At 41.6% G+C, this 72,089-nt stretch overlaps 2 long non-coding RNA genes across 2 annotated transcripts; both read left to right on the top strand.

The window, feature by feature from the left end:
* Positions 1-824: 824 nt before the first annotated feature.
* LOC124376914 lies at positions 825-1,498 on the top strand. Its single transcript, XR_006923998.1, has 3 exons — positions 825-860; positions 957-1,045; positions 1,418-1,498. It is a non-coding gene; the product is annotated as an uncharacterized LOC124376914 (long non-coding RNA).
* A 38,222-nt stretch (positions 1,499-39,720) lies between these two features.
* Positions 39,721-44,718, top strand: LOC124376919. The gene is made up of 8 exons (XR_006924004.1): positions 39,721-39,813; positions 39,887-39,979; positions 41,257-41,287; positions 41,443-41,479; positions 42,194-42,276; positions 42,377-42,456; positions 42,645-42,725; positions 42,990-44,718. It is a non-coding gene; the product is annotated as an uncharacterized LOC124376919 (long non-coding RNA).
* The last annotated feature ends 27,371 nt before the right edge of the window (positions 44,719-72,089 follow it).

Here is a 72,089-nt window from a genome sequence, read left to right as displayed (position 1 = left end):
GGTGTGGTGAGGAGGCCTGGGGTACAGTCAGCATTCACATTCATCCCAAAATTGTTCATTAGGTTTGGCTTTTAATCCAATTTATTCTAAGCATATCTTCATGGAGCTGGAATTGTGCACAGAGGAATTGTTGTGCTGGAACAGGTTTGGGTCTACTACTTCCAGTGAAGGAAAAATGTCATGCTACTGCATGCAAAGACATCCTATACAATTGTGTGCCTTCAGCTTTGTGATAGCAGAACGGCTGGGCAAGTCAGGTGTCCCAATACTTTTGTCTATGCAGTGTTTATAAAGAAACAACCCACATTTTGATAAACTACATAAAAGTTATTTACATGTATATGTTTTTGTCACACAAAGGCATACAAGATGCATGGGGAGGCAACAAGTCACGTGTGCTCCTGTCAAAAATAGGGCCATTTAAACTTTTTTATTGGGACATTGCCAGAACTGCTCCCAATCAAGAGCTCGAGAGTGAGGTGAGCTGAGTTGTATATGCAAGTATACAATACAGAATTGTACACTTGTGCTGTATCTAAGTTTTATTTAAGGTTATGCTATCCTTAACTTGTTAACATTTATGTACTCATAATTTTCCTGCCTCAGGTCATCAATGCATACATGGCCCACACTGTAAAAACCCACAATCAGATACAAGAAAAAAAAGCACTTCACATCGATTCATTGGAAATGACATGGGAGGGAAGGGGCTCAAGATTAAGGGCATGGTTATTTCTCTTGTAAAGCTTTTTTAAGTGTATTGTATTAAATTGAATTGTAATTGTATTTTTTTAGTGTGATCCAACAAAATACAATATTATTTCGGAGCTGTCCATGAGCCCGGGCACTGGACATTGGCTGTAAGATGACTGCTCTTTTTTTTGCTAACCTTTGATAAGAATTTAAATATATCCAATAGATGTGAAAGAATATATGAGTAATAACAATTTCTATAGGCAATCTTTCCATCTGAAAGAAGAAGCCTTATATTGGATCCCCTGGGAAATGATTCGAAAAAACTTCAACAGTGTTTGCAGTCCACAAGGTAACCACTGAATTTACACAGACCAGACATAACAATGACATTGTAACATTGTCATCAGTGAATGAACTGCACTGAATAGCTCTTCATCATGGCACTTTTTTGTGGGTGGGATATACTTTACTAGGCAGCAATTGGACATTTTGTCCACAAAGATGTTGTGTTAGAAGGGGCAAATTGTGGTGGTGAACTTGCGTCTCATTGGCTGCTTGATTAAAGACTGGCCTGTGTGGTCCGATCCAACAGACGAGCTACTGTAGCTCAAATTGCTGAAAAAGTTTATGCTGTTTATGACGGTTTACGGCTGTTTTAGCAGCAAAAGGGGGACCAATATGTGTAAACATGTAAATGGAATACTTTTCTTATACCTTTTAGGGCCTTCATCAGAAAACAAGGCTGCCATGTATCCAGGTGGGCATCCAGCACAGATGCACACTGTTGTCAGGAAGATGGCACCTCATGTGGGATATTTGTCCTGAAAGTAAGTTTATGTTTTTGTCATTTCGTTTGTCGTTGCAGTCATTCTATGTTTACTGTATTATAATTTAAACAATGTTTTGATGTCACACATTCTTTGGTTTCTATTGTATTAACAGTTTGGTGGTCTATATTTTAATTATCTTCTAAACACTGATAAATCAGTTATAAATTTGCCATATTATTATGCAGAGGAACTACTGTCAGAGGAGCCTCTGACATTCGCTAACAACACTGCAGCGGTAAATCTGTATCGAAGACAGATTGCAATGACCCTGATCAATGAGACTGGTACTTTTCTTTAATTCTATCGTTTTAACTTATGTAATACATTATTTAAATGAATAACACATGCATGCAATTATTGACAAGTTGTATTGTTTTTAATGGTGACCAGATGACCTAACTGAGCTGTGCCACAACTGTGGGGAGAAGAGCAATGGGAAAAAGAAGACAGTGAGGAAAAAAAAATGAACAACCCCTATCATCTACTTGGGTAAAATGCTGTTAAAATAAGGCAGTTCATGACAGTGTTCTGACCATTTTTAACCCCTTGTACATAGCATCTGTCTTAAAATAGAATATAATGTATGTGGATCTGTTGAGAAATGTAGCTAATTCGGTTTATAATATAATGATTATAAATATAATAATATATAATATAAAATATAAATAACAGCAATAACAGTAGAAATGTTGGGTTTAATAGGGTTGGTAAATGCAGGTGCATCATGCACCGTGTAAAATTTAGTCAGAAGTCATGTATGGAGCTGCCTATGTGGGTAAACATCTTGGCTATACGTAGAAAACAAAGACTGCATAATGTCTTGACTCATCTTGCATAATAGGGTGCATAAAGTTTATCCATGTAATTAAGCTTAGGTCAGCTTCAGATATCTTTAGTTAAATCTAGTAATATATAATATGTCAATATGCTTTAGATAACGTATAACATTGCTTATATTAGTTTAAATTCAAACTTAATACATTTAACCATTACTCAGCATTAATATAGTGTAATACTCAGTTTCACAGAGTACTCAGTGTATAAAGAGTGTTTAGACAAAATCAATAATCAGGCTTTAGAGCGGGGATGTCAAACTCAAATTCACAGTGGGCCAAAATTAAAAACTGGGACGAAGTCACGGGCCAAACTCAATATTTATTGAAAATTTGACTGCAATTGTGCATGTTTTTCATCTCTCCAGATCTGTAACACACACAGATATGTGCTCCCGAACACAAAGATGATTTAAGCAGCTTGGGCACGGAGTTGGAGCAGTGTGTCGGGGAGGAAACATGTAAACTGTGCAGCACACACAGAGTCGTACTTTGACTCGAGCGTGTGTCTACACCGGAGTTCAGTCAGCTCCATTTGGAGGTTAGTTGGTGCGCTTTTCACGTCAACCAGAAACGGATTACTGAGCAGTTCAAATCTGCATTTCTGGGATTCAAAGTCGGTAAATCTCTGGGTAAATTCAGCGCTGAATACGCAGAGTTTTTCAGCGGTCTCGACTGATGCACCCGTGCACTAACAAAGCATTCTGGGATTTGTAGTATCAGCGGTGTATGCGCTATACACTGGCGGGCAGCTCTAATACACATTTAATATGATCTCACGGGCCAAAAATAATTACTCTGCGGGCCAGATTTGGCCTGAGTTTGACACCCCTGCAGTACATGCAATAAAAGAGTCAGATGACTATGATGTTATCAGTAGAGGATTCTGAATGATCAGATCTGTTACACCACAACAGATGTTTTTGCTAGATCAAAACATGATTGTGGTGGAGTTGATACCAGCATGATGGAGGTGAAGATTCTAGGACATGATCTGCCCTCCTGCCAATCTGGCCTGTTCAAATACCAGATGATTCTTGGAGATTATGCATAGACTATAGGGAACTTAACAAATGCACTCAAACTTGCGCACTTGTATTGGCCTCCACCCCAGATGTATTAGCATCCTTTTTACCCGAGGCAAGTTATTATTCAGCTCTCGATGTGTCTAATGGATTTTGGTCTATGCCATTACATCCAGAATGTCCATACAAATTTACTTTTAAGTTTAAAAACACCCAGTATACCTGAAATGTACTTCCCCAAGGTTTTGTGAATTCTCCCACCCTGTTTCAGTGTTTAGCTAAAATACTGGAGAGGTTCTCTAAACCTGAATGTTGGATTCAGTATGTGGATGATTTGTTGTTGCAGACCACCACCAGAGAGGAACATCTTACTTTGTTGACAAATTACTTCAATTACTGAAAGCAGCAGGTCTCAAGTTAAATAAAAAAAAACCTTGCTTAAGTCAGAAGTCGCTTATCTAGGCATTAATAATAATAATAAGTTAATAAGTACAAGACTTTGCTATTTTCTAAAGGCTAGGTATGTTTTAAGAAATCGTATTGCACTGGCAGATAATTTGACTTATTTCTAGTCTATATCTTCTTAAATAATGCATTTATTTCTTATATTTAGACAGTTATTTTTTGCAGTGTGTATCGGTGACAGCTTAAACCTAGGATTTAAGATTTGCTAAACCTCTGAATACCCTCCTTTTAGGGAAAAAAAAAAAATTTGGACTGGGGTACTGAGCATCAGACAGCCTTTGAAAGGCTGAAGGCATTAATTGCAACTCCAGAACAGGAGTTTTGCAGACAGCTGCCACTGAGGAGGCTCTCTCAGCTGTTCTCCTCCAGGAAGTACAAGAAAATATGCGTCCCATTGTGTATGCATCGCGGGTATATCCCCAGTCAAAAAAGCTTTTGACTCCTGTACGGGACACCTTCTGTAGGTTTACTGGGCTGTGTCACATTTTAAGGACATATATGGCTTCAATGAAGTGACACTGCATATGTGACGAGGGTGACACTAATATTTGCCCTCTTAACGGCTGAAGACAGGCCGAAATTGTATTAATTATTGAGATAGCCGACTACGCCACCTGGGGGCTTATCTGAGACCCAGGACTCAAAAGAACACCCGCATTTAATGTAAATCACTTCACACAGAGGGCTGGGCATCAAATACTGACAGTCACGAGATGGATCAAATTACAAAGACCTTTTAAATACACAGATAAAAATATTTAAAAGTTGGAAATCAACGCAACATTCAATTAGAAAATAGCACACGGAGAAGTCCTTAAGAAGGATGCAGGATGATGTTAGTCCAAAGGAGCAGTCCAATCTGTCCTGGCTCGATCAGAACAAGTACACCACTTGTCTCCACTGGATTTAAACAGCACACTGTAAAACAGATGAAAACAGCTGCCAGTATCTCCAGCTCACAAGTTATACACAACACCCCAATAATTACTTTCGTGCACACAGTTCCAAACCACAGCACAATCACACCACTCCAATAACACAGCACCCGGAATATAGCAATAAAAATTCACAAAGTGACTATAAGCTAGCACACTGGCAATCATCAGTTTCTGTATTAAATGTTAAGGTCAATCAGTGCAACCGGTGAAGTTCAACTGGAGTCTTTCATTCAGTGGTCTGACTTCCGGAGTATAATGGCTAAAATCGTACTCACAATAGGACTGGGTAGCAATTCCCACTACCCAGTCTACGCGAAGTCCAGCGTTGTAACCAGAGTGTTCTGTTCCGCCGGGATAAACACTCTTACGCTCCACTCACAGCGTGGATTCCTCTCGCTCTCTCTCGGTGTCGTCACTACACGCCGGTCCACCCGCACTCATCGCATAGTGTAGCTAACCTCGTCCGTCAGCGTATACACTGCACATGGATCTGCTCACACTCGTTGTATACTGGTATAACCCCCGAGTCGATCAGCGTGTTCGCCGTCCATCCACCCGCTCACGCGTTCTCCGGAAGACGCCAACTTGCCAGGCACACTTCCGCTATTCCCACGTGACTGCCCGTCTTCCGTAAGGCGCTCCCCTTTACACAGTCTCTACAGCATGTTTTTAAAGGGCAAAACCCCTCCCTCATCAGCTCATCATGCTGGCATACGCAACAGTCTGTTGCTCATAAAAACGCTGAGCAAGGCAATACAGACGAGGCCATTAATAAAAACAACAATGATTATGCAGGAGATTGTCCAATTAATTAAAAATAACATTAATACTCAGATCCCGTCACACCCCCCCCACAATAAAATATCAGCAGTCCCTGCTATTACTTCATCTGTACCTCAAAGGCCGCTGTCCTAAATTTGGACGTGTCGAGCGCCTGACCTCATTTCCTCCCTCCACCACATTAGGCTCAAAAACGAACCATGTACTATAGGGCAGGGGATCTGCTTGTACCCTAGTCCCTTCAGGACGTGTTGGTTGTAGCTGTCCTACCTCCGGTGCAAAACACAACTTAAGGGCATTTCGGTGCAAAACTTTCTCTTGTCCCCCATGTTCTGGTCTCACTCGGTACACAAGTCCAGTCTCCCCCAATGTTCCAAGCACAATATAAGGGACTGGGTCCCACCAACTAGACAACTTTCCCCGTCCCTGCCTATTCCTATCACGAATCCACACACGCTGACCCATCAACAATGGAGTAGCGTTTGCTCGGCTATCATAAGTCCGTTTAGAAAGGGTTGCAGCCTCATCCATAGTTTTTTTAGCTAATGCATATGCCCAACTCAACTTTTGATGGTGTTCCTGTACCCACCCCCTCAAATCCATTCGATTCTGTCCTGCTCCCACTCCCAAGCTCATATCTACTGGTGTACGTACGGAACGGCCAAACATTAAATATGAAGGTGTAAACCCTGTAGCCCCATGTGTGGTGTTGTTATATGCTTGCATTAGTTCTGGGAGAAATTCTGGCCACCTATCCTGCTTATCTCTCCAATGTCCGCAACATCCCCAGCAGTGTCTTATTCACCCTCTCTACTCTCCCATTCCCCGCTGGGTGATATGGAGTCATTCGACTCTTAGCAATACCATACAATTGGCAAAACTCCCTCATCAATGCGGATTCAAAATTGGGCCCCATATCTGAATGGAAACACACGGGACAACCGAAGGTCTGGACTACATGTTCCCACAAAGCTCTAACAGTTGCCTTAGCAGTTTGATCCTTAGTTGGAACAGCCCATGCATAACGTGTGAACATGTCAACAATAACCAAGATATTTTGGCATGAATCAGTTGGACGTCCTAAGGTCAAAAAATCTAGGGCTACCACTTCTAACGGAAATGATACCTCAATTGGATTCAGCGGGCCTTATCCTCCCTTCCTCTTTGCAGGCCACAAATGACACAGCCCAGCTGGAACCCTTTACAGTCTCCTCCATCTTTGGCCAGTAGAAATAACGCCTGACTCTCGACAATGTCCGTGCCACTCCTGCATGAGCAGATGCATCATGATATCTTTCCCATACTTCTTCCCGTCTTGCGGCTGGGCAAATAATCTGCAAATATAACTCATGGGTACTGGGATCAATCACTCGCTTGTAAAGCACTCCATCTTGAATCACAAGTTTAGCATTGTGCTGCAATAAACGTTTAACTGTCAAGGGCATCGTGATCCGCTCGTTTGATGTGGGCACCCTGTTAGACTCAACGTAAGACCGTACCTGTTGGAGTTCCTCATCCTCACTTTGGCTCTTACGCCACCCCTCCACATCCAGGACATCAATCCCCGACTGGCAGGCATCTTCTATTGCCTCAACCTGTCGTACCTCAATAGGGGCTATTGGAAACCTGGATAAACTATCAGCATTAGCATTCTCACGTCCAGCCCGGTACTTTACTGTGAAATCAAAATTTGCCAGCTGGGCCACCCAACGTTGCTCCACCGCTCCCAGTCTTGCTGTCTGTAGATGGGCCACCGGGTTATTATCTGTAACAACAGTACACTTAACTCCAGTCAGATAATCTTTAAATTTCTCAGTAATGGCCCATTTCAAGGCCAGCAATTCCAACTTAAAAGAGCTATAATTGGCATCGTTCCATTCTGCAGGGTGAAGGCTACGGCTTGCGTAAGCTATAACCCGCTCCTGCCCATCTTGGATCTGTGATAGAACGGCCCCCAAGCCCTGGTGGCTGGCATCAGTATAGAGGACAAAAGGTAAGGAGAAGTCAGCATAGGCCAAAATGGGTGCTTGAGTAAGGCATGTCTTTAATTTTACAAACGCATCTTGGCAGTCAGTACTCCACTCGACCTTACGACTACTGGACTTCTTGTCAGCTGAAACTCCCACTAGAAGAGCATTTAAAGGTTGTGCCATCCGGGCAAAATTTGCAATAAATCGTCTATAGTACCCGGCCAATCCCAAGAATGCTCTCACCTCTCGGACAGTTGAAGGGACTGGCCACCCTTGTACGGCTGCAGTTTTTTCTGGATCTGGACTTATGCGGACTTGTCCACTACATGCCCCAAGAATTTCACTTGCCTCTGCAGGAACTGGCACTTATCTGTTCTCAACTTCAGTCCATGCGACAGTCGCTGGAATACCTGCTCCAGATGATGAAGATGGGTGGTGAAATCTACCGAATACACAATGACATCATCCAAATACACCAACAGAAAGTCCACAATATAGTCACTCAAACAATGTTGCATTAATCTCTGGAACGTAGCAGGTCCATTGCAAAGGCCAAATGGCATCCGTTGGAATTCAAATAGCCCCAAGGGGGTCGTGAAGGCAGTCTTTGGACGATCGTCAGTGTGCACCCCCACTTGCCAATAGCCACTAGCCAAATCCAAGGTACTAAACCACTCAGCCCTTGTTAAGGTAGTCAATGTCTCTTCTATTCGAGGAAGTGGGAATGCATCCTTATGTGTAATTGCATTTAACTTCCTGTAGTCCACACAAAAGCGCCAACTTCCATCTTTCTTCTTGACCATAACTACTGGGGCTGCCCATGGGCTGTTACTCTCAGAAATAATACCTCTCTCCAACATATCTGTCAGTAAAACTTTCATCTCTTTATACATCATTGGGGGAAGAGGTCGAAAGCGTTCCCGAACCGGAGGGGCATCCCCAGTATGAATCCTATGTTGGACAGTCTCTGTAAAACCCAAATCATCCTCATGCTTAGCAAACACCCCACTCCATTTTTTCAAAAGTGTATCAACTGCTTGACATTGCTGATTAGTTAAGTCAGACTCAAGTATTACTGGGCTCACCTGGTCGGCAATTACCTCCTCTGTAGAGCTTTCAACTTCCACCATACGAACGTCAACAACTCCATCTGTATTCAAGGTCAGATCAAGGTCCCTCGGGCCATAAATATCCGCCTTCGGCATCTCATACAATCGACCCAGCTTCTGGTACCGGCCCACAGACACTCTGTAAGGATGCAAATTACACAACCGGACCGGCACCCTACCGTCCTTAACCATAGCCAGAGATCGAGCAGCAGGCACAGCATCTGGCTCCAACAGAGGTTCCACCAATCCACAATAATGCCGATTCTGCAAGCCCATTCGGACACGCCCCCATACAATGACTTCGCTTTGGGGAGGGATCCATATCTTGTGGCGACTGGCTGGCCAAACATATCCCAGGAATCCATCCTCTTGGGTGTGAGCCGCAATACGTTGACATGCTGCCATAGCCTTTTTCCACATTTGCCGTTCTGCAGAGCTCTGAAATGAGAAAGACTGCGATGGGCCCTGAAACAGGGCACTCCAGCATGCTGAAATGACATTCATTCCAATAATTAAAGGATTAGTGGAACATTCATCTTTTACAATCACAACACCCCTTCCGTGTAGTTGAATGCCTGCCACTTCAAAGTCCAATACAGCATACCCTACGTAAGGGATTTCTAGGCCGTTTGCAGCTCTCAAGGTCAACAAGGGGGCATCACCCAATTTACAGCTAGGAAAGTTCTCTTCCAGCATACTCTGCCGCATCAATGTTACCTGCGACCCAGTATCTAACAGGCCTTTACAAGGAACATTTTGGATTAAAACATCTACCATTGGGCAGTCAGCAATGAAGTAGTCGGTGGTCCCTTGGTTTTCCAGTGGGGTAAGTAACCCTGTTGTTTGGACCTCTACAACAGGGCATTCTCGTTTAAAGCTTGTCTAGGCTCCCTGTTCTCTCTACAGTGGCGAGCAACATGGCCTGGTTGTTGGCAGCGTCGACATATCGGTCTACCCTCAGGGTCCCAACGGTTTACAAACTGGTGATCTCTCCTCCTGGGACCAAGAGGGGCCTGCTGTTGTGGGGGTGCGTGGGTTCCAGGGGGTACTGCATTAGGGGGCCTCAGCTCCCTCATCACTTCCTGAGTCAGCTCACGAATCTGGCCTTTACCTCCTCCAAGATCTCTTGTTTCAACTCAGCTCTCCAATCAGGCCTAAGTGCATGTAGATTAGGTGTCTCGCGTTGACTAATAGCAGCACATGCAGTCTTATACCTGGTTTGGCCGTACTCCTCCTCCAACAATAACGCCTCCTGATGTAACTCTGCAAATGTTCCTGCTTGGTTGCGACGTGCATACGTTTTTAAGGCCCTCAACATCGGACCATCCTCCATCCCCATCAAGAGCTGCTCCTTTAGTTGACCTTCGGCCAGGGCTCCCACTGGGCTGCGCCTCTGCAGCCTACAAAAGATTTCCCTTAAACGTAAAACAAAAGCTTTAAAAGATTCATCTGACTTCTGCCTACAGTTAAAAAACTGTGACCTAAGGACGGGCAAAGGGATTTCTCCAGCGTAAAGAACATCTAATTGATCAAAAATTTTACTCAGCTTATCACGTTCTGCATCAGCCAAAACACTAATTTCTCGCTTTGCATCTCCACCCAAAGCACCCAATAAAATTTTAATTTGTTTCTCTTCAGTCATGGCTTGGGCCTCTAAAAGCCCTCGAATTTGCTCTTTCCAATCCCCATAGCTCAAATCACTACCTCCCCCATTAAATTTAGGAACCCAAGGGGCCGCAGGGAAAACCGGCATCATCATTTTAAAAAAATAAAAATAAATTTCCTATTCAATCCACCACGTGAATGTCAAATCGATAGCCCAGATCCCTCACACAGGTCCAAAAATCCTGCTGACTACGCCAGATGTGACGAGGGTGACACTAATATTTGCCCTCTTAACGGCTGAAGACAGGCCGAAATTTTATTAATTATTGAGATAGCCGACTACGCCACCTGGGGGCTTATCTGAGACCCAGGACTCAAAAGAACACCCGCATTTAATGTAAATCACTTTACACAGAGGGCTGGGCATCAAATACTGACAGTCACGAGATGGATCAAATTACAAAGACCTTTTATTAAATACACAGATAAAAAGATTTAAGATTTGGAAATCAATGCAACATTCAATTAAAAAATAGCACACTGAGAAGTCCTTAAGAAGGATGCAAGATGATGTTAGTCCAAAGGAGCAGTCCAATCTGTCCTGGCTCGATCAGAGCAAGTGCACCACTGATTCAGTCCTACAGTGGCCTAAGTCTCCACCGGATTTAAACAGCACACTGTAAAACAGATAAGACAGCTGCCAGTATCTCTAGCTCACAAGTTATACACAACACCCCAATAATTACTTTCTCGTGCACACAGTTCCAAACCACAGCACAATCACACCACTCCAATAGCACAGCACCGGAATATAGCAATAAAATTCACAAAGTGACTATAAGCTAGCACACTGGCAATCCTCAGTTTCTGTATTAAATGTTAAGGTCAAACAGTGCAACCGGTTAAGTTCAACTGGAGTCTTTCATTCAATGGTCTGGCTTCCGGAGTATAATGGCTAAAATCGTACTCACAATAGGACTGGGTAGCAATTCCCACTACCCAGTCTACGAAGTCCAGCGTTGTAACCAGAGTGTTCTGTTCCGCGGATAAACACTCTTACGCTCCACTCACAGCGTGATTCCTCTCGCTCTCTCTCGGTGTCGTCACTACACGCCAGTCCACCCGCACTCATCACATAGTGTAGCTAACCTCGTCCTTCAGCGTATACACTGCACATGGATCTGCTCACACTCGTTGTATACTGGTATAACCTCCGAGTCGATCAGCGTGTTCGCCGTTCATCCACCCGCTCACGCGTTCTCCGGAAGACGCCAACTCGCCAGGCACACTTCCGCTATTCCCACGTGACTGCCCGTCTTCCGTGGCGCTCTTTACACAGTCTCTACAGCATGCTTTTAAAGGGCAAAACCCTCCTCATCAGCTCATCATGCTGGCATACGCAACAGTCTGTTGCTCATAAAAACGCTGAGCAAGGCAATACAGACGAGGCCATTACTACATACATAAAAACAACAATGATTATGCAGGAGATTGTCCAATTAATTAAAAATAACATTAATACTCAGATCCGTCACACCCCCCCCACAATAAAATATCAGCAGTCCCTGCTATTACTTCATCTGTACCTCAAAGGCCGCTGTCCTAAATTTGGACGTGTCGAGCGCCTGACCTCATTTCCTCCCTCCACCACATTAGGCTCTAAAACGAACCATGTACTATAGAGCAGGGGATCTGCTTGTACCCTAGTCCCTTCAGGACGTATTGGTTGTAGATGTCCTACCTCCGGTGCAAAACACAACTTAAGGGCATTTCGGTGCAAAACTTTCTCTTGTCCCCCATGTTCTGGTCTCACTCGGTACACAAGTCCAGTCTCCCCAATGTTCCAAGCACAATATAAGGAACTGGGTCCCACCAACTAGACAACTTTCCCCGTCCCTGCCTATTCCTGTCACGAATCCACACACGCTGACCCATCAACAATGGAGTAGCGTTTGCTCGGCTATCATAAGGCCGTTTAGAAATGGTTGCAACCTCATCCATAGTTTTTTTAGCTAATGCATATGCCCAACTCAACTTTTGATGGTGCTCCTGTACCCACCCCCTCAAATCCATTCGAGTCTGTCCTGCTCCCACTCCCAAGCTCATATCTACTGGTGTACGACGGAACAGCCAAACATTAAATATGAAGGTGTAAACCCTGTAGCCCCATGTGTGGTGTTGTTATATGCTTGCATTAGTTCTGGGAGAAATTCTGGCCACCTATCCTGCTTATCTCTCCAATGTCCGCAACATCCCCAGCAGTGTCTTATTCACCCTCTCTACTCTCCCATTCCCCGCTGGGTGATATGGAGTCATTCGACTCTTAGCAGTACCATACAATTGGCAAAACTCCCTCATCAATGCGGATTCAAAATTGGGCCCCATATCTGAATGGAAACACACGGGACAACCGAAGGTCTGGACTACATGTTCCCACAAAGCTCTAACAGTTGCCTTAGCAGTTTGATCCTTAGTTGGAACAGCCCATGCATAACGTGTGAACATGTCAACAATAACCAAGATATTTTGGCATGAATCAGTTGGACGTCCTAAGGTCAAAAAATCTAGGGCTACCACTTCTAACGGAAATGATACCTCAATTGGATTCAGCAGGGCCTTATCCTCCCTTCCTCTTTGCAGGCCACAAATGACACAGCCCAGCTGGAACCCTTTTACGGTCTCCTCCATCTTTGGCCAGTAGAAATAACGTCTGACTCTCGACAATGTCCGTGCCACTCCTGCATGAGCAGATGCATCATGGTATCTTTCCCATACTTCTTCCCGTCTTGCGGCTGGGCAAATAATCTGCAAATATAACTCATGGGTACTGGGATCAATCACTCGCTTGTAAAGCACTCCATCTTGAATCACAAGTTTAGCATTGTGCTGCAATAAACGTTTAACTGTCAAGGACATCGTGATCCACTCGTTTGATGTGGGCACCCGGTTAGACTCAACGTAAGACCGTACCTGTTGGAGTTCCTCATCCTCACTTTGGCTCTTACGCCACCCCTCCACATCCAGGGCATCAATCCCTGACTGGCAGGCATCTTCTGTTGCCTCAACCTGTCGTACCTCAATAGGGGCTATTGGAAACCTGGATAAACTATCAGCATTAGCATTCTCACGTCCAGCCCGGTACTTTACTGTGAAATCAAAATTTGCCAGCTGGGCCACCCAACGTTGCTCCACCGCTCCCAGTCTTGCTGTCTGTAGATGGGCCACCGGGTTATTATCTGTAACAACAGTACACTTAACTCCAGTCAGATAATCTTTAAATTTCTCAGTAATGGCCCATTTCAAGGCCAGCAATTCCAACTTAAAAGAGCTATAATTGGCATCGTTCCATTCTGCAGGGTGAAGGCTGCGGCTTGCATAAGCTATAACCCGCTCCTGCCCATCTTGGATCTGTGATAGAACGGCCCCAAGCCCTGGTGGCTGGCATCAGTATAGAGGACAAAAGGTAAGGAGAAGTCAGCATAGGCCAAAATGGGTGCTTGAGTAAGGCATGTCTTTAATTTTACAAACGCATCTTGGCGGTCAGTACTCCACTCGACCTTACGACTACTGGACTTCTTGTCAGCTGAAACTCCCACTAGAAGAGCATTTAAAGGTTGTGCCATCCGGGCAAAATTTACAATAAATCGTCTATAGTACCCGGCCAATCCCAAGAATGCTCTCACCTCTCGGACAGTTGAAGGGACTGGCCACCCTTGTCTGACTGCAGTTTTTCTGGATCTGGACTTATGCGGACTTGTCCACTACATGCCCCAAGAATTTCACTTGCCTCTGCAGGAACTGGCACTTATCTGTTCTCAACTTCAGTCCATGCCGCGACAGTCGCTGGAATACCTGCTCCAGATGATGAAGATGGGTGGTGAAATCTACCGAATACACAATGACATCATCCAAATACACCAACAGAAAGTCCACAATATAGTCACTCAAACAATGTTGCATTAATCTCTGGAACGTAGCGGTCCATTGCAAAGGCCAAATGGCATCCGTTGGAATTCAAATAGCCCCAAGGGGTCGTGAAGGCAGTCTTTGGACGATCGTCAGTGTGCACCCCACTTGCCAATAGCCACTAGCCAAATCCAAGGTACTAAACCACTCAGCCCTTGTTAAGGTAGTCAATGTCTCTTTTATTCGAGGAAGTGGGAATGCATCCTTATGTGTAATTGCATTTAACTTCCTGTAGTCCACACAAAAGCGCCAACTTCCATCTTTCTTCATGACCATAACTACTGGTGCTGCCCATGGGCTGTTACTCTCAGCAATGATACCTCTCTCCAACATATCTGTCAGTAAAACTTTCATCTCTTTATACATCATTGGGGGAAGAGGTCGAAAGCGTTCCCGAACAGGAGGGGCATCCCCAGTATGAATCCTATGTTGGACAGTCTCTGTAAAACCCACATCATCCTCATGCTTGGCAAACACCCCACTTCATTTTTTCAAAAGTGTATCAACTGCTTGACATTGCTGCTTGGTTAAGTCAGATCCAAGTATTACTGGGCTCACCTGGTCGGCAATTACCTCCTCTGTAGAGCTTTCAACTTCCACCATACGAACGTCAACAGTATTCAAGGTCAGATCAAGATCCCTCGGGCCATAGATATCCGCCTTTGGCATCTCATACAATCGACCCAGCTTCTGGTACCGGCCCACAGACACTCTGTAAGGATGCAAATTACACAACCGGACCGGCACCCTACCGTCCTTAACTATAGCCAGAGATCGAGCAGCAGGCACAGCACCTGACTCCAACAGAGGTTCCACCAATCCACAATAATGCCGATTCTGCAAGCCCATTCGGACACGCCCCCATACAATGACTTCGCTTTGGGGAGGGATCCATATCTTGTGGCGACTGGCTGGCCAAACATATCCCAGGAATCCATCCTCTTGGGTGTGAGCCGTCGTTGACATGCTGCCATAGCCTTTTTCCACATTTGCCGTTCTGCAGAGCTCTGAAATGAGAAAGACTGCGATGGGCCCTGAAACAGGGCACTCCAGCATGCTGAAATAACATTCATTCCGATAATTAAAGGATTAGTAGAACATTCATCTTTTACAATCACAACACCCCTTCCGTGTAGTTGAATGCCTGCCACTTCAAAGTCCAATACAGCATACCCTACGTAAGGGATTTCTAGACCGTTTGCAGCTCTCAAGGTCAACAAGGGGGCATCACCCAATTTACAGCTAGGAAAGTTCTCTTCTAGCATGCTCTGCCGCATCAATGTTACCTGCGACCCAGTATCTAACAGGCCTTTACAAGGAACATTTTGGATTAAAACATCTACCATTGGGCAGTCAGCAATAAAGTAGTCGGTGGTCCCTTGGTTTTCCAGTGGGGTAAGTAACCCTGTTGTTTGGACCTCTACAACAGGGCATTCTCGTTTAAAGCTTGTCTAGGCTCCCTGTTCTCTCTACAGTGGCGAGCAACATGGCCCGATTGTTGGCAGCGTCGACATATCGGTCTACCCTCAGGGTCCCAACGGTTTACAAACTGGTAATCTCTCCTCCTGGGACCAGAGGGCCTGCTGTTGTGGGGTGCATGGGTTCCAGGGGTACTGCATTAGGGGCCTCAGCTCCTCATCACTTCCTGAGTCAGCTCACGAATCTGGCCTTTAACCTCCTCCAAGATCTCTGTTTCAACTCAGCCTCCAATCAGGCCTAAGTGCATGTAGATTAGGTGTCTCGCGTTGACTAATAGCAGCACATGCAGTCTTATACCTGGTTTGGCCGTACTCCTCCTCCAACAATAACGCCTCCTGATGTAACTCTGCAAATGTTCCTGCTTGGTTGCGACGTGCATACGTTTTAAGGCCCTCAACATCGGACCATCCTCCATCCCCATCAAGAGCTGCTCCTTTAGTTGACCTTCGCCAGGGCTCCCACTGGGCTGCGCCTCTGCAGCCTACAAAAGATTTCCCTTAAACGTAAAACAAAAGCTTTAAAAGATTCATCTGACTTCTGCCTGCAGCTAAAAAACTGTGACCTAAGGACGGGCAAAGGGATTTCTCCAGCATAAAGAACATCTAATTGATCAAAAATTTTACTCAGCTTATCACGTTCTGCATCAGCCAAAACACTAATTTCTCGCTTTGCATCCCCACCCAAAGCACCCAATAAAATTTTAATTTGTTTCTCTTCAGTCATTTCTTGGGCCTCTAAAAGCCCTCGAATTTGCTCTTTCCAATCCCCATAGCTCAAATCACTACCTACCCCATTCAATTTAGGAACCCAAGGGGCCCCAGGAAAAACCGGCATCATCATTTTAAAATAAAAAATAAAAAAATTCCTATTCAATCCACCACGTGAATGTCAAATCAATAGCCCAGATCCCTCACACAGGTCCAAAGTCCTGCCGACTACGCCAGATGTAACGAGGGTGACACTAATATTCGCCCTCTTATTGGCTAAAGACAGGCCGAAATTGTATTAATTATTAAGATAGCCGACTACGCCACCTGGGGGCTTATCTGAGACCCAGGACTCAAAAGAACACCCGCATTTAATGTAAATCACTTCACACAGAGGGCTGGGCATCAAATACTGACAGTCACGAGATGGATCAAATTACAAAGACCTTTTATTAAATACACAGATAAAAGATTTAAGATTTGGAAATCAATGCAACATTCAATTAGAAAATAGCACACGGAGAAGTCCTTAAGAAGGATGCAGGATGATGTTAGTCCAAAGGAGCAGTCCAATCTGTCCTGGCTCGATCAGAACAAGTACACCACTTCGATTTAGTCCTACAGTGGCCTAAGTCTCCACTGGATTTAAACAGCACACTGTAAAACAGATGAAAACAGCTGCCAGTATCTCTAGCTCACAAGTTATACACAACACCACAATAATTACTTTCTCGTGCACACAGTTCCAAACCACAGCACAATCACACCACTCCAATAACACAGCACCCGGAATATAGCAATAAAAATTCACAAAGTGACTATAAGCTAGCACACTGGCAATCATCAGTTTCTGTATTAAATGTTAAGGTCAATCAGTGCAACCGGTGAAGTTCAACTGGAGTCTTTCATTCAGTGGTCTGACTTCCGGAGTATAATGGCTAAAATCGTACTCACAATAGGACTGGGTAGCAATTCCCACTACCCAGTCTACGCGAAGTCCAGCGTTGTAACCAGAGTGTTCTGTTCCGCCGGAAGAAACACTCTTACGCTCCACTCACAGCGTGGATTCCTCTCGCTCTCTCTCGGTGTCGTCACTACACGCCGGTCCACCCGCACTCATCGCATAGTGTAGCTAACCTCGTCCTTCAGCGTATACACTGCACATGGATCTGCTCACACTCGTTGTATACTGGTATAACCCCCGAGTCGATCAGCGTGTTCGCCGTTCATCCACCCGCTCACGCGTTCTCCGGAAGACGCCAACTCGCCAGGCACACTTCCGCTATTCCCACGTGACTGCCCGTCTTCCGTAAGGCGCTCCCCTTTACAGTCTCCACCCCTCCCTCATCAGCTCATCATGCTGGCATACGCAACAGTCTGTTGCTCATAAAAACGCTGAGCAAAGCAATACAGACGAGGCCATTACTACATACATAAAAACAACAATGATTATGCAGGAGATTGTCCAATTAATTAAAAATAACATTAATACTCAGATCCCGTCACACATACTCCACATACCCCTTTACAGCTCCTCTTAAATGGAAAGGTGAAGGGAGTATCTAGCACTAGATTAGCCAGATGGACGTAAGATTTAGGCTCTAAAATCAGAACACAGTGTACAAACCAAACTCGGTGCAGTCCCGGACCCTCCTATATGAAGGTATTCCACACACTTGTGAAGCTGGATACACTAGTCACCCTGAAAGTGTCTTTGAGGTAAAAGCAATGGTCCTAGACACTGTCAAGAGGGCCTATATTATACAGGTTTCGCTTACTATAGTATGGGTGCCACCAACAAGATTGCAAAATGATATTTTGTATCATATGCACTATCGGGGATTGTTTATATTGGTCCATTACCAGCAGCAAAAGGTGGATACAGATATATTCAAGTGGTGGTTGACACATTTAGCAAAGGGATTGAAGCCTTTCCAATCAAATCTGACACTGCCTCTGCTACAGCAAGAGTGTAATGGGAACTAATCTATTGTAGATTTGGCCTTCCATTGAGTCTAGAAAGTGATAGAGGCACCCACTTCACAGGAAAAAAAATTTACTATATGCAGCCAGTGTTTCATACCAAATAGTTTTGTTAGATCAACATCAAACGCAATCATCAGGAGGCTTGGAGAGATTAAAAAGAATACTAGAAATGACCTTGAAGAAAATGGTATTAGAGAATGGTCCCAGCTGAGCTCAAAATCCTCCAAAACTTTTAATCTCGGTAAAGGGAATTGTACTTAAAAGCACATGTTATACTCCCCATGAGTTAATGACAGGAAGGAAAATGAGATTACCTGAACACCTCTTCTTTGAAGTCCCTAAAACAATGGTTGAGGGATGGACAACTGAAATGTTTTTTTAAAAACTTGTGTAAATTTTTACCAACCATGTATTACCAAGCAGCTCAACAAATTGGATTTAGAAGGACTCAAAAGTACAACAAGATGTATTATGATCAAGATGCACACAAACATATATTTGAGCTTGTTGATGAAGTTGTGGTAAAGAATTACCACCACGAGGGACCGTGCACCGCTCACTGCCCATATGCACTGATTGACAAATGTGGAGATACATTGTACAAAATTTGTCAAATCTAAAAACAGACAAGTAAAAAAAAAAAAAAGGGTCCCACATTGATCAGATGAAGTTGTATAAAACCTAAGGCAGTTCTACAGAGCCAAATTGTATAAACTATGTAATAAATAAATAAATATATATATATAAAATTAAAAGTAAATAATAAATGTAAATATATAAATGTAAACTTGTTTGTGTCTGTTTCAGAATCCTTAATTGAAATAACCCTATAATGTGCCTGTGGGTTCTAGCAATGATGCTTCCAACGCAAAAGTGTCCAGAACCTCAACCAGCCCCTTTAGCAGGCATGCTGACAAAGCCATTCCAAGGAGTGCTGATCAACAACATCCAGTGGATCCATGTTCCAGTTCTAGTCAATCTAACAGCCTAGTCTCCAGACATGGACGAGCGATGCAGTGGAGAGAGTGTGACAAAATGTATAAAGATCTCTTGACAACAGCATTCTTGAGGTACCATAAAGCGAAAGCTACCAGCTCACCCACTGACCAGCTATCAGATAAATCTCTACAAGAGCAAAAAAGAGGCATCTCGTCTGGACAAAAACTGTTAGGATTTTATAATAGCATCCTTGGGGCCACTGGCACAGGGTTAGGCATAATCAATTGGATCAGTTTTCAAGAACTTAGATTGCATGAACTCAAACTAAAAGATCTTGTTGGACAACAGGTTATGCAAAACAGATGTATATTTGCAAGAAGGACTGAGTGAAGAAAAGGAAATCATTGAAAATATTCACACGATCGCATCTGCTCTCTCTATCATAACACAACAGACTAAAAACTTTACCAGTATGCAAAACAATTATACTGTGCACAGTTTTCCTCTGTCAAGCATGAAAAAAAAAAATCACCCACATACTGGAGGAAGTATTAGCTGGAAAGGTTCCATCAACTCTTTTTACTGAAGAGTTCCTTATAAAATGGTTTGGAATGAAAGACTGTTTTAATACTACATCAGATGATTTAAAGGACTTTATGGATAGATTGGGTAAGTGCTAATTGCCCATTTCATACAGTTACATTGTGCAAATGGCAAAGGTTTCTTCTCATCCTATTCCTGCTGGGTTTTACAGTCCCCTAAACTATGGTCCTTTGCTGGAAGGCGTTCACTTGCCTTTCTCTCAGTAGGAGGAAGAACCTTCAAAATCCACCAACAGAGCTCCACCTATAAAGATCTTAAGGTGGTGGAATGAGACTGTGATCAATAAACCTAAGGACACTTCCTGGGCTTGCTCTGCTGCGAATAGTTTTGACAGGTTTGGGTGTTTCATGAGACAAATGCATGCTTTGCTTTGACTGTTTCTGTTCCAGTTTTTCAGGAAGAACAAGTGTTTAAAAGGATACAGAGCTCTGGGTCTCTTGGATGCTAGCAAGCTCACGGACTCCTCACAGCCTATGCTGTTTGAGAAGCTCCTGGAGGTAGTGACATGAGCCGTGGCCAAGCTGTCCAGGTCTTGGTAGACCCCATATATGACCTGTTCTTGCTGTACGTGAACATAGTTGGGTTTAAGGAGTGTGGCTATAAGATGTCAGATTGCATATGATTCAATGTTCAATGTAGGATGTCTCTATTGGTTGTAATGGTTCTTGAAGGCCTCCTTTCCAAACCCAGTTAAAATTTTACATATAGCCAAACATTTAATAGCAATTGGATGACGCGATAACCACTGTGACTAAAGAGATGACCCAATGACGGACAAGATTTTACATACCAAAAAGATTTTTGAGAGAAACCTGCATGGTAAGAATGCCGAATGGGATGGAGCAATAACCGGTGTGCATGGGGTGATGATCCTATCATGAGTAAGATTCTCTGGGGGCTAAAGGAGGACTTGACTTGTAAACAGAAACTAATAATAAAATAAAGGCAAAGTCTTTTTAGTAAAGCAGAACCAGATGCTGTGCAAATAGCAATTCAAGAATTAAAACATTTTTAAAAAATAACCAAGTTGAGTTTGTCTAAAAAAAAATCGAGCCTTGGCTTTTTGAGTCCTTTAAAACTCTACCATAGGAGTCTGTGTGGAATTGATTGCAGGTGTAATCAATTAGGAACTGGGTGATTGTGAACATGTAACTGTAGCTGAGGTCTGGGGGGTGTAGTCTACAGCAGCCATGTTTGTAGGCTGCAGTGTATGCTGGGAATTGCAGTTTTTGGTTCCTGTTCCATGACATTCACATTGTAGCCTGTGAAAATACAAGCATTTCCAATTAAAATATTTACAGAAGACCGCATTAATAACTTGATAGGTTTTTCCTGCAAAGTTTATTTTTTGCATTACTGTGTAAAATTTGTAAAACTTTGCATTGTCAAAAAGTTTAGGTTGACAATTCTACATAAAATATGGGAGAGAGGTGCAGAGTAAAAGAGAAGTGTAGTGCACAGTGTGAAAGTCATGGCTTTGGTCTTAGTGGTTGGGGAAAATGTTTAGCTGATAGACTAGGTGTAGGGTGTAGGGTTATAATTTAGGATACCATAGTTAGGGGGTAGGGTTATAAGTTAGGGATAGGTGTATGGTTATAAATATAAAGATAGGGTTACAGGGTTATGGGTAGGGTTATGAGTTAAGGTAACAGGGTTAGTGGTAGGGTTACAATTTAGGCTTACAGGGTTAGCAGGTAGAGTTTTAAATTAGGGGTAGGGTAATAAATTAGGGTTCACAAGGTTGGGTTAGAGTTATTAGTTAGGGTTACAGCTTTAGGGGTAGGGTTACAGGGTTAGGGATAGGGTTATAAGTTAGGAAGCAGGGTTAGGAGTAGGGTTAAAAATAAGGGGTTTTAAAACTAGGGTAGGGTTATAATTTAGGGTCACTGGGTTAGGGATATAATTTTGGATAACAGGGTTAAGGGTAGGGTTATAAATTAGGGTTACAGTTTTAGGGGTAGGGTTGAAAATTTACATTTGTGGCATTTAGCAGACGCCCTCATCCAGAGCGACGTACAAAAGTGCTTTGGGTCTCTAGTAATGAATAAATCTACACTGGTACGCCAGATTACAAACTTAATATAAATATAACTCTTGAATTCTAGGGTTAGGGTGAGAAGTATGGTTATAATTTAGGGTTAGCATTATTATTTAGGGTAACTGCGTTATGGGTTGGGTAATAGAATAGGGTTGCCGGTTAGAGTTAGGAGTAGGGTTATAATTGGGGTTACAGGGTTAGGGCACGGTTATAATTTAGGATAACAGGCTAGGGTTATATGTTATGGGTACAGCATTACGGGTAGAGTTATAAGGTAACGTTAGTATGGTTATAAATTAGAGTTACAGGGTTATGGGTAGGGCTATAAATTAGGGTTACAGGGTTAGGGTTATAAGTTAGGGTAACAGGGTTAGAGATTGGGTTATAATTTAGGGTAACAGGGTTAGGTTTAGGGTTATACGTTAGCGTAATAGGGTTAGGGGTAGGGTTATACTTTAGGATTACAGGGATAGCTGGTAGGGTTATAAATTGGGGTTACAAGGTTAGGGGTAGGGTTCTTAATACTAGCTTTACTAAACCTGTGCAAATTTGCGTAAATTCCCTGGCCCTCACACCTAGTAGCACCCCTGCTGAGATTTTCACAGGCCTGCAGCTCCATTGTTCTCCTGCTTTTGTTGTGCAAACACACCCATTACCTGTGAGGCCTGGCACATTTGCATTTCTTTACTCAGAGTAGCTCAGAGGCCAGAAGAAAACTCAGAAACAATCTTCTTTTGCCTGTCCACCCTGTGCATGCCTTGTGCATCCACCGCCACCAGGTCCAGCATATTGTAAAAAAACACTACTGGCCACCTGCGTGTTGCCTCTCTTATGGAATACATCCGTGCCATTTTGGTAAACACGTGTACACCACACTGCAAAAGCAGAGAGAGAGAGAGAGAGAGAGAGAGAGAGAGAGAGAGATGCATTGCAGACATATTTGTTCTCCAAATCCATGGCCATCCAGAACTTGATCCCAAATTTGTCTGGCTTGGTTGCGATATACTGTGTGAATGGACAACGAACCTTGGTAGGGAACAGCTGTTCATCTATTTTGGGGGTGGGCAATTGCTTTCTACAAGGGGCCACATGAGAAACCTGAATTGTGTCAGAGGGCCACACCAACAATAACTTGAACTTCATTCTGCTCAACTTTCTTTCATTGTAAAATGCACTAAATTATATATTTTGAATAGCTGGTACTAATCATCGGAAGAATAAAACTATTCTGTAAATATTTGTGAAATTGTGGTGTATAGGTCAAATAAGAAAACAAAAAAAAATATTGTTATCCTAACCTCACTTAAATCAATAAATTGCAATTCGAAGAATAAATTCAATTACAAAAGTTTTTTTATTTATTAATATAAATTATTATTATTTATTTGTTACCATTCATAGTATTGACAGACAGACAGCGGTCAATTATTATTAGCAGCGGTCTGTTATACGAAATAATTGCCTGCCGAACGTTTGGAAGCCCATTCAAGTGAATGGAACGTATTATTAAATTATAATAATAATTATCTACAGGGAAAGTTTCAAAGATGACCACGTGATCTAAGGCAATGAATTCTATATTTTTTTGTTATGCCTTTTTCCTTGGCACATCACTGGAAAACTTTCTTGCCTTTTCAAAAACGTCCGCTGCAGACGGAGTGCGCATGCTCGGATTGACTTCTTTTCTGTGCCGCATTCTTCTCATATTTAGAATGGCAATTTTATTATGTGATTACAATTGTGTTTCTGCCGTGTTGTTTCAGTGATTTAGGTATTTCTCCAGAAAACTTCCTGTGGCCGATTTTTTGGTGCATTTTTTGGTGCATCCTTATAATTTAGGATTTAGGATTTGCCCAGGTCTGATCTATGGTCATGTGTTCTCCTTGAGTGAAACTCTCAGCACAGTTCTTGTTGAAGCGTTCAGATGTAGGAGATTGCAGCAAATTTGTCTGTTTTCACCCGTTCTGCCCGCGTGTCCTTGTCATCAATCGAAGGTGTTGCATAACTGAAATGAATCTATCTCGGGGCATTGTCTCTTTGATTACTGGCACCAGAAAGCTTTCTGACCAGCAATCCACACTGGCACCAATGGGACACATGATTGCTCTTACAAACAGAATTGAAATGAATGCCATCAGTTCATGAATTGCCAAATTCCAGTCCGGCTCTGTTCTGCGGGCTTGATAGACCGTGCACTCCCTGATGGTCTGCAGCATTTCCACGTCTAACAGGCAAAGGAAGCTTTGAAACATGCTTGTAATTTTATGATGTCGGAAGATAAACAAATAGAGAATGGTAAATTTACATGAACCTCACTCTAAATGGGTTTATATAAATATCATATGTACTATGGCAATGACAAACCTTAGCAGACTCTGTGGGTCCAGCTTGTGCAGTGAAGCACGAGTCATTTGCTACTGCACTGGGCATTCCGATGTCCTCCTCTACCCACACAGTGCCGTCTTTTGCCTTGTTTGTTCTTGTTCCATTTTCTTTTTGGATTCTTCTGAGGAGGTATCAGTGGCCTGCTGGACAAATGAAATCTCTCCTCCATCAGAGTCTGCTTCGTCCATTTCCTGAAGCCAGGCCAAAGCCTGTTGCGTGGAGAGGTTCTTCCTGCGTGGCAGTGATACCGAGGCCATCCTGATGTGCGTTCTCAAAAATGCGAAGAAGAAATGATTGTCTCGCCTGGGTCTGTCTGCTTTTATGCACAGCACTGTGCTGTAGTCATGCAATGCAACTCCCTTACATACACAGTCACAATGGACAGAATCACGACCAATTGTTAGGAAGGTTTCCTATCCAGCTCGAAGGACAAAATGTTAGGATTTTCACTATCTGGTAAGCGCTGATCAAGGGATTGTACTCACCCCAGCATGTCAGTCAAAACACGGTACAGGATTCAGAACACTCAACTTTACTGGGTATAGAACTGAGCGTATATGAGGTGATCTTGCTATCTTAGCTGCTGTTCAGTAGTTTGTGTTTTGCAGAATGCATGCTGAAAGGCCACTGCTGAGTGACCACTGCTGAATGGTCAGTGCTGAGTGACAGGTTGCACGATGTAGAATGGCCACTGGTAGTTCACACTGTAGTTCACCATCTCCCTCAGAGTCTAATGGGTTCAGGAGACCCACGAGAGCTTGAATTTCAAGGGAGAACAGATAAAAACTGGCTGTATCTCCAGGCACTACACTAGAGGCATACACACAGTTTACCAAGCAATGACAAGCTGCCTAGGACATTACAAGCTCTAGTGGGTCTCCTGAACTCACTAGGCTCTCTCAGTCTCAGTTAACAAATGCAAATGTGACAGGCCTCACAGGTGTTGGGTGGTTTTGCACAACAAAAGGAGGGTGAGAATCGAGCTGAAGAACTGTGAAAATCTCCGGGCAGTGACTCACACCTCAGGATGTGCACCAGAAAATAAAAAGTCAGTAATTCTAGAGTTAGGAGTGACGACGATAGACAGGTTTAGAAATCAGTTTATTAGAGGTACAGTGCATGAAGGACATTTTGGAGACACGGTAAGGGAGGTGAGATTGAGATGGTTTGGACATGTGCAGAGTAGGGACATGGGGTATATCAGTAGGAGAATGGTGAGGATGGTGCGGAGGAAAAGAGGAAGAACAAGGAGGAGGTTTATGGATGTGGTGAGGGAAGACATGCAGGAAGTTGTTTTGAAAGAGGCAGATGTAAAGGACAGGGTGGCGGATCGAGACGGATTATCAACAATCAAGGATTACAGGATCCACTGTGGCAACCCCTAATGGGAGAAGCCGAAAGAGGAAGAAGAAGAAAAATTTACGTTTTTAACTAGCAAGTCATCTATTAGTATGAAAAGTCGTATAAGAAAGTGTCTATTTCAGACATAGTTGGAGTTCTATTAAAGTCTAAAAAACTACCCTGCACAGTAAAAAAGATGCTTAAGGCTTCCTGGTTCAATGAAAGCTGTGTCTCATTCTATCTTTTGGTCACTCACATGGCCTGTAGAATATTACCAGTCTCTGTGGCTACACACAAAAGCTGAACAAAGGCAATGTATGTCCTTTATTACATAGTAATTTATCTGTAAGCCCATGTAAAGAACCATAGCATCACCAGCATGGAGACTTTTTTTCATATTAAGGATCCTATCTTACAAATGTGATATTTACATAATATATACATTACATTAGTGACAGAAAGTAACCAAGTCAAACAAAATAACAATTAAAATGAGTGGCACCTTTTATAATCTGCCATTGTAAAAGGATTGTTTTCATTAATGCATAAATTATAATCCAGTATTTTTTTCTGAATTGTGCATAATGTTTATACTTTTGGCACTTAGTATTTTACTTATATATTATTATATACTTATATAAGCATATTATACTTATACTAAAATGTAAATGCAGGACATTTTTACTACAAGAGATCCACAGTGTATTAATACTCTCGAGTACTTCACTACTGATATACACACTTCATTAAAATGTAGGTGCATGGGTACATTTTACTTTTGAGGAATGAATTGTAGCATGTTGATTAATGTGCAGTAAAGTACACTAATAATATTGTTAATGATAAAATGTTGTAGTTTTAATACTGTTAATATCAATTTTAATGAACAAATTAATATTACTTGAATATTGAAGAATTATATTGAGATCAGGAGAAAATAAAAAATAAAAACGGATCATTCATGGCCTTTTAGGACTTCCGTAATTTTAGCTCCTTTCCCCAAAATATTATATGGCGCAGTCTTAATTGAAGGCTCGCCCCTTCTCCGCACGTGCGCTGCTGAGTGTGCAGAATTGAGTGAGTGGAGCAGAGGTCTGGACAAGTTCAACAGGAGACTTTACCTACTGCACGCTCATCATAATACAGCTGAGACTTTCACCTTAAAGGGAAGAGTTCACACCATTTATGCACTTTTTTATAACTCATTATTAGTGTGCAGGTGCGGCCTTGGGAAAGTTTTTATTTATTAATGATTTATAATTTTAACCTCTATGACCTCATCCTCAACATAATGAGCATTTTGATATTAATTTGACATGATATTAATTAAGAATTGTTCAGTGCTGTATAACATCGTTTTAAATTCAGTTTTGATGGCCAAATTGTTTTCCAGTGTTAATTGGGTGAAAATAGACAGTTAATCCTACACTGAAATCAGTTTCATATTTCTGTAGGCCAGGATGTTTCTTATTTGGCCACTGGAAAGTTTAGAGTGGGGAAGGGGGAACAGTAGAATGGCCTAGTGTGGGGGGGGAACAGCAGTCCACTGGGAAGTTTAGTGTGGGGGAGGGGAACAGTAGAATGGCTTAGTGTGGGGCAGGGGAACAGCAGTCCACTGGGAAGAAGTTGGTGTAGTTTAGTGTGGAGGAGGGGAACAGTAGAATGGTTTAGTGTGGGGGAGGGGAACAGTAGAATGGTTTAGTGTGGGGAGGAACAGCAGGCCACTGGGAAGAAGTTGGTGTAGTTTAGTGTGGGGAGGAACAGTAGAATGGTTTAGTGTGGGGAGGGAACAGCAGTGCACTGGGAAGAAGTTGGTGTAGTTTAGTGTGGGGAGGGAACAGTAGAATGGTTTAGTGTGGGGAGGGAACAGCAGTGCACTGGGGAGAAGTTGGTGTAGTTTAGTGTGGGGGAGGGGAACAGTAGACGCTGTGCTGCAGTACAGAGACTCATGAAGCTCACTACAGAATTGCAACAGGAAGTTTAAGAAACAAATCAGAATGAAAAGAGAAAATAATAAGGAACAGTGTGAACTTGAAATGTATGTGGAGGACTTTTGTGTTTGCTTCTTTATGAGCAAATATATTATAGTTATATTATTAGTTTATTATGATATATTATTAGTTACAGTTATTAAAATGTTACAAATCATTCCAAACCCACATTATTGTCAGGAATCCACCTGCCATGCCCCCTTTGGGGGCTGTCATTGCCTCCGCTTTCTCTAAAGCTCCGGGCTTCATTCATTGAACACACCTGAGACTCATTCACTCACTAATCACCTGCTCCTCTATAAACCCCTCATTCACCCACACTCCACTGTAGGTTCATGTCGGTCTGTTTCCTCGCATGCATGTATTTCACTTCGTACCTTTTTGTCTCTGACTTCTCACTCTCTCCACGGCTGCGCTTCCTTTCCGAAGCGCACCCTGAATTACCCCGATCCTCCGGCACTGTTTTGGATCCATGTTCATGCGTTTAGCGCAACGTTTAACCCGTGACTGCTCAGCACCACACAAGCATTTATGTTGGCTCTGCCTTGTTTTGTGAATAAACTTTGTTTTTTTCTATACTTCGGCTTCCGCCTCCGTATCCCGCATAACAATTATCACTACCAGAGCGGTAGATGGCTCTGTCACAGGTTTGAATAAGCTGGCTCATCATTGAGCGACTCAGACGATCAAAAAAGACAGCGCTTCCTGCCTGCATTGAGAGAACTTTAGTTGGTTTTCGACATGGAAACCCCAGAAATTCCTCCTTCAACTCCTTCACTTTCAACTGATCGTGGCAATGAGGAAGAAGACCACCCGTGGCCCTATTTAGAGTCCATGTTTGCATTTGTCGGAGTGAAAGACAATTTATATAGAATGAAGTGCTTACTCTGCCTCCTGAAAGATTGAATAATTGAAGAAATAATGTCCTTCAAAAATTCACCGTTGAATATGAAGTTTAAGAAGGGAATAAGCTGTGGAGAAAAAAGCACAGGCAGGGAAGGGGGGGGGGCTTTAAAGGGGGAAGGGGAAAACTTGTTCTGTTTGTTTACAAAAAGTGAAGCTCTGTGTTTTTAGGTGTTCTAATCACTTTTGTTTTTACATAAGAAATACTTGAATGTGGGCTACTGGCCTTTGAGATCTTTTAGTTGCAATAACAAGTTGAGGATGAAAAGGAAATGTGCAAGTTCCAAAAAATGACTGCTTGATGCACACTAGTTTAAGAAGGGAATCAGCTGTGGAGAAAAAAAGGCACAATTTGGGTATTCTTTTCAGAATGTTGTTCCAAACCTGTTTGACACAAAAAAGATATTTAAAATAAACAAAACAATATGATGTCTTTTGACTGCTTTCTTCAATAACTACATACCACAATACTTGTACTTTTACTTTCAGTATTTGAGTAGTAAATCTTAAAATAAACTACTTGTAATACTTAAGTATAAAAAATGTTGAATACTTTAGTACTTCCACTTTAGTATGGTGCTTAAAGACACTTCAACTTCTACTCAAGTCACTTATTTGATAGAGCACTTGTACTTTTACTCATGTCTGAGTCTCTAGTACTTTATACAGTGGAACCTCGGGTTACGAACGCCCCGGCATACGTATAATTCAGGTTACGAATCGCAGTTCATAAAAAATGTTGCCTCTAGTTACGAAATTTTTTAGAATGCGGCGTTGCTGGAAAAATTGCAGGCAGGTTAGTTTTTTACGTATCGCCACGTGCTCTCGCTGCGCTCTCGTGCTCGTCGCTCTAACAGTGTGGAATTACTGAACTTCAAATACTGTACGTATTCATTATCACCATGCCGCCAACAAAGAAGCCTGATGCAGAAGGTGGAAAGAAGAAAAAAGCCATCACTGTGGAAATGAAGAAGGAGATAATCAAGAATATATAACATGTTAAAGTAAATAATATTAGTGAATATTGGCGTTATTTTTTTTTTAAGAAACTTTTTGGTTGTCCAGAACGAATTACCGAAGTTTCTATTCATTCTTATGGAAAAATTTGTATTAGGATACGAGCTTTTCAGGTTAAGAGTAAAGTGATGGAACCAATTAAACTCGTAACCCGAGGTTCCACTGTATTTGTTAATGCTGACTGACTGGAATGTGTACATTGGTATTGACTGTTATTGTTTTGGCAGCAGAAGGGAAGAAGACCAGTGTGCTGATTTGAAGATTTTGACTCCAGCCAGGACACAGGCCAAGAAATGGCAAACAAGATGGGCAAGATCTGGTGAGTAATATTTGGTGAAGTCACATCTGATAATGTAATGTGATGTGGCTGAAAACCACATCTTTGATTGCAGACCTGCAGACCAAAAGACCAGGCCAACACAGCAACAACGACACGTGTAAGTATCACAACAAACCATATAATCATTAGTGTTCACTTTTAGTTTAGTGTGGTGTCAAAGTCAAGAAGCTTTTATTCTCATTTCAAGCATATCTATAGCTGATTCTATGTGATTTTTAAATACATAAACCACAGTGTAGGATGACCAGAAGACCAGTTGCAGACCCGTGTGCAGCACAAAGATGCAAGATGATGGTTAAGTTCAAGTTTTTCCTGTATTTCTGGTTTATTTACTGTAATGGACATGGTCACCCTGCAGCTCTACAGAAATGAAGAATGAAATCCCTGATGAGCACTCGGGGCAACTGTGATGTCTTGTTAATAAAATGGGAAGAAAGGTTATCTGTAGGTCTTTTGCTTGGGAATTGGAACTAGCTGTAAAATGTTTCATTTAAATTTTAAGTATTATTTTAATAAGCAATTAACAATTAAAGAATAATGTATTATTTTCAACAGATGGATGAGGAGCTCAGAGTGGTCCAGTAGATATCATTGTGGCATATGGAAACACACTGTCTGAAGCTAAGTGTCTCTACATTGTTAGTGCAGTTGCAGTAAACCTCAAGCTAATACTAGATGAAAAGGACTCGGCTGATGCGTGTGTGTGTGTGTGTGTGTGTGTGTGTGTGTGTGTGTGTGTGTTTGTTTGTTTACAGAGTATTCCAGAGTTTGGTGAGGACTGTGACATCTGAGTTGATGACACCTACATTGAGTGAAGAACAGCCTCCACTTCTGTCACCAGTGGCTTTGATGAAGATCATAATTCAGATGGCATCAACTCTGTTGAGTTTGTTTTTATTATTGTCTATGTAATAAGTATCAGAACATTTAAAGAAAAGTTAAAAAGAAAATACATTTAGTGAAGAAGATTAATATATTTTGGACATAAATATGTGCTTCACATTTTAAAATATCTGCAATGTAGAAGAGCTCATTATTATTTACACTGTTGTATGTCCACAGATTAGAAGCACACATGGACTAGGACCAGCCCTGGATGAGGACGACCCTGGAGGACTAGCGTGGATGATGTTTAAAGAACCTTATGGAAAAGAAGGCACATAAAAAAGGTAATTTGTGAACCAAACCAGTTCTTTTCTCTAATTATATTTGGCAACATGCAAATATGCTTTATTAAATATGCTACATATGTAGTGATTATTAAAGGATATATAGTGCATGATGTTACCAGAGTATAAAATAAAAATTTAAGTATGATTTGCATGATAGTAGAAGCTGTAGAAGAGTAGATAGATAGATTGTATGACACGAGTCAACCATCTCACTACACTGTGTTTGATTCTGTATGTGAGAAATAAACTTTCAATTTTAATTTTGATTGTAAATGTAATTCATTGACATTGATAGTAGTGACATATTATTTAAGTTTTATTTTTACTTGATATTAACTATGAAGAAATGACCACTGTTTATCTCTGTGACAGTAGCTAGAGTTTATTTACACCTTTAACACACTTCAGGTTCAGCTTTGGGACAGCACTTGGAGAGAACATCAGTATGAAGACCCTGAAGGTATGACTGAAATATTTAATTAATTGTTTTAGCCAAGTTTCATTTTATATCACATTAGTAATAAAAGTAGGCTAGCTTTGGTCACATGTTAGCTTTTAGCTCGAGTTTCTGCACAAATTATAAGGATTGAAAAATGTATAATTGAATAATTATTTGTCTTTATTTAACAGCACCTTTAATTCTGCTTTACCTAATAATCAGTCAATTAAATATAAGCTATAACTAAACAGCTTGTATTATGTGTGTTTTGGTGAAAATGTTGATCATATAATTAATGTTAATGAGCTCATGATGCCAGATGGTGTGGTGATGAGGTTAGTGTATGAAAAATGACTGGAGCATACTTTAATACTGTAGTTTACTAGATTAATGTTGGGATTGGTGGCTCAGTGGTTAAGGTGCTGGGTTACTGATAAAGTTCAGGGTTTTAAGCTAAGCTGCCACTCTTGGGCCCTTGAGCAAGGCCCCTAATCATTGTTGCTCCAGGGGCACTATAATCATGGCTGACACCCTGCGCTCTGACCCCAACTTCCAAACAAGCTGGGATATGTGAAATGTCACGGTGCTGTAATATGTGACAAATAATGGCTATTCTATTCTATAAATAGAAAAAAACTGCTGAACAGTTCTTTGTGAAGGTCATTCCAGCATAATGGTAGCAGTCTCAGTCTGAGCTGTTAATTAGTAGTATTGCTGTAGGTGTCTGTAGAGGTTTCACCTACAGTATATAAAGTCTGGTATCAGAATGTTTCTCTTTGGTGACAGAAACAATGTAGTTGAGATGGAGAAAAGCAGCCTGTTTCAGATTGATTACGTTAAACATACTAAACAAAACGAAACAAAGAAATGATTCAAGATGTTTTCCTGTTTCACTTGTACTATTTACTGACTGTCAGGGATTCCCCTGCCACGCCCCCCTCGGCCACTGTCAGGGATTCCCCTGCCACGCCTTCCTCGGCGCTCGTGGCGACTCTGTGGCCCTTCACGAGGCGCGGGCCGCCACAGAGTCGTCACGAGGCGCGGGCCGCCACAGAGTCGTCACGAGAGCGCCGGGCCGCCACAGAGTCGTCACGAGAGCGCCGGGCCGCCACAGAGTCGTCACGAGAGCGCCGGGCCGCCACAGAGTCGTCACGAGAGCGCCGGGCCGCCACAGAGTCGTCACGAGGCGCGGGCCGCCACAGAGTCGTCACGAGGCGCGGGCCGCCACAGAGTCGTCACGAGGCGCCGGGCGCCACAGAGTCGTCACGAGGCGCCGGGCCGCCACAGTGTCTCCAGGAGCGCGCCTCTACGCCACAGACCCGTCACGAGAGCGCAGAGCAGCCACAGACCCGTCACGAGCGCGCCGAGCAGCCACAGACCCGTCCGAGAGCCGAGCCGCCCCAGACCCGTCACGAGGCGCCTCGCCACAGACCCGTCACGGCGCGCCTCGCGCCAAAGCCGTCACGAGGCGCAGAGCAGCCACAGACCCGTCCGAGAGAGCCGAGCCGCCACAGACCCGTCACGAGCGCCTCGCCACAGACCCGTCACGAGGCGCCTCTCGCCACAGACCCGTCACGAGCGCGCCGAGCAGCCACAGACCCGTCCGAGAGCCGAGCCGCCCCAGACCCGTCACGGCGCGCCTCGCCCCAGACCCGTCACGGCGCGCCTCGCGCCAAAGCCGTCACGAGGCGCAGAGCAGCCACAGACCCGTCCGAGAGAGCCGAGCCGCCACAGACCCGTCACGAGAGCGCCTCTACGCCACAGACCCGTCACGAGAGCGCCTCTACGCCACAGACCCGTCACGAGCGCGCGAGCCGCCACAGACCCGTCACGAGGCGCGCGCGCCACAGACCCGTCACGAGGCGGCGGGCGCCACCGAGCCGTCACGAGGCGCCTCTCGCCACAGACCCGTCACGAGGCGCCGCTCAGACACAGAGTCCCGCAGAGGCTCGTTCCAGAGTCCCCAAGAGAGCTCGTTCCAGAGTCCCCAAGAGAGCTCGTTCCAGAGTCCCCAAGAGAGCTCAGGCCGCGAGAGGGATGTCGTACCGCCTCCTGTCTCCGCCGAGGGCATCTCTCGGCCTCTGGCCTTCGCCGTGGACGTCGCTCGGTTCAGGTTCTCCGCCGTGGGCGTCGCTCGGCCCCGGTCTCCGCCGTGGACGTCGCTCGGTTCCGGTTCCACGCCGTGGAGATCGCGCCACCGCTGGTCTCCGCCAAGAGCCTGGCTCAGCTTCCGGTCTTCTCGAGGGCCGCTGACCCGTTCCTGATCCCGACCATTTTGCCTTGGGCCCCTTCCGATCCTCCCCTGTTCTGCTGCGGTGCTCATAGGGCCTCCTTTGTCCCGGGTCGGTTGGGGAGGCCTTCCTCAGAGTGCCCCGGCCCGCCTTGCGTTGGTGGGGTTTTGGGGCGTCTGGTGCCGCCCCTGGAGGGGGGGGTACTGTCAGGGATTCCCCTGCCACGCCTTCCTCGGCCGCTGTCAGAGATTCACCCTGCCACGCCCCCCTCAGTAGCTCTCAATGTTCCTCATTATCCCGTGCCTGCCTGAACACCGACAGCTGTGACTCGTTGCAGTTCAGACTATATAAACTCACGTTCTCGAGTCACAGGCTGTCGGTTCTTGTATTGTCATGCTGGTCATTTCCTGTTCCCGCGACTGCCAGCCTTCCCGCTGGTTCTGTTTTCAGACTCTGGGTCCATATGAGGATTACTCGTTGCCGTTGCAGTTTGCTTTCGTTTTCGGACTCTAAGTTTCGTTTTTGGATTACTCGTCTCGAGTGGATATTCTTGTTTGTTTTCTCCCAACGGCAACTGTGAGTGTTTTTTTTGTTGAACTGACTGAATAAACGATGATAGAGTTATTTCCGCTTCCGCGTCCTGTCCGTCAGCCTGACACTGACACAGTATAGAATAATCCCTATTCATAGTTAAGCCCTATACAACAAAAGTATTAACTGATACTTTATTAGATAAATGATGATCATATAATAATGATAAAAAAAAATCTGTTAAAGTGAAAAGACATCTCGGTGTCTTGCAGATAAAAACAGCAATAAGGTCCCGGAGGGCTAAACTAAGTCTGAAAGATGAAGCTGCATATTTTTCATCCATGTTTAATGATAAAGATGGATTTGAAATAAAATACATGTATTCATTTAAAGGTGAGTAACAAGCTGAATAATTATGTATAAGTATTATTTTACCCTTTTTCCTAAATAATTTGCTCTTTTATAGGTCGAGGAGTCTTCAGCTGTCGCCACTTTCAAAAGGGAGATGTTCTTGTTGAATATCGAGGGGATGTCATTACTAAACAAGAATCTGAAAGATGGCACAGACTCCATCACTCTGCAGTTGAAGTGTTTTTCTTTGAATTTCATTTTAATGGAAAAACGATGTGGTATGTCTATTGCTGTAAATAATGTCTTTCACATGTACAGTTGTAGGTCACCTAGAGATACAAACTTTGTCATTTTTAAGTAAGTGTGTGTGTGTGTGTGTGTGAACTGTAAGTGTGTTTGTAATACTCAAGGAGATGTTTAATTTAATTAACTTTTTGAACTTTAAACAGCACCCACATCTCCCGCAGGTTGTTCTGAACCGGTGTGCCAGTGAGCAGGAGGCGGTGCAGTGCCGGAACTGCGCTCACACTCATCTCAGTCTTCATTGATGAGTTTTTGATCTTGTGTGCTTTATCTGGGCTGATGTAATCCCAGAAGAACTCATGTCCTCTGAATAAGGCCAGCTGCTGCCAGTTATTAATTAGCATTTGATATGTGGTGATGACTGCTCCACCCCTATGCTGGATTCGTTCCAGGTTCCCGGCTGCGCTCCAATTTGTTTTTGCCACAAGATTTCTTCATACACACAACACGCATACATCACAATACACACACATACCCAGCATACATCACAATACACACACACACACACACACACACAAAAGGTTAATACATCACAGTAGACACACACACAATAAATACACTTGTAATCAGAAATATTCAACTCCTAAAGAGTTTAGTGCTACATAAAATCATCACAGAAAATGTATGATGTAGTATTTGTGTGTAACAGTATATTTTGTTAAGATCGCCATGTCACAATTATTCAACCCCTATATAATATCGTTGTTTTTAAAGCTTTCTGACAGTTTTATGGCCTGAAGTGGAGCTGAAACATCATTAAGCCTTTGGGAACTTTATAACGATCCTTCATTTGCTTCAGCTGTGATGCATATATAAACCCCCCTTTTAGAGGAGAAAACACAAAACCATTTTATTTGTTTATTACTGGTGGTGCAGGAACAGGCAAAAGTCATTTAATTGAAGCCATTACATTTGAGTCTGCACGACTATCGTCTCAGATTTCTTTAAATCCAGATGATATTTGTGTTGCTTTAACAGCACCAACAGGCATTGCAGCATACAATTTAAAGGCTGCAACAATTCACAACACATTTAGTATTGGCACAAATGTAAAGTTGCCATACACACCGTTGGGTGAGGACAAATTAAATTCTTTGCGAGCAAAATTCCATGGTCTTAATACTAATCATAGACGAAATATCTATGGTTGATCATAAATTATTGGCATATATACATGGAAGATTACGTCAAATGAAACAGAGTGGAGATTTGTCTGCTTTTGATAATGAGTGTAATTGCTGTTGGGGTGTATGTGGACGTACCTGAAATGAGTTTATGGAGTTGTTTTAGTGTTGTTGAACTCACACAGGTTGTTAGACAAAAGGACAGTCATTTTGCTGACATGTTAAACAGGTTAAGGCAAAGAAGCAAAACAACTGCACTAAACAAAGATGATGTAATCATATTATCAAGTTGTGACGTGTTATTGTAATTAAAAACATGTTGATGATGGATTAGTTAATGGTGTTTGTGGTGTAGTTACTCATATCGTACGTTCATCTAAAGAGAAGTTACCTGAAACTGTATACGTTCAGTTTGATGATAGTCATGTGGGATTGAAAATACAAAGAGTTCATTTGAGGCAGCAAAATTGCTCCATTCTACACCTGTATATGTAGAAGAGGAAAACGTTTGTACGAAAGCTGGTTTTCAGCGTCAGTTTCCTTTAAAACTAGCATGGGCATGCACAGTACATAAAGTTCAGGGTTTAACTGTTGATACTGCTGTCGTTAGTGTAAAGTGTTTGCACCTGGTCAGGCTTATGTAGCTTTGAGCGGGTAAGGAGTTTGTCAGGGTTAATAATTAAAGACTTTAGTGAAAAGGCCATTTTCTGTAATGATCAGATTTGTGAAGCTCTTCAAGAAATGCCATCTTTTATGGCACATGATGAATCATTGGTGACAGTACAAGAGTTCCTTTTCTGTGTTTATACTGAATGTACAGAGTTTGTGTTGCCATAAAGAGGATTTAAATGTGTCTATTCAACATTTACAACCAACATGTATTGCTGTAACTGAAACATGGCTCCTGAAAATGATATTTTGCTTGGTGTTATTTATAGACCACAAACATACCCTTTGTGTAGTTTAAAGAAAATCTGGGCAGGTTAATTGATCAGCTGCCTTCAATTTCAAATAACATTGTGCTTGTGGGAGACTTTAATAATGATGCATTAAAGTCTAATTCTGTGTGCTCTTTTATGGCAGATAGGGGTTTTATTCAACATGTTAAGGAACCTACAACAGAAAAAGGAACATTAATTGACCATGTGTACATAAAACATATGACAAATTTCTCAGTACACACAGATATTGTGCCAGTGTACTTTAGCACACACGAGGGGATTTTCTGCTCATTTAAACTTTCAATTAAAATGGTCTATGATTCTCTGTTGAAATAATAGTCATAGTATACTTCACTAGAAAAATGCTAGTATGTTTACTTAAATCTGAATAAAATATTGAGTTTACTAAAAAAAGTTAATTATTGGTAAAATGTTAAAATAAATATTTGAGATTACTAATAAAAATTAAGTAATATTACTCAATGTTTGAGACATGTCATTGGGCATGCGCAATGAAGCACAACTCCCCTCCCCTACACTGAGCTGAAGTTCATGGACTGAAGACGGTTTGAGAATCTACTGATTAAGGTCATTAATTAAGGCATATTTCTGTTTCCTTGTTAGTTATAGTTAGTTAGTTTGTTCCCTTATTAATTATAATCATGATGTTTACTTGAATTAATATTACTTTGCAGAACATGTTAGGAACATCTTTTAGACCGTTTGTAGCTTTGAACACCTTGTGTTGGAAACCAACATCTAAAATGTTATTTTGCACTTTAGATCTGTAACACCGGATTGCAGTTTTGTAAATTTGATTACTCGTGACAATGCAGGACCTGGCAGTGTAACTTAACTCATCCCGAATGTCGCCAGCGCATGCACTGCACGTGCATCTTTTAAAAGACAGCGTTGAAGTGTAGGTTACTGAATAGTACAGATTAAAGCTGCGTGTTTTAGTTTTAAAGAAGTAGTTCACCAAACATTTCACATGACTTGCATGATAATTAGATTTTTTTCAATAGTTAATACTAATAGTATTGTTCATCGTTAAAGTTGTGGTTTAATTCATTTTATTGGTAATATTTAATGCTAAATCAGCATGTGAAGTTCATTGCAAGTTACTCTGCCTTTACCTTGCCTTTAACTTAAGTAATTCATTTATTTTTTTTCTTTTTAGGTTTCTGTTGATTGCCTTCTACCATGCAGTAAAATTGTAAGTTTTGCTTCTTTACATCTAAAAAGAGGGCACAACCTCTTAAGCACCATCACATAAACCATACTCGCATTGTCCCAACGCATCATTGTACACTTTACTCTAAAGTGAATTTGCTCTCAGTCAAATGTCCGGCTTACACACCTTTATATTTTTATATATAAGGGTATTATAGGCAGGCTACATATCCAAATTTTTTTCTTTTGTACAGAGTACTTATGGTTTACGGCCCCAGAAAATTCTCTCATTAAATGTTCAAGCTTCAAAAAGGCTTTTATGTTTTTTGCACCTTCAACTTGGACTGACCTACAGAAATCACTAAACCTACAGTGTCTGATTTCCTTAAATGATTTTAATCATTATGTTAAATCTATAGAACGGGCAGTCCGGGTCCGGACCGAGTGACGAGTCTGCCCAAACCATTTAAAATCTTTGATATTAATAAAAATATAAATCATTTGTTCATGTGCAGCTGATCTAGTAATTACGACAGGAGCGTCATCAATAGCCAAGCCAATCAAATCGATTGTTTACCTTTCAGCAACAGCAAGTGTGAGAGAGAGATAGAGAGATGAGAGAAAATGGCTTGCTCAAAAATGAGAAAAGTAGATGCTGAAAACTTAACTTTTAAAGATGAATGACCGACAAATACATGTTTATTCTGCCTGCAGCCAGTTCTAAACCTTTGTGTCTCATATGCTGTAAAAATGTGGCAACGTTAAGCGTCACTATGAGACCAAACACGGGTCGTTTGAAGAAATGTAAAATGTATTTATTTTATTCAGAATAATTTTAGTGTCTGTTACTTGACATGTAGTAAAGACAACTACAGTATTGTTTTCCATTCAAGTGCCATACAAGTTCAGACTTTTCGGTATGTTAAAAGCATAATACTACGAAAACACTTGAAATTTAACAATAAATTATATAGAAATATATGTGCGTTATTGATTTTATTAACATGAGGGTACACTATTTTAAGTGACAACATAAGATCCGAACCTTTGCTGGGAGAAAATTTTAGTAACTGGACCTCTTTGAATTTTAATTGAATACCCCTGCTATAGAACATGAATCCATCCACATGTGCAAATGTTTTAATTAATGGCACTTTTATTTAAATTGAAATGCACTTGTTGTCTTTTGCCTTTTTGTTTGTTTTGTGAATGTGTGATTTAATTTGTTTCTGCTATTTTGGCCAGGTCTCTCTTGAAAAAGAGATTCTATATCTCAATGAGACTAACCTGGTTAAATAAAAAAATAAAAAATTCTGAACCTCCTATTTGTGAGATCCTGGAAAAGTGGCCTGCACTTTTCACCAAAAGCCAGGTATGTATTCTCTTTACAATCTAAACATCTTATATTTTATTGTAAAATAACCACTTTGTGTTTGTTCTCAGATCTTTGCAGAATTTAATCACATATCTGGAAAAAATCTGAGCTCCGAGTTCCATGAAGCATTGAACAAACACTCTACACGTTTGATTGAAATTTTCAGGAAAAAAGGAGGAAACCAAGGAAGAATGCTTGATGCAAATCTGCGTCAAGTTGATTTAAATGTAAACCTTTATGTAGTTGTCTTTATTGTCTAGTCTGTGTATGATCGTTAACCTCATTCTCTGTTTTTCATAGTCATCTGATGTAACTTGTGTGCGCACCGCAGTACTTCATGGCCTTCCAATCCTCCTGGGGGATGATTCTGTGGAATTTTTCAGGACATGCTTTGTAAGTAATGTTTGTGTTTACTCCTTTGTTATTTGTGCTAATGCTAAATTGTGTATTAGGGTCCATTAGAATATAAATCAGATGAAGAGTACACAGTAGTTATTTGTCTCGTGACCTAGCCAGCATCTCAGCGATCACTTCAATGTCCAGAAATGTAGGGAAGACATCACTAAAATAGTCTTTGTGATCATAGTTGTTCAAATGTAATCTTGAAGTCACAGGAATACTTTGCTTGCAAAAAAACAAACTTTAAAGTATTCCTGTGACTTTAAGATTACATTTGAACAACTATGATCACATGGCCTCTTTTAGCAATGTCTTTCCTATATTTCTAAATGTTTAAAGTGACAATGATGATGTCCACAACTGGGCAGGGAAGCTCAAGATATCAATTGGTATCTTGTGTAAAACAATATAAAGGTAATTATTGCCAAAATTTACATTTTACAATTAACTTTTCCTTTAAAACAAGATCACACTATGCTTCATGTGTATTATTTAAGCTAATGTTTCGCATACAGTTTGATACAGTTCTAAATTCTGGTTTTGTGTACAGTAAGTCTTTCCGTGAAATTTATTTATGAACTTGTGTGACCTTCGGGTGCCGTACGATTCGTAAAAAAAAAAAAAAAAAAATTACAATTACATATAAAAATTCTGTCATTTAGGATTTTTGGTAAAAATTCTGGATTTGCTTCAGAACGGATCAGGTGTTAGCTACAGCATATGCTAGCTAGCTACCGAGTTATAGCCCTCGTGTAAATTAAAATGATCTTTATTTTGTGGTAAAAGCATTTATATAACCCATTAAAATTATTCTTTATGCAAATATTTGTTATTTTTCATGGTAAGGGGTTTCGAGAAAAATAATGGGTTGATTTTCTGCTATTTTCCTCGCGTATAAAAGCGCGTGTGCACCGAATTTTTTTTTTTTTTTAATTCCTTCCAGTCAAAACAATTTCTGGAAGGTTCGGAGGTCAAAGTGCGCTCGTGCCTGTCTGTGCTGTGACTGATTTAGAATGTGCAGATGTGTATAGTTTCACCTCTAATATTTTTATTCAAAATGAAGTATACGGAATATCAAAATTGAACAAAAAGTCCGCACCCGGTTCTATTTATGAATGAATTAACGTGGAGCACATGCACACACACACACACACACACACACACACACGCTAATACAAACACACACCATTGGAAAATATTTGACTATTACAGGTAATTGAGCTTGTTTTTTTTTCTTTTCTATTTATTTAATTTTTTTTTTACTTTTTCAGATCACTGATACTTGCAACTGAGACATTTGAGGTAATTTTTCAATTTGAATCTTCTCAAGGCTCAAATGTCAGTGCTTAAGTTTTGGTCAATTAGTAAAAACTGATCACCTTTTAAGTATGAACATAAAACAGAAATGATATCAAGTTTATTTGATCTGATGTTCAGTATCTTTGACTCTGTTTTAGATTGCAGCTCCTTGGTGATTCCAGCAGACCTCTTCAGGTATATTATTTCTTCTTCATTTTTGTGTCACTGGTATAAATGGCCAGAGAAGCTGTTTCTGATGGTAAAACATTGATGCCATGATTTGTAACTAATATTTAATGTATTTAGCAGACTTCTCTTGGATAAAGACCCCAGCAGATACTCATACAGAGAAATTCATCGTTTTTGTTAGATTTTTATTGCATTTTATTACTTAGGGTTTAATTATATTTACAGTAGTCTAGATTAGTGATTTTAGATTTTTCTGTAGGTAAGTTTTAGAATAGTTATTTAGATTAGATTAGTGTAGGTTAGGTTTATTATATATTGTAGGTCATATTACCAGCAGATTGTTTCCGTTGTTGTGACTAATTGTTTTCTTTGAGCTGTTTAATTTTTTTCAGGTTTCATCCACTTACAGCAGAAAGCGACTTTTTGAAGTATGTGTCTTAAGTGATCAAATAACATAAGTGATCAATAATATTTGTAGGTCATATTGTGATGACTGTACATATGATTTGTACTTTTAAAACAGTTTACTGGTGGAAAGTTTTTAAAATAGAAAACAGAATTTGCTGATAATAAGAACAGAAAAAAAAATTTAACTGCCGTCTTTTTTTTATTTTTTAATGTCCAAGTAAATGCATTTGTGCCACATATACTACAAAGAAAGGTAATCTTGTTATTTCTAAACCTTATTGTCTAATCTTCAAGTTATTTCATATTTAAAAGGAAAACACTCTGAGGCTGCTGAGGGCCGCTGGAAGAAACTGGACCTGGCAGATGTGCAGAGCAGCCCACCAACCATGGTTAAGGTACTAATGCAACATTTTCAAATTGGGTTTAAAGGGTAACAGAAATATAATTACACTTAACTGAAATAACATTGGAGAAAAAAAAATCATGTGTTATCAGAAGGATGATGGAGAAAGATGGATGAATCAACAATCTCCAGCAACACTGAGGACAAAAGTGTTTGCTCCCACATCGAACAGGTACGTGTTCACAGCAAATATATTCCACATAAAACACCACATCACTGCTATTGTTTACATTGTTCATGATTAACAGTTTAAGTGTCTTGGCTGAAATGTAATGCAGTTATAGTTAATGAGTGAAAATATAGTTCACTCTCAGTTGTTGCATTTGATGCTGTGAGATGCTTTGCTTCTGCCCATATTAGCCATCAACAACAAGAGTTCCTGTTACCACACACCATGGAAACCAACGAGTAAAAGATGACGCCCAGTACCACACTGCACAGGTATGTGTGTTTTATAATATGTATATACACACACAGAAATATGTGCGATAACAATGGCCATTTTTATTTCATGTAATGTTAAACTTCAGTTTTCAGATTAGGAACAGAGTTATCACAGCATGCTGCTAATTTTGCAACAATTTGCTATCATAAACATCTGAATCACATTTGTGTGGTGTTTATGGTGTGTTCTGTGTTCCTAAAACTTATTCAAGTCATTATTTTTTTAGTCAGCATACTAATTTGATTAATTTATACTTGCAGATTGCAGAGAACATCAGTTGTGAGCAGAAAAATCTCCAAACCTGTGTCAGTGTGCTCAGGGTCATATCTGTCCAAGCATCTCAGTGCCAGGGTGATGCAAAAAAGGTCTGACAACTTTTCTCGAAACACTCAGTGTACATGTGTAGCACTGCAGTTTTTGGCCTACCAGAGCGAAGGAACTGATTTTACAACACAGGACCTTGATGGAGTTCTGGAGGAGGGGGATGCATTGTATACATTCATTAAAATGCAGCTCATTCATGCAAATAAATTTTCAACATGACCACCTCACCATGGACGAAGTGCCAGAGCGTGTCACAACATGTAATCAGACATACAGTGTTGTGAAATCCGAAGCAATGTTGGGATGCCTCAGATCCAGTGAGTTCTCTGAGCAATCCTGGTTTAAGACTCTACCTGAAAGACTGACAGAGTGTCTAATAACAGGTGTCATGCATGCACTCCTTACTGTAAGTCCAGAGTGTATTGCTATCTTCAGAAACACCTCTGGACAATATGGATTTTTTGATTCTCATTCCAGGTCTGCTGCAGGTATACCTGTCCCTAATGGAAAGGCAGTTCTGTTAACTTTTACCAGTTTAACAGACATGATTAATAGACTATTGATGGTGATGCTGCCTCATTAATTAAGGCCTGTGCCATTTCAAACAGAGCAGTCTACTAGCAAAGAATGTAGTGCAGTACAGACCAATGTAAAAGTCCAAAAGCCCAAAACTACTGGTCAGATAGGAGCCCAAATGCTTTTAAACCTAAATAAGGTACGACGTAGAAAAGAAGCCCGTAAAAATGTGACTAAAAGCATGCCTTGAAGTCAAAAATTTTTAAAAAAAGGCAATATGCAAAGAAACAGTATGATTCTTGTTTGCAGTAGACAAAACTAAATTCAAGCTGTGAACAAAAAGTACAAAGAAAATATATGCGCAGTAAGTACAGGACAGATGATGTGTTTTAGAAAAAAATAAGTCACAGATGGTCAAAAGATACCATACACAAGATCAGCACCAGAACACAAAGAGGGAGTATATGGTGATGAAATAATAGATATTTCCTTCCTTAATCAAATAAAACAGTACGTGGTCACGAGGTATAGAACAGACATGAAGTTCCAAACTAAAATCAAACCGTACATAGTTAGGAGGTATAGAACAGACTGAGTACCAGTCTAAAATGGAAAGCACATATGTTCAGAAGGTACACCCAGGACCCAGACTTTAGAGCACATCACATACTCCGCTGTACTATACATAAAAGCAAATCACATGTCAACACAAGTTGACATGTGCATTTAAAATCAGGCAAAAATACCAAGAGTTAATTTGTGTTAGCCGTTCAGCAGGTCAGCTTGATAATGTAAACAAGCCTGTGGTCAACAACGTGATGCAGGCTGCCATTGGTGTCATTGGTGACAATCCTAGTGCTGGTCAGAAACACCGCAAGAGGCTGCACGGTGAGCAGGACAATCTCGTTTATGTTGAGCGCTTTGAAGCCATTAAGATAATGAACCGCTGGCCAGTCATTGTCTGTGGAGACTTTAATGAGGATCTACTGATAAGTACTGGAAAGAAACCGATACTGGCTAGCTATTTAAAACCAAAGGTTATGTACAAGTGATATCAGCTGCCACTACAGACAACTGCACACTCCTTGATCATGTTTACATATCACTATCCTGTCTGTGCTAAATCAGGAGTGTTGCAAACGTACATCAGTTTCCACAATGCAGTGTATTGTGTTTTGCACCTCCAATCGTTAAAGTTTGTTGGTTGTCGTCGGATCCATTGACAGTCGTTCGGTCTGTGCGCTACTATGCAAGTAGTGTCAGGCCTTTAGCAACCTATGACACTTTATTCAATATGTGAATCCATTTATGTATTTCATTTCCTTTTTATGTTAACATTTGCTTGGTCTGTGCGCTGCTAAGTGGACTTTTTCAAGCTGGTAGTGTCAGGCCTTTAGCTTCTACCAATCTAATACAGTTTGTTCAATTATGTGCATCAAAATTTGTATTTCATTTCCATTTGATGTCAACATTTGTTTGGTCTGTGCACTGCTAAGCGGGCTTTTTCAAGCTAGTACTGTCAGGCATTTAGCTCTTACCAATCTATTACACTTTATTAAATTATGTGAATCAATGTATGTATTTAATTTCCATTTGATGTTAACATTTGTTTGGTCTATGCACTGCTAAGCGGGCTTTTTGAAGCTATTTTTTAATCAATTATGTGAATTAATTAATGCTTCAAGTATCACATAGGTTTGACATGTCAGTCTGTCAATGTACCTGTAACATGAGATAAGAATTGTAGGATCCCCACAAGCAGCACAGATAATAAAAGCAAAAGCATGTACAAACAAGATAGACAGTGGGATCGGTGAAAGGGCTTCCAGGCAGATGCAGGCAGGGACTGCAGTGAAAGTAGTCCAGCTGTTCCACATAAGACAGTGACCACAGCAGCAGTGACTACAGCAGACCAATTAACACTGAGGAGAGATCAAGTGAAGCTTCTGTATTTGTATATTTAGTAGAGCAGTTTGGTATTAGTGCTTATATATTAATACACATGACACTGATTGATAGATTTTCCCCATGTCTGTCATTTCTGTTAGCGTCAGGATAATAGCATAGTGATGTTGATTATTTGAGCCATACTATAGCTAAAGTACTGTAAATGTTGAAGTTTTATGTGATGTTATATGTATTAAAGTAAGTATTTGTTAATGCTGACTGACAGGAATGTGTACATTGGTATTGACTGTTATTGGTTTGGTTTTATTCTCATTTCAAGCATATATATATATATATATATATATATATATATATATATATATATATATATATATAGCGGATTCTATGTGATTCTTAAATACATAAACCACAGCGTAGGATGACCAGAAGACCAGTTGCAGACCCGTGTGCGGACACAAAGATGCAAGATGATGGTTAAGTTCAAGTTTTTTCTGTATTTCTGGTTTATTTACTTTAATGGACATGGTCACCCTGCAGCTCTACAGAAATGAAGAATGAAAGTGAATGATGTGTATTTATCCCTGATGAGCACTCGGGGCAACTGTGATGTCTTGTTAATAAAATGGGAAGAAAGGTTATCTGTAGGTCTTTTGCTTGGGAATTGGAACTAGCTGTAAAATGTTTCATTTAAATTTTAAGTACTATTTTAATAAGCAATTAACAAAAAATAATGTATTATTTTCAACAGATGGATGAGGAGCTCAGAGTGGTCCAGTAGATATCATTGTGGCAGATGGAAACACAGTCTAAAGCTAAGTGTCTCTACATTGTTAGTGCAGTTGCAGTAAACCTCAAGCTAATACTAGATGAAAAGGACTGATGTGTGTGTGTGTGTTTACAGAGTATTCCAGAGTTTGGTGAGGACTATGACGTCTGCGTTGAGTTTGTTTTTATTATTGTCTATGTAATAAGTATCATAACATTTAAAGAAAAGTTAAATAGAAAATAGATTTAGTGAAGAAGATTAATATATTTTGGGCATAAACATGTGCTTCACATTTTAAAATATCTGCAATATAGAAGAGCTCATTATTATTTACACTGTTGTATGTCTACAGATGAGGATAACACATGGATGAGAACGACCCTGGAGGACTAGCGTGGATGATGTCTAAAGAACCTTTCGGAAAAGAAGGCACATAAAAAAAAGGTAATTTGTGAATTAAACCAGTTATTTTCTAATTATATTTGGCAACATGCAAATATGCTTTATTAAATATGCTACATATCATTATTAAAGGATATATAGTGCATGATGTTACCAGAGTAAAAAATAAAAATTAAAGTATGTTTTGCATTATAGTAGAAGCTGTAGAAGAATTTATATATATATATATATATATATATATATATATATATATATATATATATATATATATATATATATATATATATATATACAAACAGCATTTCCACTGTACTTCATTCTGCCCTGTAAAAGATTGGCATAATCACATTTGCCTTTTAGCTAAAGAGCTGACTGAGAAGGAAAAACCTTTTGAAATTGCTTGCATCCGTGTCACAAATACATCTGTGAAAGTTACACAGAACAATACATCAAAAATGAGAAACATACAAAGTGCATAAGAGTGGCAGAGAGCAGTAAAGGCTGTGACGAGACATTTGAAATTTGTTTGTTGAGGATTCTGCAAAACATTTGCCTGAAAATGATGCAACAACCAAACGTAATGTCAGTAAGTAATCGTCCTTCAAAGAAACCAAAAACGATGATGTTTTTAAAGTGAATTCAGATGTTGAGTTTGTTAGTGATGTACAAAAGTGAAACATGATGTTTAGTCCTATTTGTAAGCATGTTTCTCAAATTGTGTACTCGTTTAAAGGTGGATTTTGAAGAACAAAAACTTTCAGTATTTACACACATTGGTTTATTAGGAGTTCCATGCAGAAATATTAGTATTATGTCTGATGAGAACTGTTTCTTTCGAGCCGTCTCTCAAGCTGTAAGCGCTACACAGAAGTATCATAGAAAAATACGACTTGCTGTTGTGCAACATTTGGAAGAAAATTGTGAAAAATATCAATAAATTTTGAGAAGAGAGTATTCCTCCATATCAGAATACATTACAAGTCTAAAATGAAATATGTTAATAGCTGGGCAACAGCAGATTATTTAGGAATTGATGTTTTTACATTTTATGATGGTTGTTGGTTAAAATACAGTTGCAAATGGTATAGTTTTGTCAAAACACAGCATCTATTTAGAAAATTGTCATAAAAACCATTATGAGACTGTAGTTTGTGTTAATGAGCCTGAACTACAAAGTTGTTCTGGATACTGTAAAATCAGTCCATCTTTCATTAAAGGATATAACATTAGAACAAATATTGAAAACAAAAATAATTTTCAAGGTTTGGAAAACAAGAAATCTTATTTCTAAGGAAATGCGCCATAGTAGGTTAAACAACTTATGATATGTTGTGCAGCAATGATGGTAAGAGATAAAGGTGTTGAAGTTGTGGAAACTGTAGATCAGATGACATTCACATATAGACCTTTATCAATAGCAGGTGCACAAACATTATGTAATAAATTGAATGTGATTTTTGAAAGAGAAATTATACAAAGACCCACTGTCTATGGATCTTTAGGTGTTTGTAAGAAAAAAAGTTGTAGAGGATGGCAATAGTTTTTTTTTAGAGCAGTGTCACAAGTCATTACTGGTTCTGAAAAGAGTCATGGGAAAATAAGACTTGCTGTTGTGAAGTATATGCATAATCACAGTGAAGAACTCATGAAGTTAGTAGGTGAAGAATTTGCTTCAATGTCAGAATATATTTCCAAATCACAAATGCAATATGTTGGATATTGTGCTTCAAACATAGAATTTCAAGGTACAGAAAATGCTTTAGGAGTAGATCTATTCATGTGTAATGGGGGAAAATGGGTCAAATACAGCTGCATGAGTGCATTGTTGGGAAGTGATGGAATTTATTTAAAACATCGTGTAAATAATCATTTTGAACCAATAATTTGTGTTCAACATGCTGAGAAAGAAGTTGGTAATTTGCCTGAAATGCAGTAAATGTTTAGAAAGAATTCAGAGAAAGTATGGTAGTGAATTAAAGTATCATGAAATTGTGTTGCATAAGGAGGTGGTATATTATATGAACAAATTTTAAACACAGTTTGATTTTGTTATGAAGCATTTTTTGGAATTGGTAAAAGATGGAGCAGATTTTGTGTGTTGTGTTTGCCAAAGATTGTTATTTCAACATCAGGGTTTAAATTGTAATAAAGATGATTATGTCAAAAAGACCACAGCTTTGATAAAGGCCATTATAAATATCAGTTTGTTGACACAATGCACATAAGACAAGCATTAAAATGTTTAAAACAGATAAATGTGCATTATAAAGATGTAGACTTTAATGAAGTTTGGCTAAATGAGTTCTGTTGTGAACAAGATGGTGTTTTAGAAAAAGAGACTGATGTAGATGCAGAACATGGTGAAGTGTCTGTAGAGGTTGGTGAAGATGAGCTTTTGCATGACAGACAGCAACATTGCATGTTTCAGGATACATGTCTTATGCCTGTTGACGTTGGTCAGGAAGCACTAGAGCAGTATTTTGATAAAATAATGAATCTGGCAGCAGCAGAGGGAAATAATCCTGTTCAATTACTTTCTGATTTTGCCAATAAAACTAAATGCTTCCCAGTGTTATTTCCACAGGGATGGAATACATACCATGAAAATCGAGACAGGCGTTTGACATTGTCAAGATATTTTAACAACCGGATTTTGCATGCTGACGGTAGGTTTGCACGGAATGTAGAATATATATTTTTTGCGCAGTACATGTCTGAAATTCAACAGGTTGTGTCAAATGTATCTATTGCATTGTGTAAAGGAAAAAGTTGATGATAATGTATTAAACAATGAGGAATCTTTAAAGAAACTTTTGGAATTTGATGATGGGTTTCGTTTTCTTAAACCCATTCGTGGTACTCCAGCTTTTTGGCAAACAGCACAACGTGACCTACTAGCTTGTGTGCGTCAGCTTGGTATCCCTACTTGGTTTTGTTCTTTTTCATCCACAGATATGCGATGGAATAATCTTCTTTTTAGTATTTTGAAACAAGAAGGAAGAACACAGACAATAGAACAATTCCAATGGGCAGATAGGTGTGAGCTTTTGTGTCGCAATCCTGTCACAGCAGCAAGGATGTTTGATTTTCGGTAGCATTGTTTTTTAAGCGAGGTACTTAAGTCTTCATACCATCCAATAGGTCAAATTAAGGATTATTTTTATCGTGTTGAATTTCAGCAGCGTGCTCCACCACATGTCCATTGCCTGTTTTGGATTGAGAATGCCCCAGTAATTGATAGAAATACAGATGAAGAGGTACTTCAATTTATTGATAAATATGTAACTTGTGAATTACCATCACAGGATGACTCATTATTGGAGATTGTTACATCTGTGCAGCAGCATTCAAAACGCCATTCCAAAACTTGTAAAAAGAAGAATACGGTGTGTTGATTTAATTTTCCCAGGCCAGTATCTGCTCGAACCTTTATATGTTGTTGTAAAAGTGATGTTAAAAGTCAGGGAAATGTTAGTGCAAAAGAGGCACTGAAAAATCTTGGCAGTGTTTATTTATATAATAGAGATGTGTTTGCTCAAGAATCTGTGTACAGGGTAACAAATATGCATCTGAAAGAGTGTTCGAGGAAAGTTGTGTTTGTGACAATATCATTAAAATGATTCTTCCTTTAAATGTGCTGAAGCAAAAAGCAACATTAAATAAACTAGAATTGTAGATCGCTATAAGAACAGACCAGTTGATTTGAACGATGTGTGTATGGCAACATTTGCATCAGAATTACATTTTAAATAAAAATTAAAAATACAAGATTCCACTTAAATTACAAAAAGATTATGGTTTTATCACAAAAAGAACACGAACTCAACCTGCAGTTATTCATTATGTGCGGGAAAAGAATCCCGAATTGTTTTATGAAAGTATTCTGCAGTTGTTTTTCCCATACCGTATAGATACGGAACTAAAATCTCTAAACTGTGAAACATTTGAACAATTTTACAGAAATGGTCATGTAACATTTAGTGATGGATCCAGACATTCAGTCAAGTCAGTAGTTGATTTAAATAGAAAGAAATTTGAAATAGAAGCAGATGAATAGATAATATCCAAGATACTATAGACAGTAAGGGTGTAATAGAAGATGGCTGGTGTGACCTGTGCCCAGAGCAAGAGTTAGAGCGGTTACTTTGTGTAGAGGAAATGAAAGACAAAGAAAAAAAATAGACGAAAGGATATGTTTGCATAGTAACTAAATAGAATACAAATTCATACAAAAGTGCAACCAATGTTAAACAGTGACATTGAGTTATTAAACTGTGAAACCAATAAAGACAGCTCAGCTTTACACATATTTCCTACAGATTGTTTGCACCAGGTTTCACTCGATGCACTTTATGTAGCTTGTGTTGTGTTGTAGCTTTATGTTATTGTTTAGTGTAGCACCAGGGTTCCGGAGGAACGTTGTATAATTTTTACTGTGTATCACTGTGTATAGTAGAAATGACAATAAAAGCCTCTTGACTTAAGAATTTATATTCAGTTGCGACTTTCAAATTAAAAGGTATATTTTCCTTCTTGCAACACATTTCCATTTCAAACTACTATTCTATTATTCGTCTATTCATATTTCTTCATCTGATGAGCTACAGGTTAAAAGTTGATAGTTAGCTTTGTTTGGTAACGGAGGTGGAGAGGGTGTGTTTTTGTGGATGCTTTATCTCTACTGAGCCAAATACTGCTGTATTGTACTGCATGTTCACTGCAAGGTGGAAATTAAAGTTTAACATATTTACATACTTGTACAAATATGACTTTCAAAATAATAGTTTATTTTCCTGCAATGCAACAACATTTACATTTTTACACTTTCTATATATTTTATGTGAACTACTTTGCAGTTGCACTAACAAAACTAGTTATTCTAAATTATATACTTTTTGTGCTCTGCAACGCAGCCACTTCAGTCACTCATTATAATTACCTTGCATGGCTAACAACATTACTTTGTGCTCCTGGTGTTTCAGATAATTAAGTGGGATTTCATTCAAAGTTAACATAATTGAAATGTAAGAATAATAATACAAAAAGTTTTTTTTACCTATTAATTAAACGTTTACATTGATCTGATTTATGTTCCTAGATTTTTTCTTTTGGTCCACAATATTACTCCTAAAATAATTTGTCCATATAAAGCACTACTTCCACTTATGTTGTTGCTAATGCAGGTTTTTCTTTGCAATGTATGTAGATTCAAAAAGCAAAAGTCACTGATAATGGTACTCCCAGTTTACTGGGATGGGGTTCAATTCCCTACAGTGGCATTGTTTTTTGTAGCCACTAAATACAATTTAATATTATTCTACATATTATTTAATATTATTCATTATTATAACTACATATTTAATATGTAAAATTTGGGGAAAATCTGACTTATCCCTGAGTTACAATTTTTATTCCCATGGCAAGACATCTTTAATTGACAACTTTGTCACGGCACCATGGACACGCAACTTACTTTTTGATGGCGAAACATCAAACTTTGTCAGGCTGCCACCAACACAGCCTTTAAATAAACCTAAAGATCTTTGCAATTTAACATTGCAAAGGCCTTAAGATCACACTGACAAATTTTGCTGTTCCATTAAATTAATCTCTAGAAGGAGTTTGTTAAAATACAACATTTTAATAAAGCTGCAAGCAGCGATGAAGGGGCCCTCGGCGGGCTCACCGCCACCCATAAGAAAACAGTGGGTGAGGTGCATGTAAGCGAGTAAAGACAGGAGAATTATGGCACAGGCATTCCAAAAGTGCCACACTTCCTGCTGCCAGTAGGACCATGAATGTATATTGTCATAAATATTGTAATCAGGCCAGGACTATTAGCAAACGTGAAGTTTGGAGCTGATTGGTCATTGTATGCTCGAGTTCCAAACAACTTTGTTTTGTGATGTAATCGCAAACATCAGCACTTAGCCAAGTGTTGCACGGTTGAACGTGTTTATAGCATGTTTGGTATTGTGTTGCATATTGAAATGTGTTTCTGAGCGTGAAGTACAGTGTAAAATATGATTTCCTTTTGCCAGCAGGTGGCGCTATAACTAATACTGCATATGGACATGTAGATCTGTTCAGATCAGGAGTCGTATTAAACATGAAAAGTTTGGGGCAGAGTGGACATTGTAAGTACTTCCTTTTTCATTGCGAATCATTAAAATTTGTCAAACTACCATGGACACGCCCTTCAACAAAAACTCTAGATCTTCACAATGTAACATTGCAAAGGCCTTCAGATTATGCTTACCAAATTTGGTTTTGATCTGAACAAATCCCTAGAAGAAGTTCGTAAAAATACCCGACTTCCTGTTGGGATTTGGATTTCGTACCAAGAGACTTTTTTGTAGGTATTAGTGTGTTACATGTGTGTACCAATTTTCATACATGTACATGAAACATAGTTTGAGGCACACACCGTTGAAAGTGTATAGGTGGCGCTTGTGAGGGAGTGATGATTTCCCTCTAGATTAAACTGGTTGAGGCGGCCAAATATGAACAGGATTACGTTTAGAGAATGACATTGGAGAAGAGATTCTTCATACAGTAGCCTTTATTAAAGTCTTTGATGGTCACCTGCAACAATCATCTCATGGCAATGATGTCTGTATGAATGTGTGTGGTCTATAGGAACAATAAAGAAATAATTATCGCTATACATTAACACTGACATGAGTAGCAAACAATCATAAATGGCACTTAACAGATGTTATCAGGCAATGACGTGCTATTAGTGTAAACACTGGTGATTCAGTATAATAATGCTGACGATGCCCTCAGGTGAGAAGGAAGTGGAGAAATCTGATTTGTTCAGCAGTTCTATAGACGGCAGCTTCATTTACTTTTCTTCAACACCCAAATCTATACTGCGTAATGGCTCCAACCGCAGACGGACATCAATCGCATCACAACACTCACTAGTAATGAGTCACTGCTACAGGACATGGAGGATGAGCCAGACGATGAGGGCAGATTTGAAAGGGACATTGCAGAGACAAGCATATGAAGCAGCTGCATTTTTTTGGATGCTTCAGTTCAAGGACAAGGAAGGTATGGGCGATTACGAATTAGGAGTGGATCGTAATGGGTTAAGGTACAGAAAACTGAGACATTGATGTGAAAATCAAATAATCGTAAAAAATAAAGTTAAAGTTTTGCAGAAACTTTAGCATCGTTGGTAATGTTACAGTTTTTTTGGATTGCTTACACTAAAATTAAAAGTAGTACACTATTAGCAAAACATCAGTGCATATTTGCACAACTATAAGCACATTGTCAACCTCACACTTGTTGCAAAACTCCACACACACTTAACATACATTCCACACAAAAATCTATCATGAAGTCACTTCCTTGCAATACCAAAGCACTGACTGTCAAATTACTGCACCGTCCAACCAATTGGTTCAACACAGTGTGATAAGAACATTTCGACTGGAAAATAGGTATTGTAAAAATATCAAAAACATCTGCACGGTTTCAGTAACTGCTCACAGTACTGTATTCTATGCACTATCAGCACTTCTGTTACCTTTTTCTGTGAAATTACTGTACCATTGTATACCGTTTCTTTTCCCACTTATGATTAAGGGGTCAGGAATGACAAGGGGGGAAGGCCACCTATGTTCACAGAACAGCAAGAGATAGTAAACATGGTTTTGGCCAACAATGCTATAACACTCAATCAGCTCCAAGCTAATGCAGTGCCTGGCACAGGTCATTTAGATTTCATGTCCCAGGCATCCCTTTTAACCTTCGACGTCTGCACTTCAATCAAAGAATGAGCAACCTGGCTTATTTTATTGGGGGTGGTGTATCCCACAGTGTCACACTCCCCCTCTGAAGACACGAAACAGGACCAAACCCTGAACTCTTGTTGAGTTTACAGGGACCCTCTAACTATAAAACAATCCACTCTCAAAACGTGGCCCCTTCGCTTTATTCTTTCTTTCCTAACAAGGGTGTATTGTATACATCAGAATACAACATTGTATTAACATCAGTTATACTTTAATTACTGATCTCTGTATGTTAATACACCTATCACACCCTAATACACCCAATACACCTATCAGTAGGCGCTGCCCAAGTGGCAGCCTGTTGCAGCAGCTCCTGTAAAGTTTGTGCTTTTTTTTATTTATTTTATAGTGTTCCGGCACTTTGCGTTTTTTTTCTTTTTAAGTGTATGCGCGTAAATTTGGAAACTGCACAATGGACATAAACAAAGCCTCCAAGTTTGCTCTACTTTTCCTGCTTCTTTGGACTTTGTTCACAGTCGCGTCTGGAAACTCTGTTCATAGCCACGGTCCTATTGTTTACACCAGGGATCAGCTGTTAGCATTCCGCAACATGCCGATGCTACTAGGAGAAAAACCGGATATTCCCCGCGAGCTAAGAAGGAGAAGGCGGGGGAACCGTGCTGGAGCTTTGTGTCGGAATAAAAGGAGACGTTACAGACCAACTCTCCCGTCCATCGTTATGGGAAATGTAAGATCTTTACCCAACAAGATGGACGAGCTAGTGGCTCTTAGCCGGCATCAGAGGGAATTCCGGGAGTGTAGCATCATGCTGTTCACGGAGTCATGGCTAACCAAGCTAACACCGGACACGACCGTTGGAGAGCGGTAAGAGAAAGGGAGGACGACTGGCAGTGTTTGTGAATAATAGATGGTGTAAATCTGGTCACATCACTATTAAAGAGCAGATCTGCTGTAAGGACATTGAGCTGTTAGCCGCTAGCATGAGGCCGTACTATCTGCCGAGGGAATTCTCGCATGTTATCGCGATAGCTGCGTATATTCCCCCCTCTGCTGACGGTGAATCGGCATGCGATGTCCTGCATTCTGTTGTTAACAGACTGTTAACACAGAGCCCAAATGCCCTTCTCATTATCTCTGGAGATTTTAATCATGCCCTCCATCCTCCACTCTGCCCACATTCACCCAGTATGTTTCATGCCACACCAGAGACAATAAAACACTGGACTTATTTTATGCAAACTTAAAGGAGGCCTATACTTCATCACCTCTCCCCCCCTTGGGAAGATCAGATCACAACCTGGTTCATCTCCTACCTGTGTACAAACCCCTTGTATGCAGGCAACCAGCTACCTCCGCACAGTGACGACATGGTCTGATGAGACCGATGAGGCTCTGAAAGACTGTTTTGAAACAACTATGTGGGAGGAATTGTGCAGTCCACATGGGGAGGATATTGACAGTCTAACAGACTGTATTACGGACTACATTAACTTGTGTGAAAAATACTGTACCCACCAGGACTGTACGGTGTTTTCCCAACAACAAACCATGGATTAACCCTGATATAAAGACTCTCCTTAAAGAGAAGAAGAGGGTGTTTAAATCAGGAAACAAGGAAGAGCTGAAAACTGTCCAGAGAGAACTGAGGAAGAAGATCAGGGAAGGAAAAGCATGCTACAGGAGGAAGATGGAGGATCAGCTGCAGCAGAACAATGTCAGCGGTGTATGGAAGGGGCTCAAAACCATCACTGGTCACAAGGAGCCAAGCTCTCAGGCTGTGGGTGACCAGAAGTGGGTGAATGATCGCAATCTATTCTTTAACAGATTTGATCAGCTACCCTCCCCTGCCCCATCCAGTCCCCCTGCTGCAATCCCCCCTCTCTGCTTCCACAGCAAGCAGCTCCAGCCCCACCTCTCTCTGCACTGCTATCAGCTCACAGACAACACACAACACACCTAACCCCCCCCTGCCGATTCCCTCCAGTCAACACTCCAACCAATACACACTGCCCCTTACAGAAGCCCAGGTGAGAATGGAGCTCAGGAAGATCAAAGCGAGGAAGGCTGCAGGCCCAGACGGCATCAGCTCCAGGCTACTTAAGACCTGTGCTGACCAGCTGTGCGGCATAGTGCTGTACATGTTTGACCTGAGCCTGAAGCTGGGAAAGGTGCCACAGATATGGAAAACATCCTGCGTGGTGCCTGTTCCAAAGACGCCGCGCCCAAAAGACTTCGGAGACTATCGACCAGTAGCGCTGACCTCGCATCTGATGAAAACATTGGAGAGGCTAGTGCTCACTCATCTCCGACCTCTGGTGAGCCCATCAATGGATCCACTTCAGTTTGCCTACCAACCTGGCATTGGAGTGGAAGACACAGTCATCTTCCTCCTAAATCGGGCTATTTCACACCTGGAAAAGGCTGGGAGCACTGTGAGAGTCATGTTTTTTGACTTCTCTAGTGCTTTTAACACCATCCAACCTGCGCTCCTGAGGGATAAGATGGTGTACATGGGAGTGGACCAACATCTGTCTGACTGGACACTGGACTATCTCACAGACCGACCACAGTATGTGAGGACTCGTGACTGAGTCTGACATGATTGTCTGCAACACTGGAGCCCGCAGGAACGGTTCTTTCCCCGTTTCTCTTCACCATCTACACTGCAGACTTAATGTTCAGCTCAGCAACCTGTCACCTACAGAAGTTCTCTGATGACTCTGCCATCGTCAGTCTGATCACGAATGATGATGACAGAGAGTACATACTTATAAAGTATGTAAAGGACTTATACAGAACTTTGTGGACTGGTGCCAACGGAGCTGCCTCCAGATAAATGCGGGGAAAACGAAAGAACTGGTGGTGGATTTCCGTAGGCACAAACAAATTATATTACCAGTGAACATTCAGGGAAGGGACATTGTGAGAGTGGACTCTTACAAATACCTGGGTGTTTACCTAAACAACAAACTGGACTGGACAAACAACACTGAGGCAATCTACAAGAAAGGGCAGAGCAGACTCTTTCTGCTGAGGAGACTAAGGTCTTTTGGAGTACAGGGAGAGCTACTGAAGACCTTTTTTGACTCTGTGGTGGCCTCAGCCATATTCTATGGTGTGGTCTGCTGGGGCAGCAGCATATCTACTGCAGACAGGAAGAGACTAGACAAGCTGATCAGGAAGGCCAGCTCAGTCCTGGGGATTCCCCTGGACACTGTACAGGAGGTGGGAGAAAGGAGGATGGTAGCAAAACTATCATCATTGCTGCAGAACGCCTCCCACCCCCTGTATCAAACCGTTACATCGCTGAGCAGCTCTTTTAGTGACAGACTGATACATCCTAAGTGCCTGAAGGAGCGATACAGAAGGTTTTTTCTCCCTGCTGCTATTAGACTTTTCAACCAAAGCTGTTCCCAGTAATACCAGTCACCACCATACAACACTGCTATTACTTTTGAAGATGTGCAATAACTTTATCTGTGTGCAATAATTATTAAACGAATCAGGTACAATATTATGTGCAATATTACCCGCAATTACGTGCAATACCACCTTAAAATATGACTTGAAAAGCGTACTTTAGTTTTTTTCCTATTTGTATTATTACATTGTACTGTATATATACACACTGGTATTGTAGTATATGTATATTATTTTTTAGATATTTGCATTTATTTTTATTTCTTTGTTGTTATTGTTATTATTATTATTTATTTTTATTTCTGTTTTTATTTTTTTTGTAAATTCTTCTTTTTTTATATATATTTGCATCTATTTTTTATTTCTTTGTCTTGCTGCTGTAACATAGAAATTTTCCCACTGTGGGACGAATAAAGGTTTATCTTATCTTATCTTAATTTACCCCTGTTCTAATGCTGTAATTTCTTTTAAGGCCTGATGTCAAAAAAGTGCATTGTACTGGAGTAACATCAGTTACACTTTGATTACGAATCAATGTATGTAATGCCTTTATGCCGTCATGCCTTTTCATGTTTAGTATCCAAATGACCACAAAATTATCTGGTACTTATTTCGCAAACAAATGGTGCATTTTATTTGATCACGAAAGTCACCATACCGTCTTAATACACTTCAGATTAAACTTTTATAGTCCAAACCATGCCCACAGACACATGAAACAAAGGGAAGTTTTTCCCTCCAAAATTTCAACCATCGTATTGGCCGTTCCCCCAAAGATGGGTGGAGTGCGAGACCTTTAAAATGTCAAACACCACCAATCGATGGTCAGACGTGCGAAACAGCTTGGAAACGACTCCCTCTTCCTTCAAGATCTTCCAGCAAGTTCAGGAGAACCTGGAAGAACATCTGACCCCACCCTAACTGGCTCTTCAAAAGATTTATTTGTCGCATTGAACTCTTCTGCAACAAGCCAATGAAAGTAACCGTTTCCTTCACCAATGAATTTAAATGCGTAGTTTAAATCTTAGTGAATGTTAAGGGGAATTAAAATTCCTGTGACGATTTTCCAGTTAGGGTGTGCTTAATTTTGAAGCTTAAGCATCCATCCCTCCGCTTTCCTTTCTCTCTTTCTTATTTTTCCCTTCTCTTCCTCCTTTCCTAGTTTTATTTCTTTTGTTTGTCTGTGTAGCTAGTTTTATATGTGTTTGTCTCATTTATTAAACGCCATATTTTTCACCAGTGATCATCTGAGTACAGTCGCAAATGCAAAGTTCCTGCTACATCTGGTCTGAACTACATGCTCTTTTAATTTAATTTACGGTATAAAGTAAGAGGGGGTTACGTCTTTCTTGGCCCGGGAGATACCTCTTTTATAGAATTAATATAAAATTATACTGTCTGTTTGCCAGGCGAACAGACAAATAAGTGTAATGATAATTCCATTACCGTCAATTCAACTTAATTTAAATATTAATCTTTCTTTGCAAACTAAATTAACTACAGTAACATTAACTGTTTGTAATTGTATGCCCTAAATATTGGAAGGAGGACGAGAAAGGAGGACGAGGCGTTCAAACTGTGCCTTCCTAGGAAGCCGGTGCAGCAACAGACGCCACTTAATGCTTCTGCTGCGGGACGTCAGCCCCACTACACTGGCAGAAATTACAGGCCCCGCGGAAGACCAACGGCTTAGTAGAGCGGGCCACCTGCTAGGCCCTGGGGTAAGATGTCCTTCGCCGCAGCCGCAGCGAGAAGACCCCCCCTACTAGTCCTAGAAGGAAGCGGCCGACCTGATGCTCTTACACAGGGTGTTTTTTGATCCGCGTTCATTGGCGGTCAGCCCTCCGGACTCCTGTACTTCCCTCCATGTTCGCCCGTCTGAAAGACGGAGGTTCTTTTCAGCAAGGTCGGCCCCACCGGCGCGGGCCATTTTCTGTTCCGCACAGGCTTCACTGTTCCCCGTGTCGCCCTGAGTGCGTTTCCCTGTTCTAGTTGGGAAAAATGTGAGATCAAGTGCAAAAGCAGTGTCACCAAACACTCCCCTTCACACTCCTTTCACAGGTTTAATAAAGGCACTGCCTAAGTTTAAAAAAAAAAAAAAAGGAATGAAAGGAAGAAACGTCATGAATCAAATGAAATTATGAATTCCTTTCTGGGAGAGTTTTTCCCCAGATCCCCGCATGTCGCCTCTGGTTTGACCACTAGATGGCGCCATTGTCCCATTAATGAGCGATTTGGCCGGATCGGCTCTCGCCATTCCACCGCGCCGTGTGGGGACCGCTCCGGGGTCACGTGACGGGCTGTCTGCCTGGCTCGGCCCGTGATTGGGTGATCCACACAGTCATGAGGGGTTACGGATTTCAGTTTGCCATAACACCCCCGCGGTTCAACGGAGTGGTAGGGCTCCAAATAGGGCAAAGGCAGCACACACAGTCCACCATGCCATGGAAGGATCAGACAGATAATGACAGTTCCACAGACTCTGCGATTTCTGCCCGCACGTGAACCTGGACCTCAACTGAGGTCTTCTGACTCATTCTCCATGTAGTCTATTTAAAATGTTTTTCCCAGAGAGTGTTGTGTCAACTCTGTGCCACAACACAAATGCTCAAGCTGCCAAGTCAATAGCCAAGGGACGCAAAAACAAATGGAGAGATGTAACCGTGAGTGAGATGCATCGCTACATTGGGTTCTTATTTTACATGGCAATGGTAAAGTTGCCCTCCATCATAGACTACTGGTGACAGAGCAGTATTTTCATAGTTCCCATTCCAGCAACAATTATGTCAAGGGACAGATACAGGAACATTTCGTGGAATGTAGACAAGTCACCCAGATGCAGACAAAGAAAACGACAAAAAGAGGGGCACATCTGAACATGACCGTCTGTTCAGAGTGAAACCGCTTATGGACACAATCCGTAAAACATGCAAAGCAATTCATCATCCTAGAAGACATTTAGCCGTGGATGAGCGGATAGTAGCATGCAAAGCTAACACTGGGATGACACAGTACATGAAAGCCAAGCCAAATAAATGGGGGTTCAAGTTGTTTATTCTTGTCGATTCCTCAAATGGATGAATGTGTGCTTTAGCTCTATCTTAAATCTACTCTCTTCTGGTAAGGTAGGTATCTAACTTTGTATATCTGTTTAACTCAGTTGATTCTAGAGTGTTGGTCTGTGCTTATTAGTTTGGTCAGGTGATTAATCAATGGTAGTTTTAGTCTCAATTGAGGTGTGAATTGTGGGCAGGGCTTACTCACTTATTTGGAAGGTGCTTGTAGGTAGCCCCCTTAAAGCCAGTAACTCTTAGTGTTTTTTTTTTTAAAGTCTTATTTGTACTTTTTCTTTCTTTTTTAAAAACACATTTGATCTTTAACTGGGAGATCAGTCATGGGCTTCAAACCCATCTCTGTGGTCATCTCTTACAGACACAGACGTTCCCATCCACAGAACAGATGTCACATCGCCAGTAACCTCATCTACCCTCCCCTGTTGTCTCATTCTCAAACAGCGGTGGTAGGTGGGCTCTGGAATCGTCAGTCTGCTGTAAGGAAAGCTGACTTTATCACAGGCTTGGCTTCCCACTACACCTTTGACTTTCTGGCACTTACTGAGACCTGGATATCCCCACAGAACACTGCTACACCAGCTGCTCTGTCTTCTGCCTATGCTTTCTCTCACTCACCAAGAGAAACTGGTAGAGGTGGTGGTACAGGTCTACTTTTATCATGGAGATGGTGTTTCACACCTCTCCCTTTGTCTCATTTAACCATGTCTTCTTTTGAATTTCATGCAGTTTCAGTTACCTCTCCAATCAACCTTTCCATCATTGTCATCTACTGCCCTCTCATTCCACAGAGACGGCCCTTTTGGCTGTTTCTGAGAAACTGCATGCTGCTCGGTCAGCCAAGCTGTCATCTGTACTTATCTTCCTGGACCTTTCAGCAGCATTTGACACAGTCAACCACAAGACACTTGTCAACCCTCAAGAGCCTTGGTATCTGTACTTGGTCCCCTCCTTTTCTCCCTCTATACCCACTCCATTGGTGAAACCATATCCTCACATTGGTTTCCTTATCACTTCTATGCAGATGACACTCAACTCATCTTTTTTTTTTCCCTCCATCAGATACCACAGCTTCCGCTCGGATCTCAGCATGCTTGTCAGACATATCTTAATGGATGAGTGCTCACCAGCTAAAACTCAACCCCAGCAAAACAGAACTGCTGATCATCCCAGGTGATTCATCTCCAGGTCAAGATCTACAAATAACACTTCATGACTCTCTGCGCTCCCCTTCAGCCACTGCTCGTAACCTTGGGGTAACTATGGACAATGAACTGTCTTTTTTCCCCACATGTCGCTAATGTTGCTCGTTCTTGTTAATTTCTTCTCTATAACATACAAAGGATTCGACAATTTCTGTTTATACAGGCTGCCCAGGTGATTGTTCAGTCTCTTGTCATTTCAAGACTTGACTACTGCAACTCTCTGCTGGCAGGTCTTCCTCTGAATGCTATTCGTCCACTGCAAATGATCCAAAATGCAGCTGCACGACTTGTGTTCAATCAGCCCAAGTTTTCCCACACCACCCCACTGCTGCACTCCCTTCACTGGCTTCCAGTAGCTGCACGTATCAGATTCAAAACACTGATGCTTGCCTACAAGGCCAAAAATGGAGCAGCACCATCTTCCCTCAGAGACCTCATCACATCTCGCACTGCACCACGCTGTCTGAGATACTCCAGCACTGCTCGACTGGTACCTCCTTCTCTCAGAATGAGAGGTAAGTACACTTTAAGGCTCTTTTCTGTTCTGGCACCGAGGTGGTGGAATGAACTTCCCCTAGATGTCCATACAGCAGGGTCCCTGATTATCTTCAAATGACTACTGAAAACCTACCTCTTCCTAAAATACCTAAACTAGCACTTTCCAAGTTTGTAGAATTCGAGTTATATTTATATTAGGTTTGTAATCTTGCGTACCAGTGTAGATTTATTAATTACTAGAGATTTAAAGCACTTTTGTACGTCGCTCTGGATAAGGGCGTCTGCTAAATGCCGCAAATGTAAATGAACCATGGACTTTTCTGTATACACAGAAAAGAACAACTTTCCCACATGCCATGGACTATCATATGATGCTGTGACATCTCTTTGGATGGTAAAGTTTTAGGCTCTGGGTAGCCATGCGTACATGGACAATTTCTACACAAGTCCAAAGCTCTTAAAAGACTTGCTATCCATGAAGTGTGGTGCATGTGGAACATACAGAGAGGATGGACCTCTTTTATTTGTGAAGTGGATGGACACAAGGTCTCATTGTGTTCCACCATTAATTCTGCATATACAGGAGACACTGTGCAGAGGATGGTGAAATTACAAGGTAAATGGGACATTTCCATGTACTGCACTTGTAACTGCATACAACCAGCACATGGGGGGAGTTTACCTGTCTGATCAACTGTTACAATACTACACAGCACAAAGCAATGAAGTGGTACCGAAAGATTTTTCTACACTTCTTACTATAAGAACACGCATACTACAGACCAAATAGTTACAAGTTCACACACAGCCCAGTTTATAGAAACCGTATCTATTCCTCGTGTAGCAAAACCAAGAAGTAAATACACAAGATACAGAAATAATCTTATTGCAGTTAAAACTGAAAAATGCCAGATAAACAAACACAACAAAGTTCTAAAGTTTGGTCTTTTAAACATTAGATCACTTGCACCCAAAGCACTGATTATAAATGAGATGATCACAGATAATAATCTCGATGCACTTTGTCTCACTGAGACCTGGATTAAACCAGGTGATTATATGGGTCTAAACGAGTCGACACCGTCAGGATATGTTTATAAGCATGAGCCCCCGTCAGACTGGTCGTGGGGGAGGGGGTGTAGGAACCATTTATAGTGCCTCTCTTAATGTTAGTCAGATGTTAGGATTCAGCTTTAAATCATTTGAAGTGCTCGTTCTCAAAGTTGTATTTTCAGACATACATAGAAAACTCGCTCTGGTCACCGTGTACAGACCCCCAGGGCCCTACGCTGATTTTCTTCAAGAGTTTGCTTGTTTTCTATCAGATCTCTTGATCAATTTCGATAAAGTGCTGCTTGTAGGAGATTTGAATATTCATGTAGATGATGTAAACGATGCTCTAGGATTATCATTTGTTGACTTATTAAACTCTTTTGGGGTTAAACAAAACGTCACCAGACCAATTCATCGCTTTAACCACACGCTAGACTTAATAATATCCTACGGAGCAGACGTCACTGATATAGATATCTTACCTCAGAGTGATGACATCACAGACCATTATCTCATACTGTACACACTACCGGTAAAGCGGATTAGTCCAGAATGCAGCAGCCAGAGTTCTTACAAGGTCAAGAAAATATGATCACATAACCCCGATCTTATCGTCCCTACATTGGCTTCCTGTTAAGTTTCCTGGACCTCCTGGAGTAAAGGCTCTAAAGGCTCTGGCATGGAGAAGCTGATGCTGGATCTGTGATGATCACAAATGCTGAGCTCATAAAACTAGGAGCTACTACCCATATAGACTGTATAAGACTGCAGAAAGAACATCACTTATAATCTTATACTCCAGTACTCATGTTAGTTCTCACTCTCCAGTGTTCTGTATTGTTGAAAAAGTTATGATCAAACTCTTGATGTCACCCAAAATAAGGATAAGTTTCCCTTTTGAGTCTGGTTCCTCTCAAGGTTTCTTCCTCATAACATCTAAGGGAGTTTTTCCTTGCCACAGTCGCCACGGCATTCTCAAGATGGCGCCGGCTACGTTTTTTCTTTTTTTGTTTATTTGATACTTTTATTTAACTAGTTTTAGTTCCATTTACACAAGATGATGGACATCATTAGATATGACAGACACACTCATATCTATTGGTGTACAATGCACTTACCTTTCGCCGTTTTTAAACCCGGACCCATGCTGGCCGAGCGCGATCCTGAGGGAGAACAAAGGACGCAACCCGTACCAGCGTCAGCGAGGGAAACGAGCCGTCATCAGAAACAGGCTTAGTGCACCCGCACACCGCGTTCCCTTACCTAGTATCCTGTTAGCTAACGTCCAGTCACTGGAGAACAAGCTTGACGGCCTCAGGGCAAGGGTCAAGTTCCAGAGAGACATTCGGGACTGCAACCTTCTCTGCTTCACCGAGACATGGCTGAACCCAGCGGTACCGGACCACGCCATCCAGCCAGCCGAGTTTTTCCTCGGTTTACCGCATGGACAGAACACTGGAATCGTGGAAGAGGAGGTGGAATGTGTCTGATGGTGAACAACCACTGGTGCGACAGCCGAGCATCGTTCCTCCTTCATGCTCCTGCACACCAAATCTGGAACTACTGACCATTAAATGTCGGCCCTTTTATCTACCTCGGGAATTCAGCTCGGTCAGTCAGTGCCGTTTATATTCCACCTCAAGCAGACACGGACACTGCAGTATGGGACTGACATGAGACACTAACGCAACACCAGACACAGCATCGGGACGCTGCGCTCATTGTGGTTGGAGATTTCAGCAGTGCCAACCTCAAGCGTGCACTACCGAACTTTTATCAGCACATCACCTGCCCCACCAGGGGCGAAAGAACACTGGACCAATGCTATACAACATTCAAGAACAGCTACAAGGCACAACCACATCCACCATTTGGGAAATCGAACCATGCCGTCATCTTCCTCATGCCTGTTTACAAACAAAGGCTGAAACAGGAAGCTGCGGTTCAGAGGGAGGTCGAGCGCTGGACTGACCAATCGGTGGCCGCTCTGCAGGACTCTTTGGATGACGTAGACTGGGACCTGTTCCAGCGCAGCTCTGATGACGTCAACATGTTTACGGAAGCGGATCTGGGATTCATCGGGAAACTAGCGGATGATACGGTGCAAAAAGAAAAAAAAAAAAAAAAAAAAAAAACACCATCAGAACGTTTCCCAACCAGAAGCCGTGGGTGGATAAAACCATCCGCTACACTCTGAGATCCCGCTCCGCTGCCTACGCCCGGTTCAAGGTGCAGACCAACGTGGTGGCGAGGAAGACCATTCCTCCTCTTAGTGACCATGTGCTCTGTCTAACCACATAACTCTATGCAGAGTTAACCCATGGAGGTCTGCTGGACCTGACAACATTCCTGGCAGAGTGCTCAGGGAATGTGCAGAACAACTAGCAGATGTCTTCACTGACATCTTTAACATCTCCCTGAGCAGCGCCACTGTTCCTACGTGCCTCAAGACAACGACCATCATTCCTGTGCCGAAGAAGTCTTCTGTCTCCTGCCTCAATGACTATCGTCCCGCTGCACTCATACCCATCACGATGAAGTGCTTCGAGAGGCTCATCATGAGGCACATAAAGACCCAGCTCCCACCTGCACTGGACCCCATGCAGTTTGCGTATTGTTCAAACCGCTCCACGGACGATGCCATCTCCACAACCCTCCATCTGGCCCTTGCCCATCTGGATAAAAAAGACTCTTATGTAAGGATGCTGTTCATAGACTTCAGTTCAGCATTCAACACAATTATTCCTCAGCACCTGATCGAGAAGCTGAGCCCACTGGGCCTGAACACCTCCCTCTGCAACTGGATCCTAGACTTCCTGACTGAGAGACCTCAGTCAGTCAGGATCGGGAACAGCATCTCCAGCACCACCACACTGAGCACTGGAGCCCCTCAGGGCTGTGTGCTTAGTTCACTGCTGTTCATTTTGCTGACTCACGACTGTGCACCAACGCACAGCTCGAATCATATCATTAAGTTTGCTGATGACATGACCGTGGTGGGTCTAATCAGCAAGAACGAGAGGAGAGGAGGTGCAACGGTTAAACAGCCTGGTGTGGAGCCAACAACCTGTCTCTGAACGTGGACAAAACAAAAGAGATGGTTGTTGACTTTAGGAGAACACAGAGTGACCATTCTCCACTGATCATCGATGGATCTTCAGTGCAGATCGTCAAGAGCACCAAATTCCTTGGTGTTCATCTGGGGGACAACCTCACCTGGGTCACTTAACACCAGCTCCATCACCAAGAAAGCCCAGCAGCGTCTCTACTTCTTGAGAAGGCTGAGGAAAGCTCATCTCCGTACCCCCATCCTGACCATGTGTTATAGAGGGACCATTGAGAGCATCTTAAGCAGCTGCATCACTGCCTGGTTTGGAAGCTGCACCGTCTCGGATCGCAAGACCCTATAGAGGATAGTGAGGACAGCTGAGAAGATCATCGGAGTCGCTCTCCCCTCCATCATGGACATTTACACCACATGCTGCATCCGCAAAGCACACAGCATTGTGGATGACCACACACACACACTTGTCTCACACACTTCACCCTCCTACCATCAGGGAAATGGTTCCGAAGCATTCGGGCCGTCACATCAAGACTGTGCAACAGTTTTTTCCCAGAAGCCATCAGGCTCCTCAACAAACATCTGAACTGAATTCTTTCTCTCTCTCTCTCTCACACACACACACACACACACACACCTGAGTGACTGATCTGTACAACCGGACTCAACACACACACTTCGCACACCCAGGTTTCAGCACCATTCACACCTTTTATTATCGCAAAATGTTTACATGCCGTTTGTTGCTGATCTTCCGGGACTTGCTCTCTTTGCACAATATTATGTCCAAATCCTTTGGTCACTGTTCACTTTATTTTGATTGCTGCTATTGTAGAATTGCACAATTCTGTTTACATTTCTCTGTTTACATTTTTCTCCTACTGTGCACCTTATTCTGTCACGACAGGTTTTACTGGCGGAGCTATTGCTGTTTTTATTTTTATATTTTGTGTATTGTGTGTTGTCTTGCACTTTCCTGTGTTGTCTTTTGCACTGTTTGCACCAGTTGCACACATGCACTTTATGTGGCGAGGATCTTAGTTCCTGGCACTGTGTTCTTCTGTTCTGTGACTGTTGTATGTAGCACCTGGGTTCAGGAGGAACGTTGTCTCATTTCATTGTGTACTGCATCAGCTATATATGGTTGAAATGACAATAAAAGCTTCTTGACTCCTGACTGACTTGAAGGATGCAAAGCGGCGCTACGGGAGAAAACTAGAGTCACAGTTCCAAAAGGTGGCTCTCGGAGGCTGTGGCAGAGACTAAGGACAATAACAGACTATAAAACACCATCTTCCAGAATGGTGGATGCGGACGCTTCTCTGGCAGACAAGCTAAACACCTTTTACGCTCGTTTCAAGGCTGCAGCTAACCACGCTAACGGCGTTAGCGGCACAACCAGCGTGCACGCCAAGAGAGCCGGAGAGGTAAACACATTCACTATCTCGGAGCATGACGTGAATACCAGAAAGGCAGCAGGACCAGATGGCATCATGGGTCGGGTTCTGAAAGCCTGCGCTGACCAGCTAGCACCGGTGTTCACTGAGATATTCAACCTCTCACTGGAACACCATTGTTCCTGTCCAAAAGAAACCCCAGCCCACCTGCCTTAACGCCTATCACTCTGTAGCCTTTACCTCAGTATTGATAAAGTGCTTTGAGAGACTGGTCAGAGATTTCATCACTGCCTCACTACCAGACATACTGGACCCACTACAGTTTGCGTACCGTCAGAAATGCTCAACTGAGGACGCCATTGCCATCTTCTCCACATTACAATCAGCCACCTGGACCAAAGAAACAGGAATTACACAAAAGATGCTGTTTGTGGACTACAGTTCAGCATTTAAACACAATAATTCCCTCCACACTCACCTCTAAGTTGGAGGTCCTGGGACTCCAGCCTGCCGCTGTGTCAATGGATCTCTAACTTCCTGACTAACAGACCACAAGCCGTACAGGTGGGAAAACACACTTCATCCACCCTCACCCTCAGCACTGGAGCTCCCCAGGGTTGTGTTCTGAGCCCCCCTGCTGTACTCACTACACACATATGACTGTGTGGCCACTTCCAACTCCACCACCATCAAGTTTGCTGACGGCACTGTTGTGGTGGGCCTGATCTCCAACAACGACGAGACGGCCTACCTACAGGAGGTTAAAAACCTGGAGAGATAGTGCCAGATGAACAACCTTCTCCTGAACGTCAGCAAGACTAAGGAGTTGATCGTGGACTTCAGCACGAAGCAGGAGCAGTCATACCAACCGCTAAACATCTGCGGGACCCTAGTGGAGAGAGTGGACAGTTTCCGGCACCTTGGTGTTCACATCACACACGACCTGTCTTGGTGAAGAAGGCCCGGCAGTGTCTGTACCATCTGAGACGCTTACCCTCTCAGGTGCTAAAGACTTTCTACAACTGCACCATTGAGAGAGTTCTGACGGGTAGCATCACTTCCTGGTTCGGGAACAGCACCATGCAGGACAGGTGAGCCCTCCAAAGGGCGGTGCGTTTAGCTGAACGTACCATCCACACCGAGCTCCCTAACCTGCAGGACATCTACAGCACGTGGTGCCAGACCAGAGCCGGGAAGATTGTGAAGGACCTCAGCCATCCCAATAATGGACTCTTTTCTTTGTTGCGTTCAGGGAAACACTTCCGCTCCCCGAAAGCAAACACAGAATGAGGAGTAGCTTCTTTCCGCAGGCCATTCGGAGTTTAAACCAGGAAAGCTACCAACAAGCTACTCGGCTTGAGTACAGACACTGCTGAGTTTGTGTTCACCGAGACGTGGCTGAGCGACAGAGTTCTGGATTCCACCATTCAGCTGGATGCCATTCAAATGCAGCTCTGTGCGGTAAGACTCACAGCAACGATTTGTGTGTTTACATCAATACGGAATGGTGTAAAAACTCTGCTTGTTTCTACCTACTGTTAATCGCTGTTGGAGTTTATTGTTGTGAGATGTAGACCTTTATTTACCACAGAAATTCAACACCACTATTGTGCTCAGAGTGTACATAGCACCTAGCGCTAATGCTAAGGAAGCACTCTATGTACTCTACGGGACTATTAGCGAACTACAAAACACACACCCTGACGGATTGTTTATTGTCGCCAGAGATTTTTAAAAAATCACGTAATTCTTAGGACTGTGCTTCCCAAATTTTATCAGCCTTCTTTCACCTTAGAAATAATAAAGCTAAGAAACATGTTATCTATATCTGATGCAGAGAAGCTCTATGCATTTCATGACCTCCAGAATAGACTATTGTAATGCATTACTAGGTGGATGTCCTGCATCATTAATAAACAAGCTTCAGTTAGTTCAATTAGGCTTCCTGAGGTTTAGCCAGCTCCAGTCACGTCCCACCTCATGAAGATTATAGACCTTTAAAGAAATAGATGCAGAGCTCGCAAACTTTCCATACCACCCAGAGACATACCAGTGCCAGCTGGATCCCACTTCATGTGTGGAGTTTTGACATTGGACCTCCTGGTGTGTTTAAAGGCTCTGGCTTGGAGAAGCCGGTGTTGGATCTGTGATGATCGCAAATGTTGAGCTATTTTATGAGTTGCTCAGTAGCTCCTAGTTTATAACCACAAATGACTGTAGAAGACTGTAGAAAGAACATTACACTCCAGTGTTAATGTTAGTTCTCACTCTCCAGTGCTCTGTATTGTTGAAAGATTTAAAAATCACAATCTTGGTCACCCAAATGAGGATGGGTTTCCCTTTTGAGTCTGGTTCCTCTCAAGGTTTCTTCCTCATAACATCTAAGGGAGTTTTTCCTCGTGACACTCGCCACGGCTGCTCATCAGGGATAAATGCAAAGCGTTCACCTGTTGATTTCTGTAAAGCTGCTTTGAGACCATGTCTTGTAAAAAGTGCTATAGAAATAAACTTGACTCCGTAGCTCACATCTGACATGCTAAATGCACATGACTGTTCATTTATTTGTCAAAGAGAGGGAGGCTGATCTCTGGATATGTAGTTTTGAACGTTTCCTTTTTGCACAGAAAGCACAGGAGCCATATGCAGAGATATAATGCCCTAACAGCACCAAGGAGTAGGGAAACAGAGAAAGGAGGCTCCTTCAACCTCCAGACAGCTTAAGCTGGGAGAAACTAAGATATTAACAAAGTTGATCATGCAGTGTTGAAGTTTGTGACTCAGAGTCTCCAACCCTTAAGTGTGGTAGAACAGCAATCATTTAAAATGTTTTTGTATGATCTTTAGCCTAACACCACCCTCATTTCGAGGACCAATTTGTGACATAAGATGGATGAGGCGGCACTTAAGATGAAGACTATTATAAAAGAAAAGAACAAAAAAAGGTCATGGATCGATTTCATAGCAGTAACCAAAGATTGTTGGAGGTCAAGGAGAAGAGGTTAAATCGGCATCACTGGGTAGTGGGTTGATCCTAACAGTCTGGAAAGGTTCTCAGTACACTAGCATGCAGGCTGCACAAAAGGCCCACACACTTGACATTCTGAATTTGTCGTATAGAACAATGTTTGAAAGACTACAGACAACAGGTTAGATTTTTGAAGCCATTTTGTGTATACGGAGAACAAGACAAGAAGAAAAACTCTGCTTTAAATGACCCTGAAGATGAGATAAATGGTGAGGACTTTGTAGTAGTTACTGCTGTTGTAGATGAACATGCTGTAAGCAGCAACTTAGCAACAGCCGTTATAAAATGTTTATTTGCTGAGAGAATGTGCAGACCAGCTGTCAGATATTCTTACTGAAACATCTCTCTAAGCAGTGCTGCTGTTCCACTGGGCTTCATGGCCAAAAGTCCTGTTTCTTTCCGTAATGAGATACCATGACGTTCTGCATGGTTGCAGAACCACGGTGACCAACCATACGGTTGGTCACCGAACTCCTAATATTCATAGGAACCATAGTTTTTCCTCAAATCACACATTATAACCTTCTGTATTTTTATATGATCATAAGCACAATTTAATGCTCAACTTTCATATGCCACAGGGATTAATAACTTTGCCTCACTTTTCCCACACCTTCATCTCACCTCAATGTTCTTTCCCACCATTGGTGAGTGAACATCCTCTATTTTAGTGATTCCTTTATCCTGCTTTCTCCCTTGCATTTTCCATAACTTTAACTGGTGTCCCTTTTGACTCCATTGGTGCTGCTGTGTACCTTTGGTGCAGTTCTTAAAACTTATGATTAACCTCATATCATATGGTCGGTTTTCTTTAAAGTTGTTTCCATACTCATGCTTTGTCTTATGTGTGCTCTTAGATAACATTTCATGAGCATAGGCTTTGTGGGTCCTTTTAAACTCTACCACCAAATTGCGTGCAGGTGTAATCAATCAGGAACTGGG

Source organism: Silurus meridionalis, chromosome 23 (assembly GCF_014805685.1).
Source record: "Silurus meridionalis isolate SWU-2019-XX chromosome 23, ASM1480568v1, whole genome shotgun sequence".
NCBI lineage: Eukaryota > Metazoa > Chordata > Actinopteri > Siluriformes > Siluridae > Silurus > Silurus meridionalis.
Note: the sequence above shows the minus strand (reverse complement) of the source record. Positions and strands in the feature narration are given on the sequence as shown.